The sequence below is a fragment of the Podarcis vaucheri genome (assembly GCF_965113315.1).
Source record: "Podarcis vaucheri genome assembly, chromosome: 7".
Taxonomy (NCBI): domain Eukaryota; kingdom Metazoa; phylum Chordata; class Lepidosauria; order Squamata; family Lacertidae; genus Podarcis; species Podarcis vaucheri.
The window spans coordinates 70936681-71007292 of NC_138765.1; the positions used below are offsets into that span (position 1 = coordinate 70936681).

Genomic DNA, 70612 nt, shown 5'->3' on the forward strand with positions numbered 1-70612 from the left:
AATTAAAAAAAATTAATTCTTTTACTTAATAGAGCAAGTGGGTCTTACTAGCTTTATTGAATTAAGTCACAGCTGCACCGGCGTAGGTATTATTAGAATAGGTCCTGCCAACGTCTAGTGGTTCTGAACTAGCTTTTACTGGTTTAAGTTACAGCTGCACCAGCGTAGGTATTTCTTGGAATTAGTTCTGCTAACATCTAAAGAGTTAAGTAACGGCTAAGCCAGTGTTGAGATTATCGAACTTTGTTGCAGCTTGCATTTCTATTTTAAGTTGAACCTTAGCCAGTGCCGATAGTACTGAACTTGGCAGCCAGTACCAAGTTATTTGCATGTGTCTGCCTGGTTTCTGCTAACTCGAAAGTTCATTCAGGACCACCAGGGGGATGGCTATTTGCTTGCTGCAGACACAATGGCAAGGGCGGTGACCTGGAAGAGCTGGCGGATATGTGGGATGGGCCTCATCATGGTCACACATCCAAAACTGCTGATGCCCTCACGGGTGGTAGGGATCTCTGTTGTGCACCGGTGCCAGCGGGGTTCTCCAGGCTCCCAGTAGTAAATCATCTTGTAGCGCTGGGTTAAGTCTTCCCCACCCAACACATAGATCCGCTTCCCGCAGGAGACTACCCCTGCGTTGGCAACCCCACGCGGCAGTTTGGGCATACCAATGTTGCCACTAATTTTGCCAGTCTCGTTGACCAAGAAGCACTTGCGAGAGCTGTGGCGGTTCTCGGGGATGAGGAGCCTTTCAACCCGGTCCCACATTTTCATCTCGATGTATCCCCCAATCACATAGATCCCCCTGTCCCCAGCCACAGCTCCTGCAGCAAAGAAACCCGTCGACAGAGGCACCTGAGTCCATGTGTTGGAGCTGGTCTCGTAGATCAGGAAGCCTTTGTGGAACAGCCACTGGCCAGAAACTCCCGTGGCGCCGCCAAGGAGGTACAGCTTGTTCTGGAAGACGCTTGAGGCCGGGTGGCTCAGGGCAAACGGGAGCTTTGCAATCGTAGCCCACGTCCCTGCCGTGAGGTCAAAAGCCTCAGCCGAGTTGAGGAAGCTTTGGAACTGACACCATCCCCCCATGGCGTAGAGCTTCTGGTTGTGGAACAGGAAGCCATGTGCAGCCCTGGGCACAGTCATGGGTGCGAGCTGCAGCCACTGGTTTCTGAAAGAGCTGAACTCATAGACAGCGGTGGAGTAAGAGTTCTTACAGATGCCTCCAGAGACATAGATCTTCTCACCAGCTGTGGCGCAACACGCATGCGTCAAGGACTGCAGGCCGGGAAGCTTCTCCCACAGTTCGGTCTGTGGGTCATAGCAGCCCATGTGGGCCTCTTCACTCTCCAGCTCCTGGTACTCACACATCTGGGTGTCGATGCACAGGATGTGCGGCTTGTACATGCCCTGCCGGAGGCCCTTGATGCGACGAAACCTCTCCTCGCCATCCAGCACCTTCCACTCGAGCCTGAGGTCCTTCCACTTCTCCAAGTCCCTCTGTAGTTCGACTTGCTCCTCCGGACTGAAGAGTGGGAAGCGGACATGGCGCATCAGGTCTCCTAGCAAAGGGCCATGCTTGCTGGATTGCCCTTGCACCCAGAGTCGCACAGCCCGATAGACCTTGATCTCTGAAGCCACTTCAAGGTTGCTGGAGGATATCAGGGTGATGAGTGTGCTGAGGTCCAGCTGGCGGAAACTCTCATGCTCGCAGACCTGGCTGAATTTTCTGGTGAGGAAGCGTATGACCGCATGGAGGAAGACAGGACTCTTATGCGTCCTTGCCAAAGAATACATCTCAAAGCAGTTCTGCACAGAGAGATTTTTCCCGAGGAACCTGGAAGGCAAAAGAAGGAACAGGAAGGCCTGTGGAGCAGAGGAACCAGCATGACTCCCACCATGAAACCTGGTGGTTAGCCTTAGGACCGCCAAATGGCCACCCAATTGGAAGGCTTTGAAAGAGGATTAGACAAATTCATAAGGCTGCCAATGGCTACCCTCCATGATGGTTCTGTTGTTCTAACTCCCCTGTTGGAGCCAGTATGCCTCTGAATTCCAGCTTCTGGGAATCACAACTGGGAAGAATGCTCTTGAACCCACGTCCTGCTTGTGAGTTTCCTATCTAGACATGTGGATGGCCACTCTGAGATCCGGGTGGACTGGATGATCCAGCAGTAATTTGCTTATGGGAAAATGCATGCTAATATGGCAACCCACTGTTTCATGATTTTACATTACCGTATTTTTCGTCCCATAGGATGCTCCGTCCCATAGGACACACCTAGTTTTTTTGGGGGGAAATAAAGGAAAAATTTATTTCTGCCGGACCTCCCGCAGGGCTGCCTAGGCTGCGGATGTCTTCCTGAAGCCTGGAGAGCGAGAGGGGTCGGTGTGCACCGACCCCTCTTGCTCTCCAAGTTTCAGCGAAAGCCTGCATTTGCCCCATAGGACGCACCCAGATTTCCCCTTCATTTTTGGAGGGGGAAAAGTGCGTCCTATAGGGCGAAAAATATGGTAGTCCTGAAGATCCTTTGGCCATGTAACAAATACTGGGAAGCTGTGTTGAATGAAGCAATCCCATAGTTGTATCCATAGTCCAAGGGCCTTGACAAAGACTCTCTAAATTGCAGCAAAAACTGGTTGGAGACTCCTTTGGATTTCTCTATGGATATAACTCTTATAATCATAAAAAACACCAGAATTTTGTATACATTTTTAGATTCTCCATTTGTCTCCATATTCAATGTTCCATGAGACAGCAACAACAGATTTCGAAGCTGTCTCTTTGCAGCAGTTCTTCATTATCCCTCACTCCTCATTCCAAATTTAGCTAAAGCAGGTGTGACTAACTTGTGACCTTACTTTATTTTTCAGCCTTGAGTCCCTAAATGTTTTTTGAACTACAACTTCCATCATCCCCAGCCAGGATAGTCAATGGTAGGGATGTTGGGAGCTGTAGTTCTGAAGCTCCAGGGTTGAAGGACCTTGCTTCAAATGATGCTGAACTCCAGTTCCCATCATCCTTGACCATTGATGGGAATGATGGGGTCTGGTGGTCCAGTAGCACTACAGGTTCTCCATTCCTGGGCTAAAAGAATCCTGATAAGATATTATGCACTACAAGCATAAGAAGAGTCCTGCTGGATCAGACCAATGGTCCCTCTAGGCCACCCTCCTGTTTTCACAGTGGGCAACCAGATGTCCATGGGCAGCAGATAAGCAGGACTTGAAGGGAAGAGCACTCTGGCATGCAGAAGTATGCTGCTTCCAATAGTGGAAGTAGAACATAACCATCAGGATTAGTGGCACTGATAGCCTGATCCTCCACAAATTTATCTCTTTTAAAGCCACCCAAGTTGGAATTTGCATGCTCATGGTGTGATGTACATTGCACCTGTCAAATTGTGGAACTGCATGCACAGTCATGGTGTGAGAAGAAAGATGCAGTGACTTACCTACAGCAGAGGTTCTGCAGCGGTATGATCTGTAAGCGGTTGGCCCCAGCAAAGAGGTGCGGCGCTAGCTCAGGGGTGAGTGTTATGTCCTCTGTGTAGATATATTTCAGAATGTTTTCGACGACAAATGGAGACACCTCCTGAAGCAGAACTTCTTTCCCACCAGATTCTTTCCAGGTATTGATGAAAATGTCCCGAAAGTAGGGGCTAATAGCTGCTAGCAGCGCTCTGCAGGGAAGGAAAGAGAGAACTGCAATTGCTGGAGGCCAAGTTCAAACCCTTGGAAGGTTGCTTGCCATGGACTGGCTGGATGCAGAGGACTGGTAGGAGGCACCAACTGGGGAACCTCAAGGGAAGAAGGCTCAGAGCCCGGGGAGTGGTGGTGGGATGATGATGAGTGGTCAGAGGGAGAAGAGGGAGCAGATTGAGAGGAGGAGGTGCTGGGAGCTGAAGAGGGAGCGGTTTAGTGAGTGGGAGGAGACTGTGGAAGACAGCAGTCCAGAAGCAGAGGCAGAATTGCAGGCTGGAGAGGAGAAGGGGCCAAGAGGCAGAGATGAGTCAGGCTGGGGATGAAGCCAGGCTGTCTTTCCCTCTTGCTGTGACCATCTCTCCCTCCCCCCCCCCGTCTCTCAGAACCCAAAGGGATATGAAGAGGGTGGAGCAAAGACATGCAAGACCTCAAATTGCTTGAGAAGGAACCAGTGGAGGAGGAGACTTAGAGAGCTGTGGGACAGTGGGGACCTTCAGTCCTGGCAAGTGATTTTCCTTGAGGTAATAGCTACCGGGTAGAGTTGTGTTCACTAGGCTTGAACTGCTTGGTTTCTCTGAATCAAGAGTTAACTTCCTGACACCGTGTGACTTATTACTGACCTACTCCTGACTCCCACCCCTTGACATTGCTGAGAATGGAATATGACCTTAAGGTTGAAAAAATGTTCCCTGCCCTCACCTACTTGATTCCCCCCCCCCTTTTTTCTTTTTAAAGGCAGATGAACCTGAGATGCTCTTTGTGCAACCTTTACATTCAAACAATGAGTTCTGGGCAGCCTTCATGTTGCTCAGAAAAATCAAGGCCTACCTGTGGCAAGGGAATCTTTGTCCATCAGCTATGAGGGTGGCATCATAGAGCAGCTCTTCCTCATACATCTCTGCTAGACCTGGAGTCAGGGAGAGGGGAGGAAGTCAGGGAGACAACAGCTGGTCATTTGATAAGATGGCCCTAGTTCTTTGGCATAAGAGGTCTTGGGGGGGTTACCTTGGGTTAAGCCGAGAGGTCTTGGTTTGAAGGTTTCTGGCTGCTCCCTTTTATGACTGGAACTCATGACGAGCAGGATGAAGGAAGTAGATGAGAGAAGAAGGGGAAGGGGAAGGGGAAGCTGTCATGAGAGAGAGAGAGAGAGATCAGTTATACAGTTGTATAGAATCTTAGAATTGTAGAGTTGTAAGGGACCCCAAAGGTCATCTACTCCAACTTCTTGCAATGCAGGAATCACAACAGAAGAATTCCTGACAGGTGGCCATTCAACTTCTGCTTAAAAACTTCCAATGAAGGGAACTCTGCCACTTCCCAGATAGTCTGTTCTGTAGTGACAAATAGGGATGGATAGATCAGTCCCTTTCCATTCCATGGCATTTCTGCATGATTTCAAAAATAAGTGCACTTAATCTCATTCTGTGAAGATCTTCTTCTTAAAAAAATATATTTCAAAATAATGTTTAAATTCTATGTATTGCAATTTTTAATACACATTTCCTCCCTAAAATGCACAGCTGTTAATTTTCCCACTACAATGCATATTTTCATATGCAATACCCCTAAAAATGTGGGATTCTGTTTTGGGGGGGTTACATATCTCCTTATAAAAAAAAATACAGGTTTCGATGGATTTTCTTTTTAACTGAACAGCAGTTTGAATGACAGCTGTGTTTAGTTCCATGTACTTGCCTCAGAATGACAAATTTAGCCAGTTTGCCTAAAATGTGTACAGAACAAGAATTTCCTCTATCCCTGATGGCCAGCATTAAAGAGAGTTCAGGATGAAATTAGCTTATAAAATGGGGAAAATTTCCCCCAGATTTTTGAGCAAAAATGAGACTTGCTGCAAATGGTGCTAGAGCAGCAAGCAGGCACTATTGACTGAAAGTGATTTCTGGATTCATTTTCAATCTGGATTCCAGCCAAGGCTTCCTGTGCTACATCCCTCACGGGCCCCTCTTCTTCAGGTTATCTGCTTGGCCACAACATTTCATTCAGTTGTGGTAACATGAATGGCTTGCATGAAGGGAGGAGTGTGTGTTTGTGAAGCTCTGGGTAACTGATTCTACCCCAGGGAAGAGTGACCACAGTGTTAAGGAACTTGTGAAGTTTTCACACAAAGGACATCAACATCAATGGCAAAAGATGCTGCCCACCTGCATATGCCCCTCTCACCTCACCTCCTCAAGAGGGCCTGCTCTTCAAGACACTGTTGCGGCCCCATGCCATCTCTGGGCCCTCTTGCTCAAGGTGAGTGCCTGTTGTTGATGAAGGCCTGCTAGGGACACTCTGAAGTGCAGCTATTGTGACATCAACTGTGCATGTTGTCCATTGGGTGCTGAGAGGGAGAGAGAGCACGTATGTCCTATTGGCTGGTGGGCAATCCAGCCTCAAGTAGACACTGGGTCTAGGGCCATGGTGGTTTGTGCCCATTGGAACCTCTAGGGTGGCAGGCAGGGAGCCAACAGCAGGTGGCGCCAGAGCCGATGATAGACAGAGGCAACTAATTCTAGATTTTTCTCCAGCCTCTTCCCTGCTGAGTTCTACAAAGGCAAATGTTAGACCTGGGAAGAGGAGGAAGCCAACAGCCAAGGGTCATCTCTGGTTTTAAGTAAAAGGGAGTGCAGGTAAATGAAAGGTGGGCAAACAGGGGAAGAATAATTCTGGAAGGAAGAAGAAGAAGAGTTTGGATTTGATATCCCACCTTTCACTCCCTTTAAGGAGTCTCAAAGCGACTAACATTCTCCTTTCCCTTCCTCCCCCACAACAAACAGTCTGTGAGGTGAGTGGGGCTGAGAGACTTCAGAGAAGTGTGTCTAGCCCAAGGTCACCCAGCAGCTGCATGTGGAGGAGCGGAGACGCGAACCCGGTTCCCCAGATTACGAGACTACCGCTCTTAACCACTACACCACACTGGCTCTCAAGAGTTGTTGGGCATGGGAGTCCACTAACGTTGAGCGAACACCCTGATGGGGAAAAAGCTTCTGCCTTCTCCAGATCTGAGCAACTGGTTATTACATTTCCAGACCACTAGTTTCCTGATAGCCCGGCCTCCACCTTGTCAATCCGTCCATCTGGCTCTGAGGTACTATTAGAAGTTGGGCATGTGTCTCTGTGAGGGTCCTACTCGAGTGTAGGACGAGCTCCTGACAGGTACCTCCTACTGTCACCCTAAATGCTTCCATCCCTCAGCCCATAAAGACTGTTTTTACCCAGAGCCAGAATAACTAATGTAAACATTTTAAGAGCGATTGCAGGAGGTTCGCCACTCCCCACATGAGAATGATATTAGTTCAGCCTTTCCCAACTTGATCCATTAAGTCAGGGACGGTATATTGGGATGTTGCAGGAAATCATTGCTGTTTTGAGGTGCGCAGCAATGTTCCTTTCATGTCTAGAAAGGCTTTGAGGGTTACTTCTGTTCCTATCCTGTTATTTCTTAAAATAGTGGTTTCTCACAGATTTTATGTCACCATGCGGGAATCTTAATATTTAAGATAGGCTTCTGCTGAATCCACACTTAGAATTTGACTGTTTTGGCTGCCTGCCCAGGTGTCTTCCAGTTTGGTGGGTAGCTGATGTGTTATCCCAGAAACTATGTTATACACAAAAGTGTACAAGCCCCGAGAACACCTCTTCTGGTGGAATGTCTATGAAATGCTATCCACCGAGAGTGCTGTGTACCAGCCAAGCTCCACCTTCAGGACTCATGACCATTGCTGATAGGGTTCACAGCAATCTGAGGGATGTAAACTAATTGCAGTGCTTTGTGGTTTTCTTTGGGCTGTGCAATAACATCTTTAGCCTACACCCCATTTGTGTGTTCATTGGGTTCCGAACCAACAAAAAAACCTCTGTCCCATTGCAGAATGGGTGGTGAAGTTTCAGCCTTCCATATATTGCTGGGTATTTTAAGAGGGGCAACGTACCACATTCAACTGATGTCTGTCCAACTTTCCCTAACCTGATCTGTTAAATCAGGGATGGGGATCTTGCAGCCCTCCAAATATCATTGGACTTCTGTCAACCACAGCCAGCATGGCTAATGGTCAGGGATAATGAGAGTTAGAGAGTCTGAGAACACCTAGAGAGCTCTAGGTTAGGGAAGGTTGTATTAGTCCACAACCTTCCTTTAAGCTGAATGCTTCAAGTGTGTTGCCTACCACCAGAAAAAACCAATTACTAGTACAGATACTTCGTTAATTCTTCTTATTTTTAACAAGCTATATTCATTTGTTTCAAAAATATTTGCAAACAACTCCAAATAAGGTTTCAGCTACAGGTCCTCTCTGGTGTCCCTGGGACCTTCTGCATGCAAAACATGTCTTCTACCAATGAGTTCTGGTCCGTCTTCCAAATATGAAGTAAGATGCTAGACCTAATGGTTCTAAATAAAGGGCTGATTTAAATAGGAAGCTGCCTTATACCAAGCCAGGTCATGTGCCTATTTATCTTAGACTGGCAGCAGTTCTCCTGGGCTTTAGGTAGGAATCTTTACCAGCCCTACCTGGATATGCCGGGGATTGAACCAGAGACATTCTGCATATAGAACAGATGCTCTGCCATTGAACTGTGACCCTTTCCATTGCTTTCACATGACATGATGTCAGCTCCATCACTGCTGTTTCTATAAACTGTTAAATTTGAAGCATTTGAGCAGTTGCAAAGTAATTGTGAAGAGAATTAGACACCACCATCAAGGTTGGGGGTTGCATTTGAGACTTTATTGCATTAAGTATGAGCTATAGGCCGGCAGCAAGGATGAATGAGAAGACGCCACCTTCTTCCAGAGATGGGTAGAAGCTGAAGACTGCAGCTGACTGCTCATGGGGATTCCTCCTTCACACCTTTCTGGTCATTTCCTTAAGGAGAGGAAACAGAAATCCAGCATGAAAATCTGGACTGATTCAGTTCCTTCCTCCCCATATCTCTAAAGCCCAACTTCCCCGTGTATTGGTAATTCATTAAACAAGCATAATGGTCCGAGAATCTTTTCATTTATTGACTTATCTGCATAGATAAAATACTGAAACAAAGGAACTCTGCTGTGGTTGCATGTACAATTGCTTCAGGATTAATTTTGTGCAGTGTTTTACTGGTACATCAGCACCTTGATAAAGCAAAGAATGAGGACAACACCAACTGTATGCACAATTAGATCAACTTTGCTTTTTTGCCGTTTTTCTCAGCATACACACAGGCAGAAAGCACTGGTAAAACACCACACACGAATCCTTTTGCAATCGTACATACAATTGCACCCCCCCCTTGGCAATGTTTAATCTATGTATGTCAGTAGTGTTGGAAGAGAGACCTGAAAGAATGGGAAGATGCAGCAAACAGAGATAGATGAATCTGCCAATTTCAGTTTCTTTCATTTCCTCATTTTCCCAGCCTTAAATTCAGATCTCTGCATTTCCTCATCAGATAGCAATAATAATAAAAAATCCTCATGAAAATTCACAAACATTTTAGTACATTTTTTTTCCTAATGCATTTTTGCAAAGCACTTCCTCCCATACATTTTTTGTATATAATTTTCGCTAACATATCCATTTTTATGCACATTTTACCCCCGTGGGTGCATTTTTGCACACATTACTGGGCTGGAGAACTTAAAAGCACAATTCAGAGAAGTGCAAATGTCAAAGGATGGCTGTGTTTCAGTTCGCGTATTGCTTCAGAAAGTGTGGATTAGCCTTTAAATACAAACTGAATCACATTGCTCCCCTTTCCCCAGCAGCCAATGGTATGTGTGCAATTTGGAAATTAAAAACTAAAGAGAACAGTGGCGGATACTCAAGACATTGGCTCCCCCTGCAGAAATAAGACTAAGAGTTCAAAAACTCCCCAATCTGGGGAGAAGTTCAGATGACAAGCATTTCAGACACACACCCAGCCAAGTCACAGGGAAAAGAGTTGGTGTGGTGAATACCGGGCGCATGACATGTGATATTGGGTAAGTTCACTGTTAACTTGAAAGAGGGGAATCCTTTGCATGACCCATTCCCCCTGGCTGCTCCATATAAGAACTGGATGTGATATCGACACTCACCTGAACAGAAAGATTCTGGGCAGGTGAACCGGACCTTATAGTCATGGCAGACACCCCTTTTTCCTTGCTGGGCATTGATGCAAGCGAACCCATTGACTGCATCATTCCTGCTCAACGACACAAGGCAGAGTATGGGGGACAGGTACAGGAAAAAAATAGTAGCCAAATTTGAGAGAGTGGCCAGTTCCTGATTTCCAGTATACGTGGCAAAAGCTCGTTGAACTCCAGTGGACTGTATTGTGCACAGGTTGTTTTCCTGCTTACATCAGAAGCTAGGAACCTTCAGCCAACAGGCCCAACTAGACCGGGCAACCCTCCCTGTTTGGCCCACAAGGCTGTTTTTGCTAAGCTATAGTCATCTGCCCCACACCTGATGCCATAGATGGTAGCAGGTGCAGGACAGGAAAAGTCATGGCAAAGTGGGGTTTGCAGGAACTGCCTGTCAACTTATTGTGCCTTTGCAAGGGCTGATGAACTTTCCGACGGCAAGAGCTGTTTAACAGTGGAATGGACTCCCTTGGAAGGTAGTGGACTCTCCTTGGAAGTTTTTAAACAGAGCGCTGTGGGTTAAACCACAGAGCCTAGGACTTGTCGATCAGAAGGTTGGCGGTTCAAATCCCTGCGACGAAGGGAGCTCCCATTGCTCAGTCCCAGCTCCTGCTACCCTTGCAGTTCGAAAGCATGTCAAAGTAGAAGTAGATAAATAGGTACCGCTCCGGTGGGAAGGTAAACGGCATTTCCGTGCGCTGCTCTGGTTCGCCAGAAGCGGCTTAGTCATGCTGGCCACATGACCTGGAAGCTGTACGCCGGCTCCCTCGGCCAATAAAGTGAGATAAGCACCGCCACCCCAGAGTCAGCCACGACTGGACCTAATGGTCAGGGGTCTCTTTACCTTTATCTGTCAGGGGTTCTTTAGTTGCAATTCCTGTATTGCAGGGGCTGAACTGGTTTTCCCTTCCAACTCCACAATTCTATGATTCTGTTTTTTCTAATTGCTGCTGTTATTTGTTTAGGGTGACTTTCTTAAATTGCCTTCCATTTTTAAAAAAATCATTTGTAGGTGAAATAATAGCCAAAATAGATTGCCAAAATAGCCATGCATTGAAACTGATGGCATGAGTACACCGTTAAAATTCCTGTGAGGGTGATTTCAGGGACAATCATTCTCTAACTCTGAAAGAGCATTGTGCCTGTCAGAGTTAAGCCACCCGATTCATCATCCCAGTCCTGGGACTCAGCTGTACAGCTACAAATAAAACGTTTTAAATGTGTTGTAAAGTGCAATACACATGGAAGAGGACTGGAAGAAATTTAAAGACTATTTGCAAAAGTATTGTAAATTGTATGAATTGTATGAATGTTAGAGTGATGCAGGATAGGAAGATAACATGGCATTAGTGACATATCTGAGAGGCGTATGCAAAATTGGCTCACAAGAACAAAGGTGAAATCTGAACAATATTATGTCAAGCTTAAATAACTGATAATGAAGGGGGAAAAATTGGAGACATAATAGTTGAAATGTATAATATAAAATAAGATTTGAAAGAAGGTGAAGTTTTGCTGAATAAGATCTTGTAAATGAGAACACAGAAAAGGGAGATGTGAGGGAGTTAAGAAAGAGGGTTATGGAATTAATACTTAAGAAATTGAATCCTTTTCTTTCGTTTTCATGTCTTTTTATGCTTTTTCTCTGTTTTTCTTTTGTATGCTTTGTATGTTTTTTTTGTATTGATTGTGATGGTGTTTTTTCCTCTCTTCTTTTTGGTTGTGAATGTGAAGTTGGTTATATTGTTTAAAACCTTTAATAAATATCTTATAAAAAAAATAAAGTGCAATACACAAATGTGACACTAGATGTTTTTTAAAAAAGCATTTTCACAGCGTTTTCTTAAATGTGTGTAGATTCCACCCGGGTCTTAAATGCAAAATAAAACAAAATTATACAGTTCTATCCAATTTAATTCTACTTAGAGAGGAGCTGATGAAATTAATGGACCTATGTTAGTCATGCTCATTAATTCAACAGATTGGAATTGACACTGGATGCAACCTATAGCCATCATCTCCGTCTTCCCAACTCAAGCCAGAGAGGAATTCTCACCTGGAAAATATCTGTCCTGTCTGAGAAGCTGGGATTCCATCCACAGTTTGGACCTCGATAGCAAGTGGCTTGTTGCAAATGGCTTTTGGATAGTCCTTTTTGAGGTAGTATATCAGCTCATAGTCCCCAGTTGCACTGGGATTGTCCCGGTTTAACCATTTTGTCTTGCAAACTAAGGGAGAAGAAACCAAGAGAGTAGAGTATTAGAAATTGTTGCAAACCTTCCAGCACCATATTCCTCTCTGCTTATGGTTGCAATAAAAATAAACCCATGGACATCTATGTTTTCAGAGCATGTAAAGGTAAAGGTAAAGGGACCCCTGACCAGTTGTGGCTGACTCTGGGGTTGCCGGCGCTCATCTCGCTTTATTGGCCAAGGGAGCCGACATACAGCTTCTGGGTCATATGGCCAGCATGACTAAGCCACTTCAGGCGAACCTGAGCAGCGCACGGAAATGCTGTTTACCTTCCTGCCAGAGTGGTACCTATTTATCTACTTGCACTTTGACATGCTTTCAAACTGCTAGGTTGGCAGGAGCAGGGACCAAGCAATGGGAGCTCACCCTGTTGCGGGGATTCGAACCGCCAACCTTCTGATCGGCAAGTCCTAGGTTCTGTGGTTTAACCCACAGCACCACCCACAGAGGTCCAAATGAACTGAACTTCTGAGAAACACAGGCCTATGTGTCAGCATAGTTACAAGTCGGCACGGTGGGCAAACGAACAGAAAACAGCCCAATTCACACAAAATTAAAGAGATGCAATATGAAGAGCGTTGCAGTCCCCCGAGACCCAGACACGATAGCTTTGTGTCCAGTTAATAATAATGATAATGAGATGTAAGATTCATGGCTAGAATTTTTCATTTGGATTTTGCTCTTTACCTGGTGCAGGGCTTTGGGGAGTCGTTTGGACTGGCACAGTGTCGATGGGGGTATTAGCTGTCGTTGTCTGCAGAGGCAGAGAGTCAACAGGTGTGCTAGCTGCAGGCGTCAGCCCAGACTGATCCTGGCCTGTTGGGAAAGTGATTGGCACCATTACTTCTGAGAAGGGAGATCTTGGAAAGAAATGGGAAAATCTCCCAACGAAAGAACAGTGGCAAGAAAAAGGGATGTTATGCTAAATTGACATACAAATTGCGGGACAATGACAACTGTGACTTTAAGGAAGAATGGGAGCTTTTTACAAATTATCTAAAAAGACAACAAAATGAACTGGACTTCTTGGCAGGTTTTGAATAAACACACACCAATCTATTGGTTGCTAACAGGGTAGATAGATAAGGTAAGGATATGTATAATTTCATAACATGCAGAGAATAATATGTGCTGAGAAATCAGAGAGAGGAGCTTAGCGAAGTCTCTGGAGTGGGTGGGAGGGCTTGAAGGGTTGTGGGGAAAAGGGGGGAAGTAATGAATATTATATGCTTTGATAATCTGTTATGTTGAAATTGTTAATAAAAACATTTTTTTAAAAAAGGAAAGAAATTGGAAAATCAGGATAGATGCTGAATCCTTTTCCTTCAGTAACACCTCCGCACCGAGGGCTCATCTACACTTCCCTTTGTCCCATAATCTCTTCTCTTCATTCTGTGATTTCAAGGCACAGGGTCCCAGAGGTTTTCCTTTCGGTCTGTCGCTTTCCCTGGGAACCCCCCCACCCCGATTACTGCTGAATTGGAACAATCCGTAGAAAAGCTGGGATTGAAGCTGGATTATTCCTTCATTGTAGGGGGTTTGGACTAGATGACCATTGGGTCTCTTTCCACTCTGCAGTTCTATGATTCTATGTTTCCCATGTGCTCCGCCAACTGCCTTTCCTCAACTCCACAGGACAGGAAGCACAGAGTGGCATCTTGAAAGCATTTCCTTGCCTGAAAATGTTCTCCCCCAGTGAAGGTCACAGCTCCATGGAATATAAATGCGGGGGGGATGTAATAATGTAATAATATTTGTGTATACGAGGAGCTGTGTGGCTTAATGTTTCCACGTTTTCTAGTTCTTCAGCTCCGCACACCTCCATTCCTTACCTTGAGTGGGGAACTGGTTCGTCTCCTGTGTTGCTGGTACAGGTGCAGCAGTTGCAGCAGATGTGGATTCCACCCCAGGCTGGCCTTTTCCTGCTGGAAACATATATGTAATTTAGGTGACATTAGGGACGCGGGTGGTGCTGTGGGTTAAACCACAGCTTATCCCTAATGCAAAGCCTTTTCAATCAGCTCTGCTTTCTTGTATGATTGAGCTGGGGGGGGGGGTCTTTGTTACTCACCACAGAAGGAATCAGGACAGGTGAACCGCACCTGATAATCAAGGCAGATGACACCTTTTCCCTGGTGGGCATTGACGCAGGCAAATCCACGGGTAGAATCATTCCTGTTTGGATCACAGGAGGCAAAGCAGACATGGAACAGCTGAAGGAGATAGAGCTCTGGCAGTCATTTGAGGTGACATCCCAACATGGCCAGGGAGGCAGGGAAAGCCAAACCCACAAACAGGAGTGAAGGAAGCTGTCATGGCTTATGGGGAAGTCAGACCCTGAAGCTGTCGTGCAACTGAAGCTGTGCTTCCAGGGCTGCAAGTACCCAACTGACCAGCTATAGAATAGGCATAGGCAAACTTGGCCCTCCAGATGTTTTGGGACTACAACTCCCACCATCCCTGACCACTGGTCCTGTTAGCTAGGGGTGATGGTAGTTGTAGTCTCAGAACATCTGGAGGGCTGAGTTTGCCTATGCCTGCCATAGAATGATGCTTCCAACATGTGATGATAGCTTCAGATCCATGGCAGCCTCAGCTGCAAACACCACATGTGCCTATTCCAGAGGACAGAACAAATCTTAGAATTAGGTCCACAATGCTTATTTCAATTTACAAGAAAGGAGATTCTGAGCAGACATTAGGAAGGACTTTCTTTTGATATGAGCTGCTTGGCTCTTGGAATGGGGTGGACTCTACTTCATCGGAGGTTGGGTGGCCCTCTGTCAGGAATTATTTATCTATGATTCTTACATTGCAGCGAATTGAACTACTGGTAGTCGGAGGCTATTTCCAACCCTACAATTCTATGATTTCACTCAACCAACTCACAGATTGCCAAAGTTCTCATAAAGACAAACACCCTTATTCCCATTCAAGGCCACCTTCTCTCTGGAGATGGTAAACCCGTGTCTATGAGATATCATAGCTGACAAAGAAGCAGCGCACACAACATCTGCTAGATACAGCGTGGAGCAGTCTTGGCTGCCAAAGAAAATCGTTTATAGACAGCCAACTAGGCTCACTTAAGAGCCAGCTCAGACAACTTCTGCCAATCATCTCCAAACTCATCCCATGGAATCTTACACAGCAAACTGTTGCCCAGTCTCGGAAGCTGGGATCCCATCCACTGTCTGGACCTCAATTGCAATTGGATCAAGACAGATTGCGTCAATTTCATTTTCATCCATGATGTCAGAAAGAAGTTCGTAGTCCCCAGTCCCAGAAGGATTATCCCGGTCAAACCAATTGGTCTTGCAAGCTGAAGAAGAAAAAGAAATATGAGTTGTAGCTCATTAAACAGTGATAACAATGGGAAGGCGTTCTCTGTTCGCCCCCAAGTGGAAACAAGCCAGAGCTACAACAACATGCTGCAGAGTGGATTGCTCCTGCCCAGTGTTTCAGCCAACCAACCCATGCCTGCCTTTCAAGATACTGGAGTGGTAGTCAACTGAGTTTTACTCAGAGTAGACCTATTGAAATTAATGGACCTAACTTAGTCATGTTCATTATTTTCAATTGTTCTCCTCTGAGTAGGACTAACTCTGGAGACAATCCTATAAAAAGAATAACAAGTTTTAATTAAGTCGATTTTAAGCAACCATGCTTCTGCCGACTTGGAGCAGGTAACACAAATGAAGGCATATTGCTCACATGCACGCACACACGCACACACACACACCTTGCTCTTGAACCTGGGATCCAGTTTTCACTTCTGGAGAGACAGCAGTTGGGGCTAGAAGGGTAACAGGCTCTAATCCTGCTCCAGGTTGATTCTGGTCACCTGTAGAAAAGTGGTTGATGGCTGGAGTGAAAATGTTCTTGCATGAATGCTATTTATTTCATTATTTCATTTATATCATACCTATCCCCCAAGCAGCATAAGGTAGCATGATACATCGTTCCTCACTTAATTTTTTTAATCCGCATGGCAACCCTCTGAGGTAGGATAAACTTTCATGGCTAAGTAGGAATTTAAACCCTGGTCTGAGTGGGGTTTGAACTCAGCTCCCAAAGGGAAAGGTTGATGTGAGGCTGCAGTATATAAATATATGCAGGAATACATGCCGCTTAGCCAGCTCTTAATTATTTTGAGGTAGAAAAGAGCAAGAAATGAATCCCTTCCCCAAGAATATTTTTTTGGGGGGGGAATAATGCCTTTTACTTCCCCCACATAAAGCAACTAAACCTATACACCTGAGGTTTGGCAGGCTCAATCTCCTCTAGAGGGGCTCCTGTGTTTGCAAATTTTATCCAATTTGGTTACCTATTATAGTGAATGTGGGGAGCACAGGGCTTTGTTTTATACAGAAGCAGTTATGGTGTGCTTTGACCAACTGTGCTCAAGGAAGTCCAAATGAAAAGGTCTCTTTGTTAATGGTTCAACCCTACCCTTGTTTAGATAAATAGACCAGTATTTATTTGAGGGCAAGTCATTAAAAAACATAAAACGCTTCTGTGATTTTTCCTACTTTGAATAAATAAAATTGCATCTGATAAGTTTCCTACTTAATTTCCCCTCTCCTGGTAAGTTTCCTATACAGTGGTACCTCTAGTTACGAACTTAATTCATTCCGGAGGACCGTTCTTAACCTGAAACTGTTCTTAACTAGAGGCATGCTTTCGCTAATGGGGCCTCTTGCTGCCACTGCGCTGCTGGCACACGATTTCCGTTCTCATCCTGGGGCAAAGTTCTCAACTCGAGGTAACTCTTCCAGGTTAGCAGAGTTTGTAACCTGAGGCGTTTGTAACCCGAGGTACCACTGTATTTAGTTTTAAGCTCTTTCTGCTTTCTCTGTTGTTTCCTGTTTCCTTCTAGGCAAAAGGGTTAGAGATGTATAGAATATCCTAAGAGCAATCTCTACGAGGGGAATACTATAGGTTACCCTTATTTATTCCAAACAGTCCATCTCTTGAAACAGCACAGGCGTTGCATACATACCTTTTGCTGGGATATTTGGACTGCTTTGCACTTGCTCCAAGGTGGGAGTTGGAGCAGGAGGTGTAACAGGCTCTGGTGCTGGTGTGGACTGGATCTCACCACCTATGGAAAAAGATTATGAGTTTGAGGCTGAAGGAAGGGGACCAGTGTGACTGTGGGAGGCTTTGAAGGAAAGGCTACATTCCATTATTTATTTGACCTTCACCATCCCTTTTTTTGTTCTTCCCTTTTACCCCTTCTCAAGGATCATATATAGAGGGGCTATGCGCCTCTCACCTGACCCAATCTGGAGACCACCTGCCTCAGATTCATAACTAAATCAATTTGGGGTGGGGTCAATGTTTAATTAGGGTTTTCAGAACCCTAATTAAATATAAGGGAAGGAGAGGGAAAGAGGAAGGAGGGAATTTGCATCTCCCCTGCCAAAAAAGCTCAACCTTCCCTACAGGACTGCACCAGCCCACTTGACTGAATCCTTTGCTCAACTCAGAGTATTAAATCCTTTGCTCACTGGCAAATGTACTGGTCAAAGAGACCCCCTCTAGTTTTCCTGTTCAATGCCGTTTCTCCCAGATGGCCTAACCCAGGGCTATCCAATGCTGTTGTTACTTGACTTGGTTGAACCCAACCCCAGACACCCAGAATTGACCTGATTCAATTTGGGATTTGGACGAATCCAGTATACAACCCAAACATATAGTGCATACAATGTGGGACTTAAGCAGCAGTTGGTTTTTCAATCCCTGTGTTCTGGCTTTCTGACTGTGATTCAGTTGTAGACTGGAGAGTATTGGGCTACAGGGCCTGATGTTGGGGAACAAGATAATTTCTATCACCCCTTTATTGTATGTTTTGTTAACTTTGCCCTGCCCTTGTATTCTGGTGGGATTAACTAGGAAAAATTCTAAGATTAGTCCTGGGGGCATGTTCAGTTTGCTTTAGTTTACAGTCCCATCACATTTGCTTTCCACTTCATGTTACCAAACCTGCTAGGTCTTCTCCTAAGAATGGCACCCAGAGACCACTTTTCTCTCTAGCACACAGATAGGACTTTTGACACTTTTGTATGTATCCCCAGTATCTCTGAAGATAGTATTGCATCCCTACCTTTTACTGGGATTTTTGGACTGCCTTTAATTTCTTCCAAGGTTGGTATTGGGGCAGGAGATGTTACTGGCTCTGGACCTGGTATGGATGGGATTTCACCACCTATGGAGGAAGATTCCAATTTGAGGCTAAAGGATGAGGACCAATGCGATGGAGTCACCCCTCCCAGGAAATGCTGTGGCCCTCTGCTTATTCCTTAGGCAATTGTTCTTTGAGCTCCACTTCCAGATGCTACCTTCTTTAGGATTATATACTGCATAACGTATATATAATCTGCCACTGCTAGAAGATGGGATTATTTCTACTATTTCTTTATTGGCTCTTTAGCTAACTTTGTCCTGCTTTCCATTCCCCCGAGATTCCAGATAAATGATGTAGAAGGATTCCTAAAATTAATTCCAGAATTTGAGCAAGTTCATGTAGCTTTCAGCTCCTGTAGTTCCACTTCCTGTTACCGAAGTGTACGGAATTTTTCACCTTTTGGTTCTTCTCCCAAGAATGGCATCCAGAGAAGGGCTTTTTCTCCCACACTTGGATAGGATCAATGGCACTTTGGTTATATAGCCTAAGTATCTCTTGGGATAGCTATAGGGTGGCATACGTACCTTTCACTGGGATTTCTGGACTGCTTTCAACTTGTTTCAAGGTGGGAGTTGGGGCAGGAGGTGTAACAGGTTCTGGTCCCAGGGTGGGTGGGATCTCACCTATGGAGAAAGCAGATTGCAATTTGAGGCTAAAGGATGAGGACCAATGCGATGGAGTCATCCCTCACAAGAAATGCTATGGCCCTCTGCTTCTTCCTTAGGCAATTGTTCTTTGCTTTCCATCTCCAGATGCTACCTTCCTTAGGACTGTATATGGCACAATGTGTACATAATCTGTGTCTTAGTTCACCTGTCTGAGCTACCTGCTTTCAGAATGTGGTGTGCTTGTAGTCTAGAGAATGCTATTCATGTGTGCCATTCCTTGGTGGTGGGGATATTTGCATTTTCTAATTTGAAATATGGCTATTTATGTGAAATGTGAGATTATGACACCACCCCAAGCTGCACCAGACTGACAGAAGAAGGTGGCTGCATTATTTTTTCTTTTCTCTTTACCTGTATGGGGAACATTATAAGCTAAAGGTGAGTGCGTTCATTCCTGCAAACTAAAGCAAATTATCACTGCATAATTATTAGAAAAGCACGCTTAGAAACCTACTGGAGCAAAAGGGTGCTGAACAGGTGAACCGCACTCGGTAGTCGTAGCAGAGTTGCCCTTTCGCTTGTTCAGCATTGATGCAGGAAAAGCCAGTGATGACATCATGCCTGCTCAGAGAAAGAAGCAGATAGGTTGCAGTTGCAGTGCACAGAATGTTAGGAGGTACTGAGACAGAGCAAAGTCTGTAACCATAGAAATAGGGGCAGGGCTGTAACTCAGTGGTAGAGCATCTGCCTTGCAAGCTGAAGGTACCAGGCTCAGTCGCCAGCATCTCCAGGGAGAACTTGGAGACATCCCTGCCAGCAATCCTAGAGAGCTGCTGCCAGTCAGTTTTTACAATACTGAGCAAGATGGGCAATTGGTATGACTCAAGGTAAGGAAGCTTCTTATGTTTCTGCAGCTTTGCAGCTAGGCAATTAAAAATTGCATTGCATACAAGAAAGGCTTAACATCTCACACAGCAATCGGTTGCCCAGCCTTCAAAGCTGGGATGCCATCCACAGTCTGGACCTCGATCGCGAGTGGCATTCTGCATATCTCCTGAGGGTGCATCTGAATGAGGTTAAAAAGGAATTCCTGGTCCCCATCACCCGAAGGATTGTCTTCGTTAAACCAGCGGGTCTTGCAAGTGGAAGGAGACTCTATCAAAAGAGAAGCGATAGGAGGTTTCTTAGAATGCTTATGAAGCATCTGAAGAAGAGAAGCCTTGGTGCCTTGCCAGTGTCCAAGGATAGTCAAATCAAAGGCCTCTGAATTGGGAATTCAGTGCTATGCTTATTTTTCAAATTAATTGGAATCTCTTGTATGATATCTACATCTATACACACATCTATAATTTCCATTTTTTTATCTTCTAGGTCAGGCTGTGGGACTTTATGACCCCTATATGTTGTTGGACTCCAGTTCCTATACTCCTCAGCCAGCATGTTCAACTGTCTGGGATGCTGGGAGTCCAGCAAAATCTGGAAGGTCCACAAGTTTCCCATCCCAATTCTAGGTCTTTCTCCAAAGACTGCACACAGAGAACAACTTGCTCTCCAGCCTGTGGACACCACTTTTGGCTCTTGCACATGTCCCAAATGGAGCATTTCTTGAAACAGGCTCTGTGTTGATGACATACCTTGGTTTTTTTTTCCTGCTGCGGTGAGCTGTGTTGTTGTGTGTGGGTAGGTGGGAGAGGGTACTTACTTGGGGGCTGACATGTTAAGGTAAGAGCCAGTAGCACTTGGTGGGGCTGCAGTGCTTTGACTTCTGAGCAGTGGCAAGGCAGAAGCGTGGTCGTTGTGGTAGAATGCACTGCTGGAACCAATCCAGTGTTCCTGCTGGTGCATTTGCACCATGCCAACCTCTCTGCTGCCAGTCACTCCTAGTAAACTGCAGCAACACCAGTGATAACAGGTCAGGTGAGCACTGCTGACCACTATTACTTAGAGCAAGGAGAAGTCTACTAGAAGGCAGAATGTGGAGGAAGGCATGGTTGTGATCTGTCAGTTAAAGCAATCATCTGGGACAACATAGATGAGTATTTATTTATTTGGACTAGATCTAGGAGCAAAGGCAGATTTACGGGAGAACAACCGGTTCACCCACACTGAGCACTGAGCCAAGAAGGTGGTACAGGGAGTCCCACAACAATGACTTAGAACAGAAGCTGAGAGTTGAGCTCCCCCCCCAAAAAAAATGTTTTGGGGTGTTGCATAGAGTGCTGCTGAAATTTGAAAGCCCAAAGTCCGCCACTGCTAGGAGATGGGATTATTTCTACTATTTCTTTATTGGCTCTTTAGCTAATTTTGTCCTGCTTTCCATTCTCCCGGGATTCCAGACAAATGATGTAGAAGGATTCCTAAAATAAATTCTGGAATTTGAGCAAGTTTGTGTAGCTTTCAGTTCCTGTAGTTCTACTTCATGTTACCAAAGTGTGTGGAATTATCCACTTTTGGGGTCTTCTCCCAAGAATAGCGTTCAGAGAAGGGCTTTTTCTCCAGCAGGTGGATAGGACTTTTGACACTTCTGCATGTATCCCCAGAATCTCTCAAGATAGCTGTAGTGTTGCATGCCTACCTTTTACTGGGATTTTTGGACTGCCTTTAATTTCTTCCAAGGTTGGTGTTGGGGCAGGAGATGTTACTGGCTCTGGACCTGGTGTGGATGGGATTTCACCACCTATGGAGGAAGATTCCAATTTGAGGCTAAAAGATGAGGACCAATGCGATGCAGTCGTCCCTCCCAGGAAATGCTATGGCCCTCTGCTTATTCCTTAGGCACTTGTTCTTTGAGCTCCGCCTCCAGATGCTGTCTTCCTTAGGACTGTATACTGCATAACGTGTATATAATCTGCTACTGCTAGGAGATGGGATTATTTCTACTATTTCTTTATTGGCTCTTCAGCTAACTTTGTCCTGCTTTCCATTCCCCGGGATTCCAGACAAATGATGTAGAAGGATTCCTAAAATTAATTCTGGAATTTGAGCAAGTTTGTGTAGCTTTCAGCTCCTGTAGTTCCATTTCCTGTTACCAAAGTGTGTGAAATTTTTCACCTTTTAGTTCTTCTCCCAAGAATGGCATCCAGAGAAGGGCTTTTTCTCCCACACGTGGATAGGATTCTTTGACACTTTGGTTATATAGCCCAAGTATTTCTTGGAATAGCTATAGGGTGGCATACGTACCTTTCACTGGGATTTCTGGACTGCTTTCAACTTGTTTCAAGGTGGGAGTTGGGGCAGGAGGTGTAACAGGTTCTAGTCCCGGGGTGGTTGGGATCTCACCACCTATAGGAAAAGATTCTGAGTTTCAGGCCACTGTGATGGAGCTGGCTCTCCAAAGAAGGAGCTTCATTTTTTGTGTATTAGCCAAACATTCATCTGTCTTTTCCCCTCTTCTTCCTCCTTCATTCATGAAGGAGCGTCTCCACCCCCATCGTTCTACCTGGACACTGAGGTCCAGCACCGAGGGCCTTCTGGGGGTTCCCTCACCGTGAGAAGCCAAGTTACAGGGAACCAGTCAGAGGGCCTTCTCAGTAGTGGTGCCCACCCTGTGGAATGCCCTCCCATCAGATGTCAAAGAGAACAACAACTACCAGACTCTTAGAAGACATCTGAAGGCAGCCCTGTTTAGGGAAGCTTTTAATGTTTGATGTACTACGGTATTTTAATATTTTGTTGGAAGTCTCCCAGAGTGGCTGGGGAAGCCCAGCCAGATGGGCGGGGTATAAATAATAAATTATTATTATTATTGGGCAAAGAAAATCCTGCATTGCAGGGGTTGGACTAGATGACTCTTGCAGTCTCTTCCAACTCTATGATCCATGCGTTACTTAATATACAATCTGTGGTTTGTCTGACTGCATTCTATTATCTGTTCTACACACTGAACCAGGAAGAATTTCATCAACAGGATTCAAAGAACAAAGCAGTTAAAAACTTACCAGAGCAGAAAGACAGTGGGCAGGTAAATCGCACCTGGTAGTCATGACAGCGCTTGCCTTTTCCCTGGGAGGCATGGATGCAGGAAAAGCCAGTGCGAGCATCATTGCTGTTCAGAGAAAATAAGTCTTAATAGCCTTGTCTTGTGCTATCACATAGGGTTTTCAATGCATTTTCAATGCCTTAAACGGCAATAATGAAAGGGGACTGTGTAGTCATGCCATAAGATATTTACAGGTATTCCAATAAAAGTAAAAGTTGAAGTCGAGCTTTGCATTTCTTTTACGACAAGAATTAAACCACATTGCCAGTGCAACATTGTGCATGCTTATTCAGAGGTGTAGTGGACTCTCATTCATTGGAAGTTTTGAAAAGAAGTTACATGGCATGCTTATTCAGAGGTGTAGTGGACTCTCAGTCATTGGAAGTTTTGAAAAGAAGTTACATGGCCATCTCTTGGGGATTCTTTCGCTGTGATTCCTTGATTAGGTGACCCTTGGGATCCCTTCCAACTCTACAATTCTATTATTCTTTCATATCCCTAGTTTGGACACAAAATGAAAGCTCAAGGCACAGTAAAATAAAAATAAAAATAAATAAATAAATAAATAAATAAATAAATAAATAAATAATAATAATAATTAATAATAATAATAAATCCCCCACCAATTTCCAAGACCCATTTCACACAATACTAAATTCTCACGTAGTAAATATCTGCCCAGTCTCAGAAGCTGGGGTCCCATCCAATGTCTGGACCTCTATAGCTGTTGGTTCAGAGCAAATGTCATTGGGATACTTGTCCAAGATGTCAAAGAAGAATTCGTAGTCCCCAGTTCCAGAAGGATCATCTTCGTCAAACCAGCGTGTATTGCAAACTGGGGGATTAACAAGAACAAAAATACAAGACAACAAAGTTAAAAATCTCCTGAAACCAAAACACAAAGTACAGATACATCTGTTTTATTGGTGCACGTGTAGCAGGGGAGGTAGAAAAGGGACACAGAAAATAGGGAACCTTTGACCCTCTGGATGCTGCTGAACTACAACTCCCATGATCCCTGGCCATTGATCATGCTTGCTGGGGCTGATGGGTCAAAGGTTCCCCACATTTAAACTAAAAGGGACTGAAAACTGATGCAAAAGGTGTGCACATAGTGTGGTTCCATTCAACATTTGGAAAATAAGAAAAAGATGGAGAATTCCTTGTGCAAAGGTACTATAGGGGAACAAGGCCACATAATCCAAAACTCCAAAATCCAGGGAGAGATTTGAATGAGGATGCAGAAGCAGCAACCCTAAGTAAAACCACAGCATGTTTTCATGCACACATTGTGATGGGATTGCAGATGTGCCTTGCAGTTCAAAGAGAAATGTTGCTACTGGAGGCTGAGATTCTGATGTAGGCTAGTCTTTTACACCTACAGGAAATCTAAGGGTTGCACCCAACTAAGTCCTGCTCTTTTTCCATGGAGTTTTCTTGGCAGGGATACTGGAGTGGCTTGCTGGTTCCTGCTCCAGGTGGATCATGTTTGGTCAAAACTCTCCATTATGACCTGTCCATCTTGGGTGGCCCTGCATGGCATAGCTCATAGCTTCTCTGAGTTATTCAAGCTCCTTCGCCATGGCAAGGCAGTGATCCAGCATCTCAAAAAGCAGAGACATCACCTTGCCAACAAAGGTCCGTATAGTTAAAGCTATGGTTTTCCCAGTAGTGATGTATGGAAGTGAGAGCTGGACCATAAAGAAGGCTGATCGCCGAAGAATTGATGTTTCTGAATTATGGTGCTGGAGGAGACTCTTGAGAGTCCCATGGACTGCAAGAAGATAAAACCTATCCATTCTTAAGGAAATCACCCCTGAGTGCTCACTGGAAGGACAGATTGTGAAGCTGAGGCTCCAAGACTTTGGCCTCATGAGAAGAGAAGACTCCCTGGAAAAGACCCTGATGTTGGGAAAGATGGAGGGCACAAGGAGAAGGGGATGACAGAGGACGAGATGGTTGGACAGTGTTCTCGAAGCTACCAGCATGAGTTTGACCAAACTGCGGGAGGCAGTGGAAGACAGGAGTGCCTGGCGTGCTCTGGTCCATGGGGTCACAAAGAGTCAGACACAACTAAACAACTAAACAACAAAAGTCCTGCTCAAAATAGACCCATTAAAATTAATGGATCTAAGCCTGCCATGCTCATTGATTTCAAAGAGTCTACCCTGGGTAGGATTAATGCTGCATACAACTCTGTGGACATCTTTATGAGGAAGGGCTGTAACTTTGCAATATGCAGAAGGTTCCAGGTTCAATGCCTGGCAACTCCAGGAAGGGATGGGAAGAGCTCCAGCTTGAAACCCTGGAGAGCCACTGCCAATCAGTGTAGACAATCCTGAGCTAGATTGTGCACCATGGGCCCATGCAGCCCTCATCCTAATTTCATGCAGCTGGAGTGGAGCCAGGGAGGGGAGTGAGTGAGAAAAAATGCAATGGAAAATATATGAAATGAATGGAGTGGTGTAAGTAGGAGAGTTGGGGGGAAGCCCTCTGAAAGTGATTAGTTCAGCTCCAAGAATGACCTGACTCTTCTCTGGTAGCCCACTGAGGGTAGAGAGAAAGAAGGGGGTGGCAGAGAGGGTGGTTGTGACTCCTATACACTAAGCTCTGTGTGGGATAAATCCAGACTCATAGCCTTAATGCATGAATGGGTTAAGACCATAGAGTAGTGTTCTGTCAAACTTAGCTAGGTTACTCCCCCTAACCTTGAGAGGTTATCAAGCCTTGGTTCTTTCCTTCCACTGTGTGAACCCTACCAGGCTTAAGCTCCATCCTCCGAGCTTAAACTATGTGGCTTTAGCAAGCTGTCATGGTTTTTCTAAACAAATAATTTAGAAAACATTTGGAACCATTTTGAAACCTAAGTTATACATACTGTCTGTCTTTCTTGCTGCTGTATAGAAAAGCACATGAATCTGACCTTTGATGAGTTGGTAAGTAAACCATTTTTAACTTACCAAATGTGTGGTCTCTTTCTTTTCTAAGGGAAGTTGTAAAATTTGGAAGCAACTTAGGGATATTTTAAAAAGTTTAACAGCCTCTATTTCCACACTTTACTTGGCTGTATGTTTTGTGATTTTAAATCTCTGCTGGGGCTCTGCTGGGGCTTGCCCCAAACCTGGATCTAGGCATCCAGGGAATTCTCCTTTTATTTTACCATATTTAGTATTTTTTATATTTAACCAATATGCAAATCAAATTAACACTCAAATTGATCCCATCCACCACTGGATTCAGCCCTGCCCAATACTGGCATGTGGCCCACCAACAGATTAGAAGGGCATCCCTCCCTTTACCAATTGCTATTTTGTCTGTCTCTCCTCTCTGCTCATCCCTACCTTTCTGGGGACTTTGGGTAAGAATCTGCTCTGAGTCAGGGGTTGGAGCTAGAGATGCAAAATCTTCCTCTCCACACTCATCATCATCATCATCATCATCATCATCATTGAAATGACCATCATTTTCTACAGAGATGGATACAAAGTAGATAATGATTCCCCCCCATACCGTGGCAACCTAGGATGCCCTGGGGTCCAAGGACCTAATTCTGAACCATTAAAGTGTGTCTATTTGGAAACTTGGGGCTGGGCCAAAAGATTTTTGAGAAACTGCCCCTTACAAACATTGATCCAGTCCCCTCTCCTAGTTCATCAATCTTTCAAAAGTTGAGGAAGTGCTGTAGCTCAGTGGTAGATCATCTGCTTTGCATGCAGAAGGACCCAGGTTAAATCCTTTCTTACCTCCTTTTTTACTCTCAGCACTGGTGGTTTCTTCTGGTCCAGGTTGAGGTGTCTGAGCTGGAGGAAAAGTTGTCTCTGGTCCCAACTGAGCCTGGGCGGTGGGAGCTGAAGAAGAAGATTAGAGGTGAAACTTGTGTTGTATCTTGTTGGGGGGAGGGGAGGGAGGCATGTGGGTTTCCCAGGGGTATATGGTTGGCCAGGGTGGAAAACAGGAAGCTGGACTAGATGGTGAGGTCTGAATCTAGATTCAATCCAGATCATGCAAACATCAGCAGAGCCCAACTGGGTCTGATTAGCCACATCTTTCTCCTCTTCTTACCCCCCTTCTGACCCCCTGCAGTGGTGGTTTGTTCTAGTCCAAGGTAAGGCGTCTGGGCTGGAGGTAAAGTAGTATCTGGTCTTAATGGCCTTAATGGAACGTGGGGAGTGGGGGCTGAAGAAAAATGCCATAGGTGAAACTAGTGGTTCAGCCTTAGTAGTATCAGATGCATATATTTCTCCATGGGGATTTTTGACCCATGAAAGGCCAGCCTGTTTTCCTCCACTCGTGACAGGTGGATTTGTTTGATTTGCAAATTTGATATTTGCAAATCAAACAAATATCAGAAAGGATGTTGAGTGTCCAGGAAGCCCTGTCATCCAAAGGAAATGGAACCAGGTGGTACCTCTGTGCAGAAATTCCTATCTCAACTCAAAAGTGAGGACTGCCCAATATTCTACATGACATATCAACAGAGCTAAATTAATTCTGTGCCTTGCCACCTCTTTCCCTTTTTCTTACCTCCTTTCTGACCTTCGGCACTTGTGGTTTGTTCTGGTCCAAGGTGAGGTGTCTGGGCTGGAGGGAATGTCGTTTCTGGTCTTAATGGAACCTGGGGAGTGGGCTCTGAAGAAAGAGTTCAGAGATTAAACTTGGGGTGCAGACTTGGGAGTGGTAGCTGAACTGTGGGGTTCTGAGCCTCCTTGAAGGAATGCCCACTTGCTTCGACTGATTCTTGACATTTATATTTGTAAATTAAGCAAATATCACAAAGGACATTGTTAGTGTTCAGTGCAGTCTACCACCCAAATAAAATGCAATTGGGTGGCATCTCTTCCCAGAAATTCTAGTCACCTCTTAAACATGGGGAACACACAATATTCTAGATCAGTGGTTCCCAACTGGTGATCTGAGAACCCTGGGGGGTCTGCATAACGCACCCCGGGGCGTCTGTGGCACCATTCACATAACAAAAACTACTATAGGTAAGTCAAATTTTCAAAAGCATGGGGTGCATGGCTCGGATTGTCAAAAACAGAGGGCCAGGAGCACGTAGCTAATTATGAGCTACTGTTCTAGATGACTCAAATGGCAACAGATCCCAACCATTTGATGTGACACCTCTGTTTCCATTCCTACCTCCCTTCAGAATGGTGCTTTGTTCTGGTCCAGGGTGAGGCGTCTGGACTGGAGGTAAAGTTGTCTCTGGTCTCAATGGAACCTGTGGAGTAGGGGCTGAAGAAAGAGTTCAGAGATTATTGTTCTAGATGACTCAAATGGCAAACAGATCCCTACAGTTGATTAGACGTCTCTGTTTCCATTCCTACCTCCTTTCAGAATGGTGGTTTGTTCTGGTCCAGGGTGAGGTGTCTGGGCTGGTGGTAAAGTCGTCTCTGGTCTCAATGGAACCTGTGGAGTAGGGGCTGAAGAAAGAGTTCAGAAATTATTGTTCTAGATGACTCAAATGGCAAACAGATCCTAACCAGTTGATTAGACACCTCTGTTTCAATTCCTACCTCCCTTCAGAATGGTGGTTTGTTCTGGTCCAGGGTGAGGTGTCTGGACTGGAGGTAATGTCGTTTCTGGTCTTAATGGAATCTGGGGAGTGGGCTCTGAAGAAAGAGTTCAGAGATTAAACTTGGGGTGTAGACTTGGGAGTGGTAGCTGAACTGTGGGGTTCTGTGCCTCCTTGAAGGAATGCCTACTTGCTTCAATTCATTATTGACATTTATATTTGTAAATTAAGCAAAAATCACAAAAGACATTGTGCGTGTTCAGTGCAGTCTACCACCCAAAGGAAATTCAGTTGGGTGGCATCTCTTCCTAGAAATTCTAGTCACCTCTTAGACGTGGGGAAAACACAATACTCTAGATCAGTGGTTCCCAGTTGGTGATCTGTGGACACTCAGAGGGTCTGTGGCACCATTCACATAACAAAAACTTCTACAGAGATATCAAAATTTTCAAAAGCATGGGGTGCATGGCTTGACTTTTGAAAAACAGAGGGCCTGCAGTACTTAGCTAATTACCGTATTTTTCATCCCATAGGACGCTCCGTCCCATAGGACGCACCTAGTTTTTTTTGGGGGAAATAAAGGAAAAACCGACCCCTCTCGCTCTCCAAGCTTCAGCGAAAGCCTGCATTTGCCCCATAGGACGCACCCAGATTTCCCCTTCATTTTTGGAGGGGAAAAAGTGCGTCCTATAGGGCGAAAAATACGGTAGGAACAACTGATCTAGACGACTCAAATGGCAGCAGATCCCAATCAGTTGATTAGGCATCTCTGTTTCTATTCCTACTGTGATGGCGCAATGACATTTCCCCCCCTCGGTGCCATTGGGCCTGCCCTCACGCAAATATAGTGCAACCATCTCACAGTACACCAATTACATGAATTTCTACAAATTACCCCACATTATCTAGTAGGGGGGCTTGTGTGAGGGAAAATTTTATGATTTGGAGTCTCAGGCAGGATTTGATCAAATAAACAAGAAAGATTTTATTAAACAAAGGGCACTTCTGGTTATAATGTTTTTTCAGGAAACTGGTCACCTAATAATATTTATACTAAACCTAAGTGTTGTTATGAACTTCTGATCAAGCACAGCTTCTTTTAAACTTCAGTTGCTTATGTTCAGTTACTTCGCTTCAGGTAGATGTTACAGGTTTTTAGACTAAAGGGTAAATGTTCAGCTTATTTCTAGTTATTTCACTTCAGTTCTTTCTCAGTTGCACAGCTGTTGCCACTTTTAATACATTGGTTCTTAAATAAGGTGGTACTTCTTGTCAGTTACACACCCCTTTGACAACCCTACTGCTGAGGTACTCCAAGTAACAGACCCAAGGGATCACCACACCCCTCTTAACTTGTTTGGGAGTATTCCCTTTTTGTAGCAGAATCTTTCCCCTCCTGACTGGAATAAGACTTAAGTAGACTGTATCTTTCCAGCTTCTACTTCTGGCTCAGCCTCAGCCTCCCAGTTAATTCCTGGCCTATTACTCTCACAGGACACCATACACTGTCCTTCACACTAAACTCAGAGACTCCTTTCTGTAGCTTTTGATATATTGCTTAGAGTGGATGTTTCTACCCAGAACCAACTCTTTCTCTTCTCACTCCCTGTCTCCCAAACTGAAACCTGTCTCCCAACCTAAAACCTGTCTCTCCAAATCCTCTCCTTTTCAACTCCTGCTCTTGGAACCCCGGCCAATCAGAAGTGCCATTCATTAACTGTTTGCGGGCAGGGAAAAAGAAAAAGAAAACACTTGGTAATGCAACCTGCCCAGAAAAACAAACTTTCCCATCATACCTACCTCCTTTCAGAATGGTGGTTTGTTCTGGTCCAGGGTGAGGTGTCTGAGCTGGTGGTAAAGTCGTCTCTGGTCTCAATGGAACCTGTGGAGTAGGGGCTGAAGAAAGAGTTCAGAGATTATTGTTCTAGATGACTCAAATGGCAAACAGATCCCTACAGTTGATTAGACGTCTCTGTTTCCATTCCTACCTCCTTTCAGAATGGTGGTTTGTTCTGGTCCAGGGTGAGGTGTCTGAGCTGGTGGTAAAGTCGTCTCTGGTCTCAATGGAACCTGTGGAGTAGGGGCTGAAGAAAGAGTTCAGAAATTATTGTTCTAGATGACTCAAATGGCAAACAGATCCTAACCAGTTGATTAGACACCTCTGTTTCAATTCCTACCTCCCTTCAGAATGGTGGTTTGTTCTGGTCCAGGGTGAGGCGTCTGGACTGGAGGTAATGTCGTTTCTGGTCTTAATGGAATCTGGGGAGTGGGCTCTGAAGAAAGAGTTCAGAGATTAAACTTGGGGTGCAGACTTGGGAGTGGTAGCTGAACTGTGGGGTTCTGTGCCTCCTTGAAGGAATGCCCACTTGCTTCAATTCATTCTTGACATTTATATTTGTAAATTAAGCAAATATCACAAAGGACATTGTGGGTATTCAGTGCAGTCTACCACCCAAAGAAAATGCAGTTGGGTGGCATCTCTTCCCAGAAATTCTAATCACCTCTTAATCACCACACAATATTCTAGATCAGTGGTTCCCAATTGGTGATCTGCAGACCCCAGGGGGTCTGCATAACCCACCCAGGTAGTCCATGGCACCATTCACATAACAAAAGCTACTATAGAGATATCAAAATTTTCAAAAGCATGGGGTGCATGGCTTGGCTTTTCAAAAAAGTGGCCCTGCAGTATTTAGCTAATTAGGAACAACTGTTCTAGATGACTCAAATGGCAACAGATCCCAACCAGTTGATTAGACACCTCTGTTTCCATTCCTACCTCCCTTCAAAATGGTGGTTTGTTCTGGTCCAAGGTGAGGTGTCTGGGCTGGGGGTAAAGTCGTCTGTGGTCTTAATGGAACCTGTGGAGTGGGGGCTGAAGAAAAAGTTCAGAGATTATTGTTCTAGATGACTCAAATGGCAACAGATCCCAACCAGTTGAGTAGACACCTCTGTTTCCATTCCTACCTCCCTTCAGAATGGTGGTTTGTTCTGGTCCAAGGTGAGGCGTCTGGGCTGGAGGTAAAGTCGTCTCCTGTTTCAATGGAGCCTGGGGGCTGGGGGCTGATAAGAAATGTCAGAAGTGAAACTTTTGGTGCAACCGCAGTCCTATCAGATGCATACATTTCTCCATGGGGATTTTTGACCTCATTGATGGTTTTCCTCCTCTCCTACTAGGTATCTATATTTGCATCAAGCTTATACCACAAAGGACATTAAGTGCCCAGTAAGGTCTGTCATCCAAAGCAAATGGAACCAGGTAGTGATTCTATGCAGGGATTCCTATCTTAACTCAAAACTGAGGACTGTGCTATATTCTGCATGACACAAGAGCAGCCGAGCCCAAATGAGTCTGTGCCTTGCCATATCTTTTTCCTGTTCTTACCTCCTTTCTGACTCTCGGCACTGGTGGTTTGTTCTGGTCCAGGCTGAGGTGTCTGGACTGGAGGTAAAGTTGTCTCTGTTCTCAGTGGAGCCTGGGGGCTGGGGACTGAAGAGAGAATTCAGAAATGAAATTTGGGCTCAGACATGGGAGTGGCGGGACGCGGGTGGCGCTGTGGGCTAAAGCCTCAGCGCCTAGGGCTTGCCGATCGTAAGGTCGGCGGTTCGAATCCCCGCGGCGGGGTGCGCTCCCGCTGCTCGGTCCCAGCGCCTGCCCACCTAGCAGTTCGAAAGCACCCCCGGGGGCAAGTAGATAAATAGGTACCGCTTAACAGCGGGAAGGTAAACGGCGTTCCGTGTGCGGCTCTGGCTCGCCAGAGCAGCGTTGTCACGCTGGCCACGTGACCCGGAAGTGTCTTCGGACAGCGCTGGCCCCCGGCCAATAGATGTGAGATGGGCGCACAAACCCCAGAGTCTGTCAAGACTGGCCCGTTCGGGCAGGGGTACCTTTACCTTTACCTTTATGGGAGTGGCAGCTGAAGACATTTCTCTGTGCCCAAATGAAGGAAAGCCCACTTACTTCAATCTACTCCAGGTTTTTATATTTGTAAATTAAGCAAATATCACAAATGATATTGTGAGTGTCCAGTGCAGTCCACCACCCAAAGAAGATGCAGTTGGGTGATGTCTCCACCCAGAAGTTCTTGCCACCTCCCAGAAGTCATATGCTGGATGACTCAAATGGCAACAGATCCCAACCAGTTGATTTGACGTCCCTCTTTCCATTATTACCTCCCTTCTGACCCTCAGCACTGGGGGTTGGCTCTGGTTCAGGGTGAAAGGTCTGAGCGGGAGGTAAAGTCTCTGGTGTCAATGTTGCTGAAGGGCTGGAGGCTATAAGGAGAAAGAACACAGCTTGCTTTCTTGCATTCCATTTACTAAAGCGCTTTGTCGAGTCCTCTGGTTTTTTTTTAAACCTGTGGCACATTTCAACCTGTACATTATCTCCCAACCCCAACCAGTTCTTTGTACTTATTCCATAAGCATCCCGTCCTGAAGAGTTTGAATTGGTAATGATAGGTATTGAAGTCTGTACAGTAGGTTGCTGCACATTATTTGTATATTTGGCTTGAGGGAGTGCTATTAGGTTTGTTTGTGCACCATGTACCAACATAAAATGGGTGGTAGTGGCCATGCTGGAGCTAATCTAATTGATGTGAGGGAAGTTTCTATAATCAGCTGTGACAGTGTGACACTAAAAAGGCATGCTAATATGGAGAACCTTTCAAAGGCTTTCTGACAACCACCTGCTTGGACTGGCTTTCAGAACGTCAGAAGAACCTGCTTGAACAGGTCATTGGCCAATCTAGTCCAATATCCTGTTCTCACATTGGCCAAACAGATGCCTATGGGAAACCTGGAATCAGGACCAGAGTGCAGCAGCCACTCTCCCCACTTGTGATGTCCAACAACTGGTCTTCAGAGGCAATTTTTGTGGCCAGTAGCCATTGATAGCCTGCTCCTCCATGAATCTGTCTATTTTAAAGCCTTCCAATTTGGTGGCCATCACTACATCTTGTGGGAGCACAGTTGAACTATGCAGTGTGAGAAGATTTCCTCTTCCTTTTGTCCATGTCCTCAAACTTGAAACATTTGTGTTCTGGGCTAAGCCTGCAACCATGGGGAGATTTCAGGGATACTTGAATATGATGCAATTCTGTAATATTTTTCTGGCATTTCTTCGAGGTCATTTGGTTGGGTGACTGGCCTTGGTTTTCATGTGATTCTGTCTTGGCCTTCAGGAAGAGATGTGTTATGTGCCCAAGCAAGCAAGCATTTGCAAAATACTTGGGAACATAACACAGCAACGCCCAAGCACCTTACGCTTCTGACTAAGCCCTGCTCAGGCACCTGTCTTATCCTTTGGACTCCCATTTGTAGTCAAGACAGAAGGAGAAGGATCTGATGGAACTCTAGCCTCCTCCCCACCCTGGACCAATATATATTGTTACATGCTACCCCAATCTCCAAGTGGGTTCCAGTGCTTAGCCGTGGTTTGGTCTCCTTGAAACGAAGGTCAGTGGAGACTGGGGTCTCTCTAGGATATATGTTTTATTTATACATGTATACATCCTGAGCATTGGATGGATGGGCTCATATCACTAACAACCCATCAGATTCCTATTAGGTTTCCAGGGGAGCCCCAAAGCCCAGCAATGAGCAAGTCATATCTCTGTGTCCTCCAGCTTCCAGCATTCAGGGCTCAGGTTTTTCACTCTCTCACACAACAACTCTGTCTTTTGTTCTCCTAAGTACCAGCCAGGTCAGGGGGTGGGGGAAAGGCCCCCCCATTTGTTGCATGGCACAGAGCAACTTCTTTGGATATGCTAAATCGTGATACATAACCAGTCAGCCAAAGCCATTGCCTTGAGATAGGAACCAGACTGGCAAACTTGCTAGTATACATTCTATACCCACAGGTGCAGGATCCCAATAATTGGAAGAGATTTAGGGCATCATCCAGACTGACTCACCCCCCAAAAAACTCATAACAGTCTATTATGAGTGTGCACAGGCCCCCAATATTCACCTTGAATCAGATCCCTAAATAAATTCACGGCAGTCCTTTCAAGTAGTTATGGTATTGGTAACAGAAATGTGGAAATGCTCACCAGTAGGACAGTAGGCTTCGGGGCAAGTGAAGCGCACTTGATAGTCACGGCATGCCTTGCCCTTTTCCTGCTGGGCATTGATACAAGTAAAGCCACTGGTGACATCATTCCTGTTGGGAACACAGGGAAGAAGAGGGTGTCAGGGATGGGCCAAGGAAAGGCAGCCGCAATAGGCAGAAATTCAAAGATAATAACCCAGCTAAGGAACCCGTAGAATAGGGGACATGGAATCTCACACAGAAAACTTCTGCCCAGTCTCAGACGCCGGAATCCCATCCACTGTTTGGACCTCAATGGCAAGCGGCTGGGGGCAGATGATGTGGGGATTTTCATCCCAGAACTGGGACAGGAGTTCGTAGTCCCCAGTCCCAGAAGGATTGTCGCGGTCAAACCAACGGGTCTTGCATTCTGCAAAAGAAGTGGGGGGGGGGGAGAGAGAGAGAGAGAGAAAAGAAAAACTGACTTTCAAAGGAAGCAGGTGCCTTTGGTCTTCCCTTCAAAGAAATAAGAATGCTGGAAAGTCACAACTATTTTTTTTTTTTAAATGCTGCAATATAGAACCGTAGAATTATAGAGCTGGACATAGCCTGGGCATAGCCAGGATTTTTTTTTTTGGGGGGGGGCAGGTTTTTGTTAGGGGGGTAGCCTTTTGTTGAGGGGCAGAACCTCAGATTTGTATTAATTTGTATTGTTTTGTATTGATGGGGGACAGCTGCCCCCCGCCCCCCTTGGCTACACCCATAGAAAGAATCACCTCATTCAACCTCCTGCATCAGAGCTATATACTCAGCTGTTTTTGCCAGAGAGCTCACAAAATTACAGCGGCATGTTATCGATTGTAAATCACTTAATGGCTTGGGCATCTCTCAAATTAAATCACCCGTGCTTTCTTTCATTCCCACGTGATGAGGAGGTTCTGCCTCCACTGTTGGAGACTGTATATGAGTTGGAATATCAGCTGCCTGGAATTGCAAGCGGGGAGAGCTACTGGCTCACTCTGGTCCTGCTTGTGGACTTCCCAGAGGCATCCATTTGGCCACTGTGGGAACAGGATACTGGTCTAGATGAGACCCAGCAGGGCTCTTCCTATTAGCACCAGGCACTTGGCTCGCAACAAACCCCAGATCCCAAATCATTTGGAATTTCCTCAGAGTGGGTTGAGGCAGATCGCAGCACAGTGGGTTGAATCCACCCGGCATGATCCAGGACTGTCAAAAGGACGGATGGTAGGGGAACTGCATGTTTAATCAGAGATTGAAACCCTACTTAAACATGGAGTTGGTGGCAGGTTAGGGGGCACAGAAATGCGGGCAGAGGCTTTCATCTGTCCTTCTTTCTCCTTTCCTCCCACTGGACACATATTGAATTTAAGTCTACCCAAACATGAGTTTCAATATGTAATTTATAATGCATAATTTTTAAACCTGCATAGTTTCCAAAATAAAGATATTTTTAACCAGAATATTTTATTTTGAAAAGTTTTAAGCTAGTGTGTGTGTGTGTGTGTGTGTGTGTGTGATTTTATTGGTAATGTGCATTTTATATTTTATGTAATCTGCTTAGAGGTTTCGATAATTAAGCCGGTGCTGTGGGTTAAACCACAGAGCCTAGGACTTGCCGATCAGAAGGTCAGTGGTTCGAATCCCCACAACGGGGTGAGCTCCGGTTGCTTGGTCCCTGCTCCTGCCAACCTAGCAGTTTGGAAGTACCTCAGAGTGCAAGTAGATAAATAGGTCTACTCTGGCGGGAAGGTAAATGGCATTTCCGTGCGCTGCTCTGGTTCACCAGAAGCGGCTTAGTCATGCTGGCCACATGACACGGAAGCTGTACGCCGGCTCCCTCGGCCAATAAAGTGAGATGAGCGCCGCAACCCCAGAGTCGGTCATGACTGGACCTAATGGTCAGGGGTCCCTTTACCTTATATAGGCTTAATTATCAAAACCTCTAAGCAGATTACATAAAATATAAAATGCACATTATCAATAAAATACTAATATCCTGTTAATATAAGTAATACATATTTTTAAATTTACAAATTAGAATTATCATTTCGAGTTAGAATAATTATTTTTTAAACATAGACCAGAAAGGTTTTGGGGAGTTATTCGTAAATATTGAAAATAAAATAGCAAAGAAAGAAATGAACCCGCCCACCAGCCAGAGGCGCCTCTGAAAAACCACAGGCCAGAGCGGATCACATCCACCCCTCCCCCAGGATGTCTCAAGCTCCAATTCCCCAATACAAGAAGAGCTTGAACTATCCGGTTTGTGCATCTGAATCTGTAGCCGAGAAACAGAAAGAGAAAAGGAAAATTACTGACCTTTTGCAGGGGGTTGTTTAACCTCCTGAGCACCTAAAGAAAAGAAGCAGCAGGTCACCACCGGTTTAGACTAGAAGTAATGCAGAAACCTGGGGCTTAACTAGATAAGACTCCATGTGCACAACTAGTCATTTCAGCGAGGGCTTTTCTGAAGTAAACTGCAGGTGGGGAGATGGGGCTGCTGAGACAGACTCTGACATTGGAGGTGGAATTGAAAGGCTGGTCTTTAACCCTTTACCCCCTTGATGGATGAAGGAAAATACTAGGACCTGGGAGGCCAGGGTTCAAATTGCCACTTGGCCATGAAGCTCAAAAGGTGACCTTAGGTCAGCCACAGCCTCTCAGCCTAACCTATCTCACCGGATTGGCGTGAATATAAAATTGGGTGGGAGGGAGGACCAGGGAAGCGACTTTGAGCTCCTAGGAGGAAAGATGGGATATAATAATAATGATGATGATGATGAAATTTAAGGTGGGAGAAAAAAACTTTCCTTTTCCTTCTTCTCCTTCTTCTCCCTCTCTTTTTAATACCAAGATGGTCTGTCTCACCCAGTACTGCCTAAGGGGCAGCACTCATGGAGAGAGAGCTGTTGAGTGGTCCAGGGTCTCTCAGTGAAGACTATGAATGGCTCAATTGAGATTTGAGGTGGGGTCCCCTGGCTTCAGCCCACCACCACTGCACCTCACTCTCTTCCCCTCAAAAACATTTCTGGTGGATTTTCCCAGGCACACATCTGGGCTCAGAACTTGGCTCCGGGGGGTGGGATGTGAGCTGACCATTTTGTTTTTATTCTGTCCCCCTTCCTCCCCACTTCACATGTTCCTTAATAAATTTGCAATAATAATAAGAAAAAATCAGTCAACAAATAGTTCCTCCCAGAACTTGGGCATTTAGCTTATAGTCGAACCAGAGGCACATTTCCAAGAAGGACACGGGTGGCACTGTGGTCTAAACCATTGAGCCTCTTGGGCTTGCCGATCAGAAGGTCGGTGGTTCGAATCCCCACGACGGGGGGAGCTACCATTGTTCTGTCCAAGTTCCTGCCAACCTAGCAGTTCCAAAGCATGCCAGTGCAAGTAGATAAATAGGTATCGCTACGGCGGGAAGGTAAATGGCATTTCCGTGCGCTCTGGTTTCCATCACAGTGTTCCATTGTGCCAGATGTGGTTTAGTCATGCTGGCCACATGATCCAGAAAGCTGTCTGGGGACAAATGCTGGCTCCCTAGCCTGAAAGCGAGATGAGCGCCGTACCCCATAGTTGCATTTGACTGGACTTTATTTTTACCTTACCTTTTACATTTCCCCTGAAGTTTCTGTATTAATAAAGGGATGGTCATCCACTGTTATGAAGACTGAGTGATTAGAGTCCCCTTTCGGCATGCTGGCTGAGGCATATTTTTGGCCTAGTCTAATACTTTTGTGGTCTAGCCTTGATATGTATTAGATCAAGGGCTGCAGGTCAGTGGTAGAGCATCTTATTTGCCTACAGATGTCCCCATATTCAATCCTCAGCATCTGCAGGTAGGGCTGGGAGAGATTTCAGTCTCAAACCCTGGAGAGCAGCAGCCAGTTAGTGTAGACAATACTGAGCTACATGGACCGGTGGTCTGACCCAATATAAGGGAGCTTCCTGTGTCTCTAGGCACACCTGCTCCCTCCCCAATGGCTGGATTAAAACATCACAAGGGGGATGTTGACACTTACCTGTGAGGGACAGAGCCAAGAGCACCCCAAGGAGCTGAAGGAAGACAATAGATAAGAAGAAGAATTAACACAGCGTAGATGGAAGGAGAGATCTGCTGAATTTTCCAGGAAGTGGACTTCTCATTCTGACCAATGGATGTTGAGTTATAGTATCACGACAGAAGGAAAAAAATGGGACAATTCCCTGCTTCCCGTCCCCGTCTTTGATATTTTGCTTGCCTTCTCCTTCACTCCTCTTACTATGGATGGCTAATGTTGTACATAATTGTCTATCTCAACACAACACTAAGGCTGAAAAGTGGAAAGGAAACATGCTGCTTTGGGTTTAGGAAATGAGGGGAGAATTCTTACCATGCTCTGGAAGACCTTCATCTTGTGGAAACTGTGTGTGTTCACTCCTGGGGAACGATGGTTTTATGAGCACCCGGAACCCACTGCCATGCGTAACCTGACCTTTTGCATTTCCTGTTCGGCTGCATTGTTGCCCTGCTGACATTTGGTGACCAGGAAGCCTTACCCTGTTGACACCATCCATCTTGTGTTTCTTCATAATAACTTCCAGAGGTGCAGAGAAGAGCTTCTGTATTCAGACGGCTCCCCATGCTCCACCCACAAGGTCAAATGTCAACGGAAGGTAGGGTAGGCGTCCATGTAAAGCAGTTAGACAAAACGCAACTGCCCCAGGGACGTCACAATCTCTTGAAACTGGAACTTGAGGTGTTCCGGTTGAAGTATTTTGATGGGTTTATGGCAGAAGCAGAAACAAACACAAGTTTATCCTCTAGTATAGGGTATTTCTTGAGCTGAGAGTGAGTTCCTGGTGGTGATGGGGATGGCATGAGGTTCAGAATAAATGTCCTTATTTTCCAGGGACAGTCCAGTATTTACAGAAGTTGTCCCAGTTTCTGATTTGATCCTGGAATGTCCCACTTTTCCTTAGAACATCCCTATTTTCATCGGAGAAATGTTGAAGGATATGGAGTTATGCCACCCCCAAGCCAAGGAAATAAGTAGCCATACAACCTTTAGAAGCCATCTGAAGGCAGCCCTATATAGGGATTTTTTTTTAAATGTTTAATGTTTTATTATGTTTTTATATATCTTGGAAGGCACCCAGAGTGGTTGGGGCAACCCAGTCAGATGGCTGGCATATAAATAACATCATCATCATCATCATCATTATTGAATAGGACATCCCTATTTTCATCGGAGAAATGTTGGCGGGTATGGAGGCTCAGTGTTGGAGCACAGTAGCTCAGTGGTAAGAGTATCTGCTTTGAATCTAGAAGGTCCCAGGTTCAATCCCCAGCATCTCCAGGTAGGGCTGGGGAAAAATATTGGCTGAAACTCTGGAGAGGTGCTGCCAGTCAGTGCAGAAAGTATTTAGCTAGATGAATCAATGATTTGACTCGGTGTAAGGCTGCTTCTTAAGTTCCTATTTTGGGAAACTGGCCTAGTAGCAAATGGGAAGCTAGTGGAAGCTTCAGAGCACTGGAGTCATGTGCTGTTCCCATCAACAATTGCCAAGGGAAGGGAACCAGGAACTTCTGCATTCCCAGCACTAGCTCTGCACTGGCAGTGCTCCTAAGGATGATTTCGGAATGAGGAACAAAAAAGGCCGACCACGTAGCAACGAGAATCAAACTGCACAAGAAGATGACACCTGAAACAAAGTTTGCGGGTAGGAAGTGTCAAGCAAATTCTCCAGGGAAGGGAAGTGATTGCTCCGCACATTAAATGGTGGGTGCCCTTTGCGTGGTTGTGCACAGCCCCCTGGACCCTGTGTGGCCCCATTAGCACAGGCTTGGCTTCGCCTTCCCCAGGTAGGATACCTGGAGGTCTCCGCCTATCTCAGCCAGTTGCCCAATCCCACCTGGGGAGGCGTTGCCACGGTGATCAGGCCAGGTAGGGGTAGGGACCACCTTGCCCACACAATAGGGGAGGATCTGGGAATTGTCAGTTGGCTCCAGAGCTTCTCCCACCCTACCCACCCTCAGTTAAGACTTCTTTTGCAGGTTAACCGTTTCGCCACAGGTACACGGGCGCTGCTATGTCAGGGTCCCTGTTGAAGGGCCGGGAAGGAATTTCCCTGCATTGGCAGGTTTGCCTTTCCCGTAGCAAAACATCACAACTTTGGTGGTATCAGGCCTTGGGCAGAATCCTTAGTCTATTTTCCCTAAATGGGGGGGGGGGCCTGCAGTGGTGACCCACGCCCCTCCTCTTTGCAGCAGCAATACCAGGGTTCCCCATTAAAGGGGTTGTTTTGAGGGGAGGCTTTGGCCGTACGCCTAGAGGTTGTCATTGCTCTCCCCTGCGATGGCGGCATAACGGGGGTGGGCTCTCTCTGCTTGAACATATGTTCTCCAGAGCCAGCCCATCCCCCCCCACACACTCTGGATAACCCTGATGTTCTCCAGATCCCTGGTGGGAGGCTGGGAGGGATAATGCCTGAGCCAAGTTCTACCCACATCTGAAACATAATAAAGTTGTGGCCAATTTTAATCCCATAGCATGTTGTCTTGAGTCGTTATTTCACATGGGGGCCACCCAGGGTTTTGGGGAACTCTGCCTGTCCACGTAAATCTGATATTTTCAGTTTCTCCCAGGTTCTTACTTTTTTAAACTTACCTTCACTTATTCCCTACACACACACACACTTTTCAAGTTTATACATTTCACTGATTTTAAAATCATTTTGACATTTCAGAACTTGACTTCCTTCCCGCTCTTTCTGCAGCTCCTTAAATTTATTTTTAATATCTTTTGCGTATCCAGATTAACTTAATTTGCTTGTTTATTCATCTTCTCTAAATATATACTCTAATGAAACTGCAGGTTATTAAATTAATCCTGCCAATGTTTTTATCTGTTTACAATTTATCTGTAAACGTTCAATAAACCATTTCCATGCCTTTATTTTTTTTTAAAAAGCATTATCTTGATTTCTTATTTTTCCAGTATTCACATTTCCACATCAGTTTGACAGTTTTAATAAAGAAGCCCTCAGGAAAATCCACCAGCATTTTAGTGTGAATTTCTTCTAATACACACACATTTGTACGCAATGTTGCCTAATATAATTGATGCATCTTTATGCACCCCACCCCACCAGCATTCTGTCCTCCTATTGGTTGACCGGATGCCTGTGGGAAGCCCAGAAGCAGGACCTGAGCACAAGAGCTCTCTCTCTCCTCTCTTGCAATTCCCAGCAATTGGTATTCCAAAGCATTACTGTCTCTGACCATGGAGGCCGGGCACAGTCATCATGGCTAGTATCCATTGATAGACTTGTGCTCCAGGAATTTGTCCGATCCTCTTTTAAAGACATCCAAGAGAGCCAGTGTGGTGTAGTGGTTAAGAGCGGTGGACTTGTAATCTGGTGAACTGGGTTCGCTTCCCCGCTCTTCCACATGCAGCTGCTGGGTGACCTTGGGCTAGTCACACTTCTTTGAAGTCTCTCAGCCGCACTCACCTCACAGAGTGTTTGTTGTGGGGGAGGAGGGGAAATGAGACTGTTAGCCGCTTTGAGACTCCTTAAGGGGAGTGAAAGGCAGGATATCAAGTCCAAACTCTTCTTCTTCTTCAAGTTGGTGGCCACCACTGCTTCCTGTGGCAGTGAGTTCCATAGACAAACATCCCACAACACACCCAAAGTTACAAGATTCTCCCGAATCTCTGGACTACCAACCTTCCCCTCTGTGGGTTCTGTTATTAAACCTTTTCCACTGCATCTTTTTAAAAATAATCCAAGATTTTTTATATAACTCCATTGCATCCATAGTTCTCATTACATTACAAGTGTTATTGCAGTCCTGCTAATGTTTTCAACTGTTTACAGTGGTTTTTAAGATAACTTGTAAATTTCCCCCATTCCTTATTAAAGTTTTGGTCTTCCTGGTTCCTGAGCTTTCTGGTCAGTTTTGCCATTTCAGCATAGTCCAACAACTTCATTTGCCATTCTTCTCTGGTAGGGACTTTATCTTCTTTCCATCTCTGAGCTAACAATATCCGCATGACTGTTGTCGCATACATAAAACGTAATTTCTGCTCCCTTGGAATTTTGGCACCTACAATTCCTAATAGAAAAGCCTCTGTGTGTTTTTTTAATAAAAGTTATTTTAAACATTTTCCCCCCAGTTCATTATATATCATTTCCCAGAATGCTTTTATTACCTTACACTTCCACCACATATGATAAAAGGTGCCTGAAGAAGGATTATTATTTTTTTAACGTGTCCTGAATCTTTCAACATTCAACTCATGTCCATGAGTGCCGGTGGTATAAATGAGGTGGGAAAACCTTTTCGTTCATCTTCCCCCTACATATTACGTGACTGAGGAACAGCATTGCAAAATCTGGAGAAGTGCAAATTTTGAAAGTTGCCTGTATTGCTTCGGAAAGTGCCGATTATGTAGTCTCACCTTTAAATGTGATGGGAATTGAACTTCTCCCCTGAGTCTTTCTCAGCCACGCCTGGTGATGCTGAGCATCTTCCGCATGCAAAAGCATGTTCTGAACTAACCGAACAGTCTTTCCCCCTCTTGAACATTAATGATCAATAGCTGAGTATTGAGTAGTAACTTTTTAAAAAAGTCATGCTGGATTTTATTGTACATATTGCTGCATCAAGGGTATTTGGGTCTGGTGTCTGAGCAAAGAGGGTTTCATGAGCATCCACAGAAGATCACGGTAGAAGAATCTTAATGCAGTCATACATCCAGTTATAATAATAATAATAATAATAATAATAATAATAATAATAATTTATTTATACCCCACCCATCTGGCTGGGTTTCCCCAGCCACTCTGGGCACTTTCAACAGAATATTAAAATACAATAGCCTATTAAACATTAAAAGTTTCCCTAAACAGGGCTGCCTTCAGATGTCTTCTAAAAGTCTGGTAGTTGTTGTTCTCTTTGACATCTGGTGGGAGGGCGTTCCACAGGGCGGGTGCCACTACCGAGAAGGCCCTCTGCCTGGTTCCCTGCAACTTGACTTCTCACAGCGAGGGAACCGCCAGAAGGCCCTCGGCACTGGACCTCAGTGTGCGGGCTGAACGATGGGGGTGGAGATGCTCCTTCAGGTATACTGGACCAAGGGCATTTAGGGCTTTAAAGGTCAGCACCAACACTTTGAATTGTGCTCGGAAATGTACAATTGCATCAAGATTGCTTTTGTCCACTACTTAATCAATGTGCACTTTCCCTTTGGCTGCATACAGTAGCACTTCAGCTTACGTTACCCGAGGGTAACGTAAACTTCGGGTTGCGAAAGCAGCAAACCCAGAAGTGTTTTGCTGTGCACGCATGCGCAGAAGTGATCAACCGCTTCTCCTCCGGTTGCAAGAACCTCGGGATCTGACCAGACCTCCAGAATGGATCCTGTTCACAACTGGAGGTACCACTTTACTTCTTTTCTGGAATTATTTTTTAAAGAAATCCTGCAAGTTAAACCAAAATTCAGGAGGAGCAGACAGAGCAAACTGGAGGCGCAATAACAGTGCTGGAAATCATCTCATCCCTGTCCCACATTGGGTGGGTAATGAATGCCATGAGGTCTAGAACTTTTATTCATTGGAGGGTTTTATTCGGCCTTTGTTCCAACTCATCCTGGTGTCATGCATGGAGACGAGATGCACATCTCCAGAGACTTAGACACAGTTAATGGACTTGTATTTCAGACACAATAGGCGGATACACATGGAAGATACTCATCCCCCAACCTACCTGTTATGACAGCTCAGAAATCTCTTCATAGAGGTTTCCACAAGGAGGGAGGAAGCAGGATGTCAATGTTCCTGGGGCCCTTCCTCTGCTTCCTCTTGCAACAGAATCCTGGCTGGTGATCTTCCATCAATAAGAAACACTCATTGCCTTATCTCCTGGATATCAAGTGTGTGTGCATCACATAAAGTACAAATGGGATAGTACATTTCTCTGAACATGTGCAGCATGCACTGGGGTGGCAGGCACTGCCATTGGCAGAGTCTTCCTGCGATGTGTGTGCATACGATGCATTTATTTCATTTTGTAAATTCTTTGCTGCTTTCCCGCCAATAGGCCTTCAAGGCAGCATACAATTTTTTGAATGACTTATTTTTAATCGGTCTATGGTGATTTGGTTGACAGATCATGAACATTGAAGACAGCATACGGTTATCAAGGTGAGCACAGCAGAGGGAAAATGCAGTGGTTTGTAACCAATGCCAGCCCTACTCTGAACAGTCCCAGTGGAATTAATGGACATGATTAACATAGGTCCCTCTGTTTGAATGACTCTGTTCTGAGTAGATCTTAGCTGGCTACAACACATTACATGTGCACACAAATTCTGCTTTTTAAAGTAACGCGACAAAACATAAACAACAAAATCCATGAACAATTAGGGGGGGGGGAATACAGTTTTGATTCAGGGGCTCTCCAGATATCATTTTACTTATGCTTTCATGTTTATTTGTAGGCCTGGACACTGGATTCAGCCAAAGCCCCAAATATTAAACCAAATCCTCCTAACTGTAGGGATTCTAGGCTTCGCTTGAGTCAGGTGGCGACAACCTCAGAGCAACTGAGAACTCCTAATGCTTTGGTTTTGCTTTAGAAACAAGATTTAGGCTGGTTAATGCAGAAGTCGGAAAAATCAAGAAGGAATGCTGAGTAGGAGAATTTCAGAAGCATCCCCAGCAAGATGCCCCAGCGAGTTTGTCTGTGATGCATCTCAAGAATTGAACCCTTCCACTTCTCCTATAAACTTTGGAAAGTGGCTTGTCTGTTTCCTACAGGTTTAGCTACCTCCTGAGATATCGTCGTCACACTGCTGATACCGCTGCCAAATTTGGCACAAGGGTTTTCAGAGGTGGGGATGGGGTCTGTGTCAATATTTGGACACCCCAATTTGAGATGTGTATCTCAAAAAATATTTGAGATGTGTTTATGGTTGAAAGTTGTTTTACATTATTTTAAATATTATTTTCAATGTTGTAACCCAGCTTGGGAACTTACGGTCAAGGGTGGGTAATGACTAAATAAATAGCGATGGTGATGATATATTAATGATGAGTAAGAAGAAGAAGAACAATGTCACCAAACTCAGCCCGAGAGTTCCTGAGGTGGAGGTAGTAGACTTTGGTGCTGTTTGTATGCCAGGCGCCATTTTGAATCAAGATGGTGGACCAAAACATCACTGATTTTGCCTGTTCTTTGACATAGACTTAGTGACCTCTTGAGATATTTTTGCCATATTTGACATGAGAGTTCCTGACACAGGAGCCAACTCCTAGGGCTGAGGTCCTTTCATCCCCCCAATAAAACATTTGAGGAGGCCAGGGACACCATTCAATTGGTGTGTCTGCACTGCATCATGGGATCGATTATGCAGGGTGGGGCTTACCTGGCTCCTCCCAATATTTTATCAAGTTGACACCACTGGTTCCTGAGCTGTGGCGTGGGAGACTTCATCACCATTTGGATGCCAGGGTGCCAGTTTGAATCAAGATGGCAGACTGAAATGTGACTTTGGCATGCTTTCATGATGGGTCCAAACTCACAAATTACACTATTCATTTGAAAAACACAATATTTTTGAGTTTCGGGGGGGGGGGGGAAATCCCAGCCAGTGCTGGGCTCTCCCCGCTAGCTACAGATGGAAGTGAAATATTCTAACAGGCTTTGCAAGCTGAACTGGTTTGGTATTTGCCCTTTGGCACATCTTGCTTTTGCTACCTTCACCTCCCGTTTGGCTACAGTGGGGATTGCATTGCAGGCCTGGAAAAAGCGTTTCAGTAAACTTTGGCACAATTCATGCGCAATGAACAAGCTATCTTGTAGGAGACGTGCACTTAAGCGCCCTGCTGGATTGGACCAAATGCCCATCTGATCCAGCATTTTCTGCTTGCATGAAATGGCCAGTCAGATCCCTCTGAAAACCAGCAAGCAGAATTTGAAGGCAACAGATCTCTCCTGCACACGACTCCCCCTTCGACTTCCCATTCCCATTCTTGGAAATCTGGGGTGGGGTGGGGAGTGGGAAGAGGCGATCACATGTCAGCTCCCACCTCACCACAGTTTAGAAAGTAAAGCAGGCATAGACAAACTCCTGCCCTCCAGATGTTGTAGTCCATGGTCAATATTCAGGGATGAAGAGGGCTGGAGTCTAGCAAAACCCAGAAGCTGTCATAGTGCCCCCCCCCCCGATTTAAGCCTTAGATTAATTCATGAGGTACTACCTCTGGTGGTGCAGTGGGTCACTGCACATGGTTCTTAACCAGAAGGTTGGTGGTTCAAGCCCATCCCAGGAGGGCTGTGGGCAGGACTGGACAAGATGAACCTTGGGGTCCCTTCCCACTCTACAATTCTATGTTTCTGAGCACAATTCAAAGTGTTAGTGCTGACCTTTAAAGCCCTAAACGGCCTCGGTCCAGTATACCTGAAGGAGCATCTCCACCCCCACCGTTCTACCCGGACACTGAGGTCCAGCGCCGAGGGCCTTCTGGCGGTTCCCTCAGTGCGAGAAGCCAAGTTACAGGGAACCAGACAGAGGGCCTTCTCGGTAGTGGCGCCCGCCCTGTGGAACGCCCTCCCATCAGATGTCAAAGCGATAAATAACTACCTGGCATTCAGAAGACATCTTAAGACAGCCCTGTTCAGGGAAGTTTTTAATGTTTGATGCATTACTGTATTTTAATATTTTGATGGAAGCTGCCCAGAGTGGCTGGGGAAGCCCAGCCAGAAGGGTTGGATATAAATAATAAATTGTGATTGTGATTATGATTAGATTCAACAGTTCCGGGTTGTGGCAAACCCAAAAATAAGGGATTCCAGAAAGGAACTGGAGGAGCACATCACTAAAAGCATTGAGACTCAACTGCAAAATATTTGAATACCTTATAGGCAGGAGATCAGCTAGGGAGGTAGGTGGACCTCTGAACAACAAGGAAGTGAAAGAGGTGCTAAAGGAGACTGCAGAGAAGCTGAACAAATTCTTTCCATCTGTCTTCAGTGTGGAAATTATAGGGCAGAATACTGAACCTGAACTAACTTTCCCAAGAAGGGAGTCTGTGGAACTGTGGCAAATAGCAGTACTGGGAAAAGATTAAATTTTTGAGACCTTATTGGCAAACCGAAAACTGACAGAACGCCAGACCATATGTACATAAAATGAGCCCTGCTGGATCAGGATAAATGTCCATCTCCTTCAGCATCGAGCCTTCACAGTGGTCAGGCAGATGCCTCTGAGACGCCCTTTAAGAAAGATGTGAGTAGAAAAGCACTGATTCAGTGGACTACTCATGACTCATTTGAGTCATAGGTGTGACCAGGTCATAGATGCCCCCAGGACAGGGCATGCTTAATGTACATGTGGCCTTTAAAAAAAAGCAAACCAGAAGCTCAGTGGTTTGGGCAGGGGAGAACTCTAAGCATTTTGACACAAACATAGGGCAAGGTATCATTCTGTGTGACGCAGGTTTCAGAAAGAGAAGTGTTGCAAAGTTGTCTAGCTGGTACACTGCTTTCTGCTCTCCACCCCATGCTACAAGCAGATGCGTTTATACTGTTCAACATACAGTGGTACCTCGGGTTACATACGCTTCAGGTTACAGACACTTCATGTTACAGACTCTGCTAACCCAGAAATATTAGCTCGGGTTAAGAACTTTGCTTCAGGATGAGAACAGAAATTGTGCAGTGGCGGTGCAGCAGCAGCAGGAGGCCCCATTAGGTAAAGTGGTGCTTCAGGTTAAGTACAGTTTCAGGTTAAGAACGGACCTCCGGAACGAATTAAGTACTTAACCCCAGGTACCACTGTACAAAACTTCCAGAGTGGTATACATTTTAAGACTTGAAAGCGAATTTAAGGCAACAGCAGCAATAGAACATCTTTGATGGTTCACGCAACGTTACTGGGCCACACGACAGGGTAGGCCTACATGACTAAGAACATTCTAAGCAAGCACCTGAAGCAGGTATGGGGAACCTCTCATTCCTCCTGATGTGGTGAAACTACAACTCCCATCAGCGCCAGCACATGTGGCCAATAGCCAGGTCTGATGAGAGTTGTAGTTCGGCAGCAACTGGAGGGCCACAGGTTCTCTTCTTCTTGTTGTTGTTTAGTCGTTTAGTCGTGTCCGACTCTTTGTGACCCCATGGACCAGAGCACGCCAGGCACTCCTGTCTTCCACTGCCTCCCGCAGTTTGGTCAGACTCATGTTTGTAGCTTCGAGAAGACTGTCCAACCATCTCATCCTCTGTCGTCCCCTTCTCCTTGTGCCCTCCATCTTTCCCAACATCAGGGTCTTTTCCAGGGAGTCCAGGGAGTCTTCTCTTCTCATGAGGTGGCCAAAGTATTCTAAAGTTCTCTACACCTCATCTAAAGCAAGAAACAGAACCTGTGGATAGGAATGGGAAAGGAAATTGATTTTGTTTGCATTTCAACAAGAAAGTACCTATTTTGCAGTCTCTGAAAAAACATGGAAGCTGAAATTTGGGTCTTTCCATCGATGGCCAGTAGAGGGAAACATCATGACACAAGAAGCATGCTTTGTTCAGAGAAATGATTTCTTAAGTTCAACCAAGCGAATTTCCTGACACTCACGCCAGTTCCAGGTTGTCCCTAGTTTCCGATTGCATCAAAGGCAAGAGTTCACTCAGGACAAGAATGTGCAGCTCTGAATCCCATGTCCTGAAGAAAGCGCCTCTAGAGAAGGAGGAATATTGGGAACTGCTTTATCTAGAGTCAGACCCTTGGCTTGGTCCATCTAGCTCATCACTGTTTAGGATTTCAGACAGGGCTATTTAAAAGAAGATTAGACAAATTCATCAAGGACAAGGTGATAAGTAGCTACTAGCTGGGCTCTGCTTCCATGGTCAGAGGCAAGAATGCTTCTGAATTCCATTTTCTGGAATTTTCTGGAGTGCTCCTGTGCTCTGGACTAGATGAGTCACTAGCCTGATCCTGAAGGAATCTTCTTAATAAGCATTGAAAACAAGGTAGCCAAACCGAAACCAGTCAGGTAGAGGCACACTGTTGAAGGCAACAAGGAGCTCAGCTGCACACCTGCTGTTTTATGTCTGTGCTAATAAGCATTTTACTGTATTTGCAATTGCCTCTGACTACAAGCAATAAATATTTATTGAATTAGATACGCCCATCCATTCACGCACCCATCTCTATCTTCAATCCAAACATCAAAGACATGTTATCAGAGTTCTCGGACACAGTCAGACGGGGGAAATTACAGGGAGGAGCGGTGACGCAAACCAGTGGGGAGTGTTGTGAGGGCCAGATAGAACACCCTGGAGGGCCACCACCTTTGGACCTTGGTTCTGAGGTTCCCCACCTGTGTTGTCAAGAGACCCAAGAGACTAAGGGGGTGTGAAGGAATTCTGAGCCCTGGGGACAGGCGGGAGCTCTATCAGGGTGGGTGAGTGGCTCAAGCAAACAGGGACGCAGCTACTGCAACCTACAATGAAAGGGTTGAAATAGCTGCCAAAGGGTTTGCTCCTGGGTGAACCTAGTGGAGCTTCCTTGCAAGCCCTAAAGAGTCAGGCAAATGATGTATGAGCATCACCACGATGCTGATGGTACCATTAAGACAACGGAAGTAACAGTCAGAGAATCCAGTGTGTGTGTATTAGAATCATAGAACTGTAGAGTTAGAACCCCCCAAGTTCAACCCCCTGCAAGGCAGGAATATACAGCTGTCCCATGCAGGGATCGAACCTGCAACCTTGGCATTATCAGCAGTGATAAAGCAGGAACAGCTGGCAGGCGGGGAAAGAGGGAGCTCCCTGGCTGGGTCCTGCCTTAAATATAGCAGGCCATGCCCCCAGAGCCAGCTGATTGGCTGGCCAGGGTGTGACGCAGCTGGGAATCCCCCCAATCGCGCGGGGCTGGGCTCCAGCTGCTGCGTGCGTGGTGGGGCTGTGAAGCCCGCAACCCCACCTCCTCTGTAGGGTGGAAGTAGCTTTATCAGCAGTCAACAGAGCTATCCAGGCTGAACTATCATATATATAATAAATTATAATTATTTTTTAAAAAGCTGCATTATGTTGGTAATTGCTGCTATGACCTTTTTTTAAAAAAAGTTAATTTTTTTCATTTTGCTTACAAACACACACACACACACACTGTCACCCTTATCAGAATTTAATAAGCACATAAACTTCCGTTTCAAAGAGGTGCTGGCGTCCAACACCTATCATTCAGACTTCCTTTATGATGGATCAGTAAAATAAACAGTGACTCATATCCTCAAGTTCCCCATCTCCACAAATACACTTATGGTTGGGTGCCATGAAGCGTCTTCCACCTGGCCTCTAGAAGTTAGTGCATCTTATGGGAGCAAATTCTAACTATGCCCTGTGTGAAAAAGTCGGTGTAGACAATACTAAGCTAGACGGATCAGTGGCCTGACTCTGGATAAGGAAGCTTCCCAAGTAAAGGAAGGGAAAATGATGATCAGATAGATGTTTACAGTCCGGTTCCAGAATTAAGTTTAGAAATCCTTGAAGAGGAACTGGAATTCAGGATGAGTGGAATTCAGGAAGGAAGGAAGGAAGGAAGGAAGGAAGGAAGGAAGGAAGGAAGGAAGGAATCCATGAATAATAGAATATCGGGGTTGTTTCCAGTCTTAGTCCAGAGCTCAGTTTGGGGAGCTTTGTGGACCACCCTAATCTTGTTGTTTCTTTGATGTTTTGGTTATCTTGGGTCAGGTTGGAGACATTGCGTTTTCCCTGGAGTCTGCAAAAAAGCTCAAGGAGCTCTTGGAAAGGGATGCGGGATCTGCCCCCCTCCACACGAGGAGCCAGCTCACCTTCTTTACTCTCTGTGGAAACCCAGAGCTGCCGGAAGAATTCCAGGGTATCTGTAAAGGGAAATATGCCCCCCAATTTTCAAGAGGCTTGGTGAGTTGTGAGGGCTCCTGATCTCCTTGCTCTGTCTCATTGGAAGCCCCTGTTTCCTTTCACATGGAAGGGTGGGGGTTGTGGGCATTAAAAGCTGAAACCTTTTGGGCAAACGGGGTGCTGCTCAACCAACCTGTCTGCCTTCCACCAGCCTGCCTTCACACTTACGAGGCACTGGAAACAAGCACCCTCCTTGTAGCATCCTCCATTATCCCCTTTAGAAAATGTGGCAGGGAGGAAGTTGGGGATGGACATCTTTGTGGGCACCAGGGGAAAACCTCAAGGGCACCATGGTGCCCACGGGCATCCCCTTGGTGACCCCTGGCATAAGTTATAGGAGGACAGTTCTCCAGGAGCCGTCTGTGGGGAGCAGCTCTCATCATGGGCATCATCTGAAGGGATGCCACAATGGTGATTGAATCCAGGATGTATACCTCCTGTGCACTCTTTACGGAAACATGCAGCTGAAGAGAGATCATAGGTATTTGAAACAAAATGTGCATTCTAGCTAGCTCTCCACCCCACCCACCTTCATTCACAGGGAATGTGAGTGTCTGTTTAAGCATCACTTATAACATCAGGAAACAACCAACCTGGTCTTTTCTCTTTCTTGAACAGATCTTGCTGTGCCCAACATTGCTCTGTGTGATATCTGTGCCAATGCTGCCTGCACTAGATGTTATTGATGTGGTCGTAGATGATGTGCCTGGCAGAAGGATCGATTAGCAAAAGCTAGCAGAAGACTGAGATTTCTGATTGTGCCCTTGTCTTGTTCTCTCCTTCCTTCCTGCTGAGGTTTGGAAGGAGCAGCGATGTTCTTTTAGGTCTCCTGAATCTTCATATCAATTTCTGAGATGTGGCAATTCTAGGCAAACCTCCCCAGAGCTTTCATGTTTACTGTCCTTCCTGATTCAGCGACTGTGTCCTACTTTTCAACTATTTCTGAACTGTGTTTCAGTGTGTGCATTGCTCTTGTCAATGACAGCCATCAACAAAACATCCCTTCTCACATGGAGAAGGCATCTCCCGCTGGGTGTTTGACCCTTCCGTTACCTGGTCATTGTAGCAACTCATAGGCGCCGACTCCATGGGGCCTGAGGGGGCCCGAGCCCCCTCAAAAAATTCGTTTGGGGGGGCTCTGCCCCCCCAATAATCTCGGGCGCCCCTCCAGCAGAGCGCCACCGACGCCCCTCCCCCAGCCCAAAATGCACAGGGTTGGGCTGCATGCCTCCTGCCCTCCCTCCCGAGCAAAAGCTCCACCCAATTTCCTTCGGAGCTGATTAATAGGCGCAGCACGCTCTCCCCTATTCGCTCACGAGGCGGCGGCGCCACTTTATCTGCATATTGATGAGCTTATTTATTATTCATGAGCTTTTCCGGGCCCCCCCAATATTTTTTATAAGTCCGCGCCCCTGTAGCAACTGTTAAAAGATTAGCACTTCTATGTTGTTCATGCACAAATCTCAAATGAATATGTGGTTACATGAGCACAACCTCATCAATACTTCTGCTTAGTTCATGGGTTTGTGGCTGGGTGAAAAGCACCAGCAATGAAAGAGGAGACACATATTAGGGAAGATGGAGCATCATTAGCTGGCTCAGCCAAGGACATTTTGGGTTGTATCCAACATCGGTCCAAGGTCCATCAATTTCAATGGGTCTATTCTAACTCAGCTGGATACAATGCTGTGCTGCTTGAAATTCAAGATGCTAAATCTCATTTTGTGTAAAGAATTGCAGTTGAATCTTATGTCATAGATTTATTACATATGCAGCATTGCTGGAACATGGTTATAAGCCTCCATGGACACATGGTGATTTTTGGAATGGTACCTTTATTTAAAAACTGAAATGACTTAAATGTTAAATGTAATTAAATAGACATTTGGTGCTTATTTGGGGACATGGGTAGGGTGGTTGAATATTGAATGTTGATTCTTGTATAAATATATAAAAATGATAACAGATTTGGGAGGAAAAGATAAAGTAAAACTACCTCTCCTTTTTCGTACACAGTAACAGGGATGTCCCAGATCTGCTGGTTATTCTTGTCTTGTTAACTTGGGAGGGAAGGAAAGAGGGACTGAGGCTAGTGTTACCTGCGGCACTGAGGGCTCATTTTATGGCCTACCATGAAATGTAGGATTTGGCACCATTTTTGAGTGAATCAGACGACAACAGGCTTTTGGCGAAATCGTGACCCTGCGGATTAGGGTGCCAAGGGCTTGTTTTACGGACTACTGTGAAACGTGGGATTCGCACCCCCAAATGTTGCAGGGGGGATTTGCAGGTGTTCAGCACTGTTTCTGAGTGAATCGGACAATGTCGGGTTTTTGGAGAAGTCAATCAGTGTCCTATGTTCTACCTCCACTATCAGGAGCATTATGGATCTGGGCACCTGCTGCTGAGAATCACAAGGGGGAGAGTATTCCTATGCTCTGAAACCTTCATGCAGGTCTCTGGCAGGCATCTGGTTGGCGACTGCGAGGACAATATGGTGGACTAGATGGGGCACTGATCTGATACAGTAGGCTCTCCTTGCATTCTTAATGTTGGGGACCCCGTCCCTCAGCTGCCGTTGTGCCATGCCTGCCTCCGGTCCAGTGTTTGCATATCCTAATCTGAGCTGAGTCAACACATTCCTGAATGAACCATTTTCTGCATTCCAGTTGCATTAGCTTTATTGAATTCAGATCATCTCTTTTCATCCTAGGTAGCTCTTTTGTATACATGGGCATGAATGTACGTGCACAGCCGCACACATGGGGAGAGAGTTGTATTGTTTCGTTTCCCAATTTGTAATCATGAAAGTATGCTTGCTGTGAAGAATTACCTTTGAGAAGCTATTGGATAATTTCTCCTCCCCTCCCCACCCCGGGAAATTTGGTGAAAGTGTTACCTCCCGTTTATTCATTTATTTGTTTTGCCCACAAACAGGGTCGAGAATATATAAAGGAAGCTACCTTATACTGGATAGGGACGCGGGTGGCGCTGTGGGTTAAACCACAGAGCCTAGGACTTGCCGATCAGAAGGTCGGTGGTTCGAATCCCCGCAAAGGGGTGAGTTCCCTTTGCTTGGTCCCTGCTCCTGCCAACCTAGCAGTTCGAAAGCACGTCAAAGTGCAAGTAGATAAATAGGTACTGCTCCGGCAGGAAGGAAACGGCGTTTCCGTGTGCTGCCCTGGTTCGCCAGATGCAGCTTAGTCATGCTTGGCTCACTTGGCCAATAAAATGAGATGAGCGCCGCAACCCCAGAGTTGGCCACGACTGGACCTAATAGTCAGGGGTCCCTTTCCCTTTACCTTATACTGAGATATGCAATTGATCCATTTAGCGCAATACTGCAGGTTGAGAAGGCAAGACCAACAATCAAGAAGGCAGTTTCTGTTGTTGTTAGCCGCTCTGAGCCCGGCTTCGGCTGGGGAGGGCGGGATATAAATAAATTTTATTTTTATTATTATTATTATTCTGCATGTGCCGCAGAGGGAAGTGAGGGGCAGATGGGGTCCATCAACTTGGCAAGGTTGAAGGAAAGCTCTGATCCTAAAGCCCCCCTGCCTCTTGGCTATGCTCATTCATGAGAAAGTATTCAGAAGTAAACCCAGAGGAAAATTTTGTACCCATGCATTGCGGGACAACTTTGGGAGATGTGTAAGGAGCAAACACTACACAATTCCAGAGTAGAGTCCCTAATTGGCTGGATGGTGCCTTGTACGCCTCCTTCCAGCAACTTCTGCAGCCAAGCTGGTGCCAAATGTATTACTCTGCTTTCCTTTTGGTCACATCAGTGAGACCGGGGGGGGGGGAATGTCTTCTTGTCTGGGCAGCCCAGGAACTCCATACACACTGCACAGGCTTACACCCTGGGAAAGTCACTTCAGGGATGCTAACACAGTGGTTTGACTTCACCCCCAGAGATGCACTCCAGTGTCGCTTGAAACAGATGGATGCCATTAAGGTTACATAGGGACTGGTGGTATATATCTGGGCTTTCAGACTGGGGCCTTTTCCAGACCCACCTGGAGATGCTGGAGATAAAGCTGTCCACATGCAAAAACAGGTTATCTCCTGCAATGCACTCTACCTTTGAAGGTGACACGGAAACTACAACTAATCCAGAATGCGGCAGCTAGACTGGTGACTGGGAGTAGCTGCCAAGACCATGTAACACCAGTCCTGAAAGACCTACATTGGCTCCCAGTACGTTTCCGAACACAGTTCAAAGTGTTGGTGTTGACCTTTAAAGCCCTAAACGGCCTCGGCCCAGTATACCTGAAGGAGCGTCTCCACCCCCATCGTTCAGCCCAGACACTGAGGTCCAGCCCCTTGGGCCTTCTGGAGATTCCCTCCTTGCAAGATGTGACATTACAGGGAACCAGACAGGGGGCCTTCTTGGTAGTGGCGCCCACCCTGTGGAACACCCACCCATCAGATGTCAAGAAAACAAAAAACTATCTGACTTTAAGAAGACATCTGAAGACAGCCCTCTTTAGGGAAGTTTTTAACATTTGATGTTTTGTCGTGGTTTTTAATATTCTGTTGGGAGCCACCCAGAGTGGCTGGGAAAACCCAGCCAAGTGGGTGGGGTATAAATAATAATTTGGCATTAGTATGATTATTATTACTTAATACCTACATGGAGAGAGTTTTTTCCTTGCAACAGGGATTTTTTGGGAAAATGGGGCTGGCGAAAATCAGTCAGATGGGCGGGGGTATAAATAATAAAATGAGTGTAATAATTAAACGAGCCAAACCATTTTCACATCAAAGTAATAAAGGCAGAGAGCATCAGTGCACTGGAAATCTTTATTTTGGACACACCAAATAGGGATATCCACGAGGAAGCCAGTTTTGCAAGTCAGAAGCCAGTTTTGCTTAAGAGATCGCCATCAAAACCAAACGACCAGATCACCAACAGAGAACAAAAGGGTATTTAAACTCAAATAGAAGTGTTATGTGGGCTACACAGTGTTTTAGTCTGCATATTGATTTCATTTTAAAATGTGTGGCTATCAAGGAGCAGGGGCATCATCTAAATCAACCGCCTCTGAGGAGAGGGAGAGGGAGACCATGGGAACAGGAAAGGTTTGCTGGGGATGGAAGGAATATGCTGGAAAGAAATTGGGATTTCTGGTTCCTCTCTGCTACCACTATACTCCACTGCAATGCACCCCAAAGCTGATGGGCAGAAACTGGCTACTGGGTTGCGATAGGGGAGATATTCGGTTCAGTTCAGTTTGCATTTAAAGCTTAAGGTGCCTGATTTGTGCTTTCCTAGCTGAAGCACAGCCATTGTTCAAGATCCGCACCCCTCTAGATTTTGCAGTGCAGCTCTCAAGCCAAAACAATGTGTACTAGGCCAAAGTAAGGATAAGCTGCCTACAACAGTGAAAATAGCAGGCAGAAATGCATTATATTAGGAAAAATTGCTTTGCAAAAAATATTCAGATTAGGGGAAATCGCATGGGAATGTGTGCATTTTAAGAGAAATTTGCACCAAAATCCTGGTGAATTTTCACAAGTGCTTTTTTAAAATGACAAACTGGTGCAAAAATGTGGAGAACTGACCTAAGAATGGCAGTGTGAGGGGTGAAAAAATGACTTTAGGTGGCATCTAACATTCCTGAGATGTAATATTACTTCTCATTGAGAATCAGCTGCAGGAGGTTGTAATCTTGAGGGAAGAGTAAGTAGAGGAGAGGGAAGCCAGATTGCCCCTTTTGCTCAAAATGTCAACCCAGCTACTTTTCTTCCTATAGGGGAAAATGTATCTGGAGCCAGTTCAGGGGGAAATACAGCCAAGTCTAGGTTTTGACTAGGAAACATGTCTGGCAACAAAAACTTCCTCTCCCCACCCTCTTTTTTCTGTTCGCATTTGCAAACTCGCACAGCTGGTTTTCAATTTTTAAAAAGCAGAAGAAAAATTACATGGAACTGATGTGGTTATTATTATTTTTTGCAGTGACCAATCACCTTCCTTTCAACCATTCTCCTTCTTTCCGCAGCCCATCTTCCTGTCCCTTGCACTCTCCCCTCCGACATGGACTCTGAATTGTGCTCATAGAGTTTTTAGGGATGGGGTCCAGGAAGCCAAGGCTGGGTAGTAGCAGCAGGGACACAATGGCCCAGCCAATCTGTGCAAGTGGGCAGAGGTGTCCTCTGTTGGTTTGGGTGAGGAAAAGGCAGCAGTAGCAGCAAGGGCCAGTTGTCAGGATCCACTTAGAAAGCCAGCAGAGATGGTGGTGGTCTTCTTCATTAGCATCCAGAGCAGGCAACGTTGGCACAAATCTCACAGGTCGCAGCATCTGCGCTGATCATTTCTGAAGCAAAGAAAAAGAAAGACTCTTTGGGTGACTTTGGGGCGACTGTTTGGGTGACTCAAGTACTCCAATTGGGACGGAGAGGGGAGGGGATCCATGTGTACCTCTGGGGCTTCACCGCTAATCATCTCAACCATGTCACTTCACCAGGGATGGGGAACCTGTAGGCCTCCAGATGTTGTTGGACTTCAGCTGCCATCATCATCGGCCAGCATGGCCAATGGCACAGATGATGGGAAGTGTAGTTCAAGAACATCTGGAAGGCTTCGGTTTCCTCCATTGGTTTGGCTGATCTTCTTGTAATGCTGTCCACATTGGTAGACCTCACTGCCTCTTGTGGGAGCGAACGCCCCCAGTTTAACGGTTGACTTCTTGAAGGAAATGCTTTATCTAGACCAGTGGTTCCCAACGTGGGGCACATGCCCCACAGGGGGGCAATTTGATTTTTAAAGGGGGCAATTTGAGAATGAGTCATTAACAGTTTATGGTCTTTTAGGCTTCCTCCACATGAATTCACGTTTGGAAGAATAAGAATTGTATATCACGGGGTGGGGATTAGGATTTTAGAGATGCTTGGGGGGGGCATGGAGGTTATCAATGGCTACTAGTTTGTCACTCCACAAGAAGTGGTGGTATGCCTCTGAGTAACAGTATCTGAGAATTGCAGATGGGAAGAGGGGTCTTGGGCTCATTGGTCCTGCTTCTAGGCTTCCCCAGGCATCTGGTTGGTCACTGTGGGAACAGGACGTTGGGCAAGATGAGCAGGGCTGGTCTGATATTCTAGCTGCAAAGCAAACTTGCACAGAGGCCCATCTGGAATATGCCTCTTCTTTCCGGCTGTTCAAAGCCGAGGAGTCATCCCACCTTCTCATGCATGCACTTGACCATCACCACATACCGAGTTGTCGGAGCAGTATTCCTGCTCTGGGGGATGCACAGACTGGTGCAAACTCTGAGGGCATTTTCGGGTCTCTGCATGCACCAAATGTGGCGCCCATGCGCGTGCGTACGTTCTTGGACCTCTCCTTGAAGAAGCCCTCCAGCTGCTTCACTGATTCCAAGGGGAATACGTGGTCTCCCACCTGCCCAGGGGAAATTAGAACAGAGTATCACCATCACTTGCCCACGGCAGGGCATGCAATAGGTTCCTTCTCCCTCCTCCCCAGTCTCGATGCCAGGGCTGGCCTGATACATTTTGGCACCTGAGGTAGACCCCAAAATAGTGCCTCCATCTGTCCCAGGGAAGAAGGGGTGAGGGAAGATCTACATTAGGAAGAAGGAGGGGGAAGACATTGGGATCTGCTGTCATCTGCCCTTACAGAATTCATCAGAGGGACAACTGACACTGTGTGCCATTGGGTCTGTCTCCTCCTACTGTTGTCCCCCCCTGCCTTCTGCCCCACCAGCCACCACTGCACATTAAAGCCTTGCCATCCTCCATCCTCATGCATGGAGACCCACTGAAAAGGTCAAACTGTAACTTAGAAACCTACGTGTGTTTGTGTGAAGGAACCTGCTCTTCAAGCAAATCCCTTGGCTGGGAAATTTCAAGGGCAAGGCTTATCCTTGCCCAGCATGTATTTGCAAAGCAATAAAGATAGAGGCCTGTTCTCAGAAGACCATCCTCCAAGGCTGTGCTGACTGATCAAATCCTGTGCTCTACAAGGAGCCTAGCCTGCCTAAAAACTAACAATACACAAACCCTCTATAAAGCTACAGTAGAACAGGTAACCTTAAAAATAAATAAATCAGCCCAAGGTCCACATTCCTCTGTGGACAACTTTCCAGGGGCCAAATTTTATGTTTGTACATTAGGCTAGTTTCCACATGAACTCACCCACCCCCATCCTCTATAGAATACAGAGGCGTGTGTGTGTGTGTGTGTGTGTGTGTGTGTAGAAACGAGCCCCAAAGGTAAAATCTACATTCATTTCTCCACCATTTCCCCCCTCTGATTCTCTCCCCACCATCATGTGGCCCCTAGACGTTTATGCAATAGAAGTGTGGCCCTCTGGCTGAAAATTGTCCCCCGCCCCACCAATGTGCCTCCAACTGTATCAAGATTATTTTCATGGGGTGTTTTATCAATATGCTGGCATGCGTGTGCACATCAGCTCAAGCACAGCAGAGAAAGAATCTCCAGGCAACCACACAGTACAGTCATACCTCGGGTTGAAGTAGCTTCGGGATAAGTATTTTCGGGTTGCGCGCTGCGGCGACCCAGAAGTAACAGAGCATGTTACTTCCGGGTTTTGCTGCTCGCGCATGCACAGACAGTCAAAATGATGTCATGTGCAGGCATGGAAGTGGCGAACTGTGACCCGCGCACGCGCAGACGCGCAGACAAGGGTTGCGTTCGCTTCTGGATGCGAATGGGGTTCCGGAATGGATCCCATTCACATTCAGAGGTACCACTGTACAGTCACATCAAAATTGCTTTGTTGCAGTGTGGTTGTTTTTCAATGCACACATGCCCATCAATAAGGAAAGGAGGAGAAAGGCATGTAAATGGTGTGACGGCAAGGGTGTGTCAAACTGTGCAAGGTCCAAATCCATAATTTGTTTTAGAGATTCTCCCAGTATTTGGGTGGGGTGGATTTCAGAACAGAGCAAAGAAGAGAGTGGAAACATAATCCTCAGTAATAGTGGCATGTGGCTGCTTGGTAAATTCACTGCTAATTCCTGCTAATAGTCTGACTGTGTACATATCTTTTGGTAAATGATTAACTGGACCCACTATTTGCTGTAAGCTATTCCTTTAGGGGTCTCCTTTGTTTTGCCTCCCTCAACTAAGACTATAGAAGTTCACCTCTTAGTGGACATGCACAGGATCTAAGACCTCCCAGACTTAAAGCCCAAAGTGATCAATAAGCAGCTGCCCTGTACTGAGTCAGATTATTCGCCCATCTGGTTCAGTATAATCTATACCAGTGTTTCCCACACTTGGGAGTTGTAGTCCAACAACTGCTGGAGACCCAAGTTTGGGAAACCCTGGTCTATGCAGACTGGCAGCAGCTCTCCAGGGTTCTAGATTGGGGTCTCTTCCTGGAGATGGCAAGGACTGAACCTGGGAGCTTTCTCTTGCAAAGCCGATGCTCTAATTCTCTGCTATAGTCCATTCCCTTAAAACTAAAGATTCCAGTTCTAAATGAAAAACTGTCCAAATATGAACAAAGGAAGCTGCCCTGTATCAGGTCAGAACATTGTTACTTATATCTCACTGTCACCTACACTGATGGGCAGTAGCTGCCCAGGGTCTTTGGGAAAGGTCTATCTCCACCCTGTTTTGAGATGCCAAGGATTCAACCTGGGGCCGAAGGCATCTAGGAATCAAGTTCTCTAGCCACTGAGCTACAGCCCTCTCCTTCAAGGTGATGCCATAAGGGCAGAACGGCGATCCTGGGAGGATTCCACAACTCTTACCTTGACTTCAACCCCATCTGAGAGGACAGCCAGCACACTCAGGCAGACTGTGGCCACCAGGTAGGTGTTCATGGTGAGTCACGATTCTGGTTCTCACTTGGAATGTCAGGGCGGACTGGCTTGACAGCGACGGAGCTGGATATTTAAAGGATGCCCTCTAGTTATTGAATAACTAAGGTATATTGGCACCGGCTAGGATGGTGACAACCCCCTAGGCAGTTTGTGAAGTGTGATAGCTCCAAAGAAATGCCTCCGCCCAGAAAACATTGACATCTTTGTTGTTTTATGGCTCTTCATCAGAAGAGTGTTTCCTTCTACGAACTTTGCTTGCCATATCCCAGCTGGGATGGAGCCGCCAGCAGGTGATGGGTGAATAACTTTAAGAGCCAAAGGGCAGGGGGACCACACCAAGGCCCAATCCTGTAGGCTGCTGAGCAACTCCTTCTTCAAATAGGGTCTGAACCAGCTTCAAGGTTTTGGTGTGAATTCACAAAGCCCTAAAGTGCTTGGGAAGGACTGCTTAATTCCTTATGCTCCACCCCCATCGCTGAATCTGATGGGGCATTTGGGTGGTCATCTATGCCCTTGAGGTTCGGTTGGCCCTCACAAAGGACTGAGCCTTTAATGTGGCAGGCCCTGCCCTGTGGAACTCCTTGCCAATTGAGGACAGGCAGGAGCTGTGCCTGCTTTCTGTTAGATGTCTTACAACAAACTCGGCCCTCCAGATTTTTTGAGCCTACAGCTCCCTTCATCCCTAGCTAGCAGGACCAGAGGTCAGGGATGATGGGAACTGTAGTCCCAAAACATCTGGAGGGCCGAGTTTGCCTATGCCTGTCTTACAAAATCCGTGAAGTTCAGGCAGGCCTTTGGACAGTGTTTGTTTTACCCCCAGACTTTACTGATGTTTTCAATTGATGTTACATTTTTGTGTTGGATTTGGCCCAGATGGGGTTATGAAGCTAATGCAACTCCTCTAGAAGTGATTAACATTCTGGCAGTCACATTCTGGCTTTTGGATGATCTCCCCATGTGCAAAACATTACAGCAATCCAAATGGGAGGCTGATACTTGTTGCAATAGAATCTCAGAGGTTCTTGCCTCACTTTCGAGATGTTCTAACTTAGCTTTCCCCAACCTCATGTTCTCCAGATCTTTTCAGTTCACATTTAAAGGCAAATCTACTCACTATGCATTTCCCCAAACTGCTTGTATACTGAAATAAAGCCATCCTTTGAAATTCGCATTTCTTTGAATTTTGCAATGCAGGATCTTCAGCCAAGGAACATGTACAAAAATACATATGCTATGGCCCAGAAGTGGGCATTGAAATGCATCTATGGACTCAGCTATACAGCTGCAAATATAACGTTTTAAGTGCATTATACAAATGTGACACGAGATGGCGATGGTGAGCTTATGGCAAATTCAATATATTTTTCAAAACGCTTTTTTAAAAAAGGATTTTCACTGAGTTTTTAATATGTGTCTAGATTCCACCTATTAGTGAGAACGACATGCAAAAATACATTACATTGCTTTGTAAGAATGTCTGTACAGTGGACACTCGGGTTGCGAACATGATCCGTGCGGGAAGCACGTTTGCAACCTGCAGTGCCACGTGTGCGCATGCGCGGGTTGCGATTCGGCGCTTCTGCGCATGTGCATGTGCGATTCGGCGCTTCTGCGCATGCACGACCGCCGGAACCCAGAAGTAACCCGTTCCGGTACTTCTGGATTTTGGTGCATCCGTAACCCGAAAAAACGCAACCTGAAGCATCTGTAACCCGAGGTATGACTGTATTAGGGGAAGTTGCACACGAGAATATGTAGGCTAGCAGATATGTGTGGTAAAATGTGGATGAGTTTTCATGGAGACTTTTAGAAGAAGAAAAATAGTAGACTAACATGGAAACACGGAGAACTGAGTTTAAGATTTGCTCCTGTTGACTGCCCTCAGCCTGCAACTGCAGCCCCTCCACTAAGAAAAGTAAACCATCACATGAAGAAAGGTTTTTTGTTGTTGTTGTCGTTTTGGTATTTTGCCATGTTGTATTTTGGAGCTACATGTTCTTTCCTGGCAGCAAAAGATACAGGCAGCAAAAGATACAGGCCATGTTTTAGTTTTGAAGTAGATAGGAGTTGTGCAACTGCTCGCTCTCAACATTCCTGAAAGTATATATAAAGTAACAATCCATTCCCTCCTGCTTTACAGTTGCTTATGTTTAACTTTCCCTTGGCTCAAGGGAAACCTACGACGACCTGTTTATTTTATTTCTAATTTTCCAAGGCCACCTTTCAATAGAAGCTTCCAAGGCAGCCGGAACAATGCTATAATGGAAAAGCAGGGGAAGTGGGTGGGAGGAGCTTAATTTGTTTAAATCGCATATTAAACAATTTATACATTTTAAACCCCCAATTGAAATTGCACCAACTGCGAGGCTGCACTCCTATTCTCATCTGCCTGGGAGTAAATCCCATCAAATTAAGTGGGGCTTACCTCTGAGTAGACATGCGAAGGAGCACCTCATAAAGGCATCAATCAACGCACAGTTAAAACTTTCCCATTAAAAGCCCCAGACAACAAAATAAGTTTTGACAGGCTGGCAAAAGGAAAACAGAGTCAGCACCAACAGGGCATCCTGGGAAATGGCATCCCACAACTGGGGTGCCACCACTAAGAAGGCTTCGCTTCCAGTGGCCACCACCTGCAGTTCTGAAGGCAGCAGCGACCACAGCAGGTCTCCTGATGCAGATCTTCAGAAATGGGCAGGTTAGTGTGGGCTGAGGATTGGTGGTTCCTACTGAATGGAGTGGGCTGTGCACTGGGGGGGGGGCGGGGAAAACAATTTATCAGGCTACACTGCCCCTAATTTTTTTCCAGTCAGGGCCTCCCATGGGGAGGAGAAGCCAGGTAACCATCATCCTACAGGCCTGTTACATCTCCTGAACTCTGGATTCAACCCAAGGACTCTAAAATTCATTTAAAACAAAACCACTCCAAGCAGAATAAACATATTCATAAACCATGGAAGCCAACAATTGTAATAGAATCATAGGATTATGGAGATGGATGGGACTAGGATCCTGAGAACTCCCCCCCCCCCCATTTCTCAGGAGGACAGACCATGAAGGCTTTATTTGGGGTGGTAGTCACATATCTTTGAAGGTCTGCTCAACATTTTAGGTTTGCAAATACAGTGGTGCCCCGCAAGACGAAATTAATTCGTTCCGCAATTTTTGTCGTCTAGCGAATTTTTCGTCTTGCAAAGCACGAAATCCCATAGGAATGCATTGAAAATCAATTAATGCGTTCCTATGGTCAAAAAAAGTCAAAACAAAGCCAAATTTGGTACAACAACAGTTTATTAACTGCTCTTTAAAGTCACACATACTGTAAAGAGCAGTTCAAAAATTTAAGGGAAAATAAATTAACTTTATAAACAAAACATGTCTTTGTTTTTAGGCAAAGAAAAAAAGTCGCGAGACGTTTTCGTCTTGCGAAGCAAGCCCATAGGGGAAATTCGTCTTGCGAAGCAAATCACGAACGGAAAAAACTTTCATCTAGCGAGTTTTTTGTATTGCGAGGCATTCGTCTTGTGGGGCACCACTGTAATAGTGATGAAGGTTTATCGTTTAACTTTTCCATGTCAACCTTGGGGCCAATTGACGCAGCTGCCTTTCATATATCAGAAGAAAGAGGAACTGCCTTCTGATGTGTTCTTTGAAGGACACCAACCTGAGCATGCGCAGGGGGTGGCAGGGCAACTCTGCTCATGTCACCTTCTCCCCAATTCTCCAGTTTTAAGGGCAGTACTCCAAATCAGTTTATGGATTTCTTTTTCAAGTCCCCATTAAAACTCACCAGCATTTTAGGGCTAATTTCTATTAATATACCCATTTTTAGGCAATATTCCCTAATGGAAAGCAGTGTGTGTCCAAAGAGCTCAGGGAACCCTCCTACTTTGAAATATAGAGCAAGGTTTCAGTTTGAGGGCATCTGTTCTGGTGCCTTGACTGCACTGGAACCTGATCGGATTATGCTTACAGAGGAGCTGACCCGTGACATTGCTAACAAACCAAGGCTCAAGTGTTGGATTAATTTTTCATACTTCCATGTGCTCTGCATGCAATCTGCTGACCACGTCAATCAAGGCCTGGTGGGATAGTAACAGCATGTCTTATTCAGCTACCTCTCTGGTTTCTGTTAAAACGCTGCAGATTTCAGATGGAGAGGCTTAAGAAATGTGATCTTTACAAATTCTGGTACAAACTAACCTGATCTGTAGCTCCTGGAGTAAGATGCCATTTGGAGCTGAACTATTCACACAATTTCACACAATTTCACACTTTCTCAATGTTCTAATGCAGTTCTTGACTAAAAAAAACAAGCAAAAGTCAAAATATATTTAGAATGGGGAAGAGGAGAACATCATTTGTCCCCCCCTTTTTTAAAAAAAATCCGCTGACCCATTTCACCAGTTCTGGATTTCTGCGTAGATCAGAACAGAACCACCAATCAGAATGCTTCCCTGAATTTTTGCAGTATAGCGGCACTTCGAGAAATGCACACACACAAAAAAAATTTAATTCTTTAATGTAAAGAATGTAATGTAATGTAATGTAATGTAATGTAATGTAATGTAAAGAATGAACACTTGAATGAAAAGCAGCATAGAAATCTAATAAATCAAAATCAAATATATGCCATTCAGGAGAAGAATGCATGCAAAACACACACAAAATGTGTGTAAATGTGTACAATTTAAATGTTAAGCTTTTGTGCATTGAATGCCCCACCCCACAGAGAAGGAGATGGAACAGAAGATCTGAGCAGACATGAAATGGAAAGGAAATGGAAATAGGATGCTGTTTCCTAAGACTTTAGAAATGCTTTCCTTGAGAGAAAACACATTTATAAACGTGTGTTATGAAGGAAAATATTAGGGATGTGCACTGGATTCAGCCAGAGTCCTAAGGGCAAGGTAGATTGGACTGATTTGGAGGGATCTGGGTTTCACCCAAGTCAGCTGGAGACAGGCCCAGATTTTGTTGGGTCACACCCTCGGGTTGTAAAGGGTCGGGTCTAGGGAGGGAGTAATGCCTGAGAAGAGCCTCAAATATCAGGTAGACAGGCCTGGGGGAGCAACATTTGCCCCAGGGTTCTGAGGTTCCCCATTCTTGCTATAAAGGCATGCAAGCTTCCAAGCTGTATAGAGTTATTAGCTGAACAAACTACAAGAAAACATTACATATTGTTGGCTTCTGAGCTAAGGAAAAGGCTGTCAGTTTTTGATTCTATAATTCAGGGGTGGCCAACGCCCAAGAGACTGCGATCTACTCACGGAGTTAAAAACTGGAAGTGATCTACCCCCTTTTTGGGGGTTCAGGCTTTTTTTTAGCAATGAACGCCCTGTTTTGGGGGGTTCAGGTCAAAGTTGTTGAGCTTCTTTTAGGGAGGGGGAGAAAGCCACACTATAATTGGATAACGGTTCTATGTCAAATGAATATGTTTGTTATCTTTGGGAAACTGGTGTCATTCTAAGGATAGCTTTTGTCTTACTTGCATCCCTACTTGCCATTTTCTTTGTGCTTAATCTTACGAGAATGGAAACAGATGGAAGAATGGGAAAGAAACCTAGAATTAGTTGGCTTGGCTGGTCATTGCCTCCGGCTGTTGGGCTTCACCTGCTGTTGGGCTCCCTGCCTTCTGCCCCACCTAGTTTCCCACTAGTTGCTACTGCTGCAAGCATTACCCTCACTCAGAATAGGCTATCTAATGCAGGCCAAGAGTGGGGAACCTGTGGCCCTCAGATGTTTCTGAACTACAACCTTGTTATCCCTGACCATTGGCCATGCTGGCTAGGGCTGATAGGAGCTGGAATCCAGTGGCATTTGAAGGGGCCACAGGTTCCCCATCCCCGATGTAGGCAATTGGATTTGGTGCTGCTGTGAAGACCGTCCCGAGTGAGGGCAATTGTTCCTCCGTTCATTCTGAATTGATTATTCTTTTCATCCCATGCCGCAGGATCCTTCCTACCAATCACCGACACAGGGGATGAGTACCATGAGGTGAAAAAATATATTATGAAATCTGCCTACTAGGATTATCTTCTGAAAACTACAGCATTCTGGATAGATTGCAACCCAGCTCAGGTGGTCGGTGTAAAAACAGCTTTTGACCTTCTTCCTTCCTTTCGCTACCTCATCATATTTATGGTACTGTTATTACCTAGGAGTCAGGGCTCTCATGTGCCTTTGCTGCCCTTTCCAGGAGTTAAAATGTTACCCAAATGGCACCTCTCTAAGTGGCAGCTGATGTCATTCATCATGGGACCATCCCAGCCATTTCCATTTACACCAGGCTATTCTGGAGGTCCTTGTCATGAGGCCTATTTCTCTTCCACCCATAAACTGACGAGTCTGTACTTTTGGACCCAAATAAGAGACTCGTTGCATTATGTACATACTAATTTACAACTAAAGAAAGCATTTTTCCCAAAAACATCGTCGTAAGGGTTTACCTTCAACCCACATGAGTGATGCTTAGGGATGGGAAGGTTGGGTGTGTTTCTGGACCCCACTGCCATTTTCAGATGTTAGTTTTTGTTGCTGTTGTTTTACAAACTGCTCTGTTTGTCCCTTAAAAAAAAAAGATTCCACCTACTTTCACAAAGAAAAGTGCTTATGAGATTATCCGAGAGCTGACTGTTTCTTCCTTTAATATTTTAAGCTGCTCAGAGGTGTTCTGCGGCCACGCAGTTTAAAAAAAGAAAAGAAAAGAAACCTTGTAAGATGCTTTCAAGAAACAGTTTTGCATCACAGCATGCAGCCCCTTCCTGGGGAATTGCACGCAGAGGAAGATGTCTGCATGGGGCCACCATCTTGGGCAAACAAAAAATGAGAGGCACAAATACAAGATGGGTGACACCTGGCTTGAGAGCAGTACATGTGAAAAGGATCTAGGAGTCTTGGTTGACCACAAACTTGACATGAGCCAACAGTGTGACGCGGCAGCTAAAAAGCCAATGCAATTCTGGGCTGCATCAATAGGAGTATAGCATCTAGATCAAGGGAAGTAATAGTGCCACTGTATTCTGCTCTGGTCAGACCTCACCTGGAGTACTGTGTCCAGTTCTGGGCACCACAGTTGAAGAAGGACACTGACAAACTGGAACGTGTCCAGAGGAGGGCAACCAAAATTGTCAAAGGCCTGGAAATGATGCCTTATGAGGAACGGCTAAGGGAGCTGGGCATGTTTAGCCTGGAGAAGAGGAGGTTAAGGGGTGATATGATAGCCATGTTCAAATATATAAAAGGATGTCACATAGAGGAGGGAGAAAGGTTGTTTTCTGCTGCTCCAGAGAAGCGGACACGGAGCAATGGATCCAAACTACAAGAAAGAAGATTCCACCTAAACATTAGGAAGAACTTCCTGACAGTAAGAGCTGTTCGACAGTGGAATTTGCTGCCAAGGAGTGTGGTGGAGTCTCCTTCTTTGGACGTCTTTAAGCAGAGGCTTGATAATCATATGTCAGGAGTGCTCTGATGGTGTTTCCTGCTTGGCAGGGGGTTGGACTCGATGGCCCTTGTGGTCTCTTCCAACTCTATGATTCTATGATTCTATGATTCTATCTTTTCTTCACCTGTACAATGACCGTGGTAGCCTTAGATCATGGAAAAGACCTGTATCTGAAATGCTGGGGACTTGCACCATGCAATTCATAGGGGTGGTGATCTGTCAATGATTTTTTCTTTGTATTGCAAGGGGTTGGACTAGATCACTCTTGGGTCCTCTTCCAACTCTACCATTCAACAATTCTATGAATACCCCAATTCTATGAAGACCCAGTCAGGTCTAGCAGGCACTTTCCTGCAATCCTAGCTGGAGAGCAGACAGGAATGTGCATCAATGCCAAGGCCACTTAGCCAACTTAAGCCCCTTTAGCCCACTTTGGCCCTCTTCAGCCCACATAGGCCCTAACAGACCTACTTCAGTTCACTTCAACCTACTTTGGCCCACTTAAGTCTTCTTAGCCCTCTTAGCCATCTTAAGTCCCCACTTAATTCCCAACTTCTTAAGTCCCCTAAGGCCAATTAGCCAACTTCTAAATGCATACAAGAATGGGTGCATTCGGAGAAAGTCACACTAAAAAGCTGGTGATTTTTCACTGGGACTATCACGGGTCAGCTCCTCTGTAAGCATAATCCGATCAGGTTCCAGTGCAGTCAAGGCACCAGAACAGATGCCCTCAAACTGAAATCTTGCTCTATATTTCAAAGTAGGAGGGTTCTCTGAGCTCTTTGGAAGTGAAGCAGAGAGAACCCTGTTTTACAACAGCGAACCAAGTGATTTCCAGCCCTGAGACTAAAACATGACTGCAGGTGGGGGTGGAATGCAAGTGAAGCAACTGATACTGAGTGAAATTCCCCTCTTCCAATTTTGCCACCCTGTTTGCAGGTTGCAAGGGGGCACATATGGGGGATTGGGGAGGGTGCACAGCTGAATTACAGGGTGAAATGAGCAGTGGCAGAAATCACGTTCCTTGGTGTTGCTGAGCAAGATTTCCCCCTCCCAAGATTCCAGAGCGAGGGCCAGGGAAATCGCCCTCATTGTGAGTAGGCTTCAGGTGCTATCATATGGTGCCACTGTGAAGCCAGTACAGAGTGAGAACAATGCTTCCCTCCGTCCCTCTGAAGTCTTGTGTGTCAAAAAAAAAAAGATCACTTGGTGGCAGTTGTCGACTCAAGCAGGGCCAAATAACCAATGGCAAAGGGTGGCAAAAATAAAATAAATGATGGGGGAAGCATTCCTGAAACATTCCAGAATGAGAATGAGAAGGAGAAGGAGAAGGGGAAAGAGAAAGAGAAAGAGAAAGAGAAAGAGAAAGAGAAAGAGAAAGAGAAAGAGAAGAAAGTTAGGTAGTTTCACCTTTCAATGAAAACTGAATTGAATTTCCCTCCCATCCCTACTCTTTAAACAAACTTGCGGCCCACAGGTCAAACCAAGGACACTGACTTGTCACCAAGATTGAAATGAAAATCACCTTGTGGATGCAAATCCCATAGTTTAGCTATGTTCTGGGTGGAGCAGAACTTTCTTTGGATAGCTATGATATGTGGGTTGGAAGCATCCTCTTTAATCAGACCAGCCCAAGACATTTTGGCCTCTGAGGTGGACCTCAAAATGGTGCTCCTCGCTGCCAAGGAGGAAGGAGTGAGGGAAGATCATGAACAAGGGAGGAAGAAAGAGTAACATTGGGATCTGCTGCCCTGTGGAACCTGCCACCTGAGGTGATCATCTTACCTTGTCTCATAGATGGGTTGGCCTTGTCTTCAAAGGTACCTGTTTGAAAGACCTGTTCTATTATTTAATTTCTGTTCACTTAGAATGTTACAGAAGCAGGGCTGCCTTAAGCATATCCGGAACCATGGTGCAAAGATCCCTCCGGTGCCCCCCCACCCTGTTTCCCAGAGTTGTCGACCCTTTCCCAAGCCTCTGTGGGGATCGCTCTCCTCTTGCAGAGGCTTGGGAGG

At 45.6% G+C, this 70612-nt stretch overlaps 3 protein-coding genes and 1 long non-coding RNA gene across 4 annotated transcripts; 1 reads left to right on the plus strand and 3 right to left on the minus strand.

Moving 5' to 3' along the window:
* Positions 1–336: 336 nt before the first annotated feature.
* Positions 337–5986, minus strand: LOC309536164 (kelch-like protein 35). The gene is made up of 5 exons (XM_082230104.1): positions 5886–5986; positions 4705–4819; positions 4528–4606; positions 3450–3677; positions 337–1831 (listed from the first exon to the last, which is right to left on the minus strand). Exons 2-5 carry the CDS (start codon positions 4769–4771, stop codon positions 388–390), a joined length of 1818 nt encoding a protein of 605 aa, XP_082086230.1. The 5' UTR covers positions 4772–4819; positions 5886–5986; the 3' UTR covers positions 337–387.
* A 66-nt stretch (positions 5987–6052) lies between these two features.
* LOC309536531 lies at positions 6053–8694 on the plus strand. The gene is made up of 2 exons (XR_014221581.1): positions 6053–6332; positions 7975–8694. It is a non-coding gene; the product is annotated as an uncharacterized lncRNA (long non-coding RNA).
* Positions 8695–8797: 103 nt separating this feature from the next.
* On the minus strand, positions 8798–28435 carry LOC309537596 (uncharacterized protein; the record flags this gene model as incomplete). Its single annotated transcript, XM_082232491.1, has 22 exons — positions 28355–28435; positions 28166–28261; positions 27978–28073; positions 27360–27464; positions 26579–26683; positions 23499–23670; positions 22795–22901; positions 22037–22138; positions 21432–21533; positions 19828–20011; positions 19371–19477; positions 18773–18871; positions 18168–18269; positions 17061–17162; positions 15801–15902; positions 15206–15380; positions 14133–14236; positions 13894–13986; positions 12749–12877; positions 11865–12036; positions 9761–9867; positions 8798–8847 (listed from the first exon to the last, which is right to left on the minus strand). The coding sequence occupies exons 10-22, from the start codon at positions 19920–19922 to the stop codon at positions 8798–8800; spliced, it is 1437 nt and encodes a 478-aa protein (XP_082088617.1). The 5' UTR covers positions 19923–20011; positions 21432–21533; positions 22037–22138; positions 22795–22901; positions 23499–23670; positions 26579–26683; positions 27360–27464; positions 27978–28073; positions 28166–28261; positions 28355–28435.
* A 27693-nt stretch (positions 28436–56128) lies between these two features.
* On the minus strand, positions 56129–61205 carry GUCA2A (guanylate cyclase activator 2A). Its single transcript, XM_082230722.1, has 3 exons — positions 61079–61205; positions 58554–58737; positions 56129–57655 (listed from the first exon to the last, which is right to left on the minus strand). The coding sequence occupies exons 1-3, from the start codon at positions 61148–61150 to the stop codon at positions 57591–57593; spliced, it is 321 nt and encodes a 106-aa protein (XP_082086848.1). The 5' UTR covers positions 61151–61205; the 3' UTR covers positions 56129–57590.
* Between the last annotated feature and the right edge of the window lie 9407 nt (positions 61206–70612).

What these genes read in the sequence shown, in the direction of transcription:
- LOC309536164 (XM_082230104.1), bottom strand. Translation starts at nt 4,771, where the DNA reads ATGAGTTCCAGTCATAAAAGGGAGCAGCCAGAAACCTTCAAACCAAGA. An exon ending in CAAAGATTCCCTTGCCACAG is followed by an intron (nt 3,678 to 4,527) that starts GTAGGCCTTGAT and finishes CCTTCCCTGCAG; the next exon opens with AGCGCTGCTAGCAGCTATTA. An exon ending in CTGCAGAACCTCTGCTGTAG is followed by an intron (nt 1,832 to 3,449) that starts GTAAGTCACTGC and finishes TTTGCCTTCCAG; the next exon opens with GTTCCTCGGGAAAAATCTCT.
- GUCA2A (XM_082230722.1), bottom strand. Translation starts at nt 61,150, where the DNA reads ATGAACACCTACCTGGTGGCCACAGTCTGCCTGAGTGTGCTGGCTGTC. An exon ending in CAGATGGGGTTGAAGTCAAG is followed by an intron (nt 58,738 to 61,078) that starts GTAAGAGTTGTG and finishes TCCCCTGGGCAG; the next exon opens with GTGGGAGACCACGTATTCCC. An exon ending in AATACTGCTCCGACAACTCG is followed by an intron (nt 57,656 to 58,553) that starts GTATGTGGTGAT and finishes TCTTTGCTTCAG; the next exon opens with AAATGATCAGCGCAGATGCT.